We start from the raw sequence: 71,339 nt of genomic DNA on the forward strand, positions 1-71,339 counted from the left end.
AAAAAAAAAACCTTTTTCAGGTGTTTCATTTGAGCTTTTTCCTCTGTTAAACAAGCAAAAGAGAAAAATTGGCACATTTTATGCACCTGATGGCAGCTTAAAATCTGAAGCACTGAGCTCAGTAATCACTTTTATCCTTTCCCAGGAACGTTTTTATCAAGAGCTGTGTAATCTTGGAGGCACGTTATGAAGCAAGAATTGGATGGGTTTCAGCATTTTCAATGACAAGGACAGAATATCAGAATTAGCAGCAAATATTATTAACACGAATGGAAAAAGGGCATGCAAAAATGTTGTATAACATTAGGTTGGATTGAAATGATTCGAGAGAGAAAAGAAAATCATGTTATGTGACAGGGAAAAAGGGTTCATCTCCGTACCATCTGGAAAGGGTCTCAAGGCGTTTATGGCTTTGGCTTCAGTTTAGAAATTACTGTTTGCATTTTCTGGAGGCCTGGATAAATAGAAAGGTGCATGCAGTCATTCAGTTTCCACTCTGGTTACACAGCTGTATGGAATATACTCACCTGCTTGTTCTTTGCACAGCTGTAAATTATTAAATAGGATGCTGCACATGCATAAGTTAGACCTGATGTGCATGGTTGTTTTTTTTTTTTTTTTTTAATGTGAGAATTATTTGTTAAAGGGAATATTTCACCTATATGTAGGCAAGAAAAATACTCAGAAAATCCTGGGCATATTCTTTTATTTGGTAAATCAGATTGTAGGGCAATAAACATGTGAGTGTAGAGCTTTAAATTTTCAACATTTTGCAAGAGATTACAGCAGGAATAGTGGACGAGGATTGCAAAATACATAAAAGTTGGTTTTGTAGTAGAGAACAGGAAGCATAACTTCACAGTGAATTTCTCACTGCTAGGCAAAGACTGGTGACATCCTAGAAACATTTGTCTTTTTTTCTTCTCATTCATAACTGATACAAGAATCTTTGAGTAAAGAGTTTGGAAAGATTTGTTATTTAACCCTAGACAGTGTTACCAGTTGAAAAGGCACACTTTTAATTTGACATCATGACACCAAAAGAGAAATGCCCTTGTCACAAGCTTAGAAAAGCAATTACAGGTGATGATTTTTCAAAAACAGTGATGTGGTCTAAATAACAAATTCATTATCACAGCAGGAAATGCTGGGTTATTTTTATAATGAGTGGTTTTAGTAATTTTCTTTGTCAATATGCTGTAATTGTTGCCTGTTTTTGTAATATCTGTTGGCAAAATTTCATTCTTTCCTGGGCCTCCTATTGTTTTTGTATTTCTTGTCTTAGAGACCAAAATTAGATGATTATTCTCACAGTATTGCATGAAACAGGATTTAGAAAGTGATTAGGTAAATTCATGAGGAGAAAAAAAATCCACTGCGGTCTGTTAACTACAAAGATTGCTGGAAGTTGCACTGATGACAGACTGCTGTGGTACATCCTTTCCTTTCAACCATCCTCAGGCTTCTACCATTGAGAGAGCACTACAGCTGATCTGGTCCAGTTCTGAAGATCTGTAAAAAGGAAAAAAGAAAAGAAATGCAGTGATTAGGACTGCCTGCAGTTCTGGCTTTGAACTCTGCCAAGCACAAGGTCATCTACTTATCAGGTGATTCTACATTTTATTGGAGTAAACCTCATTAAAAACACCGAAGCTTTAAAGCATGTCAAACTTCCTTTGATGCCATCTACACTGTCTTCCCCCCAGTATTTATTCTGCCCTTAGAAGAAGCAGATTGCAATATAGAAAGAGCTCACCCCACCTCCCACTGCTCCCTATGAAGGCTTCTTTCCAACTGATCTGTCACCCTTCTCTCTTCTGCATCAGTATTCATTTCCAGATCGCTCAGGTACAGTTCAGATGAGCAATATTCCTCTGCTCCCCACTTCACCAACTGCTAGTTATTTTTAAGGAGGATTTGAGGGATACCAGGGATACTTTGACTGATTGTGCCATCTTAGGTGCAACAAGTAAAGCACTTGAGATGGTTATTAATAGAACCACCCTGATCCATTCTGATCAGAATGTGTCAAAACAAATGATAATGAGGGATCAAATCCAAGATTTAGTTTGGCCCTAGCATAAAACCAGTATTTTGACTGAAGCTCATCTTTAATTATCATCAAAAGTACTTTATACTTGTTTAATCGAGAGCTTAATGTTTTGGACGTAAAGGTGCTTTGGATACTTACTTCAAGAGGCTCATGTTAAAGCTTAGAGTATCCTGTCTCTTAATTAGGGATTCAGTTGCTATCTCGCCTGACACTGGCTTTTATTATGTCATGAAACAAGATCCTCCTCTTAGGAACCGTAGCTCTGAGATAGCTTATCCAAGATTTAAAAAGAAAAAAAAAAGCCATTTTAAATGTAAATGTAACAAATTCAGTCTTTTTATATTACCAGTATCCAAGGCAAATGGAAGATTTCCTTTATTTCCAGCCTGCCATTGCATTTCAAGTCCAGGAACTGCTCTTTAATTCAGACGCGAGATTTGTCACACGTATGCTCCTTCGTGCTGCATCTGCTTCCCTGGCTTCTGGTTTTCATGTAAATGATAGCTCTCTTAATCTTCAGAAAGTGAAAAGTTTGGGACTGTTGTTACCACATTTGTCATTTAGCGCTCACTCACTTAACTTTCCTGTACATTTTCTGAAATAGTTTTGCCATCCTTCATAAGGCAGCCTCCCCAAGGCCCTCTTGCCTGTTCCCACATCAGCTCTCTTAGAGCTAAAGATGGTTTTAGCTACTTCCCCTAATACATTTCAAGTATAATTACATGATGATCAATATGTTTTAGATGTTCCACAACCTCAGATTTTAATTTTTTTTAATGCTTGGCTCTCTTCCTGGGTTATTCCAAATCAGGCTTTGGCTGACACAAGAAGCCTCAATAAACTGCATTAAAAACAATTTCAAATTTGTGGAAGGGCTCAATGCCTGTAGAGCTGATGCACACTTTAGAGATGAACTCGTCCATCTGAGTGTGGAGCAGGTTGGCTTTACTTTCTGTTGGCAGCAAGCAAGGGAACGGCAAACAGAAACATTAATTCACAGTCTTGTTTCTGTTCCTCCCTGGTAACAGGATTTTACAACAGGCTTCCTGTACCTGTATTGATTTTTCTGGAGTCAAAGAACAAAAAGATAGAGCATGAGGACTCACATGACCAGCCTTTAAGCAGGTAGTTTTATCACAGCGTGTTCTTGCACAAATTCAAGCAGCGTAAGGACATGACCCGAAGATTTTCAATGAAACTAATAATTGCAAACCTAACTGTGTACACCCCAGCATCATATTTGTATTACTCTGCCCAGCTATGTGAGACAAATAGCTGCATTACTGAAATCTTCGTAAGAACTATCAGTAATAGATTTATGCTGAGAAAGCACAATGCTGCTATTCCTGCCTTCATCCTGTTACAGTTTATTTAATAGTCTGGTTTCATACTGCACTGTGCTGCTTCTGTTCAGAATTTGTTCAAAGCAAGGAAAATATGAGCCAAATTTGAATGCACCTATGAACATTACCTCATGTTTCATCCTGAAAATTGTCATTTAGAAGAGCAAAAGCGCCTTGTAGTTTCACAGGCATTTTGCCACTTGGAAAGCTGTGTTATACAGCTTGTACATAAGCATAATTATACAAGGCATAAGACTTTAGGAGAATGGGCTAAATGAACTGCCTAGAGAAGGAAAAGATTAACAATAATAAAGAGAAATATTACTTTGAGATATTTTTTTTCCCTCTACCATTCGGATTATCTGTAAAAATGGTAGATAAAAACCCTTGGCAGTGGTGTGATTTAAACCTTTGTCCTTCACATTCAGTTCTGAACTTCGGACAGAGAACAAAATTCAAATCATTCTTAATCAGAGGATAATTTTCCCATTTTAGGACAGGCTCTCTTCTCATAGCTTCAGTAATGTACCGAAGGGTGGACGATTGAGAAGGGAGAATTCAGGTCTGCAAGCTGACAGAAGGGAGGAACCTGTCTGCTGTCCTCAGTTCCTCAGCAAATCAGTTATAAATTCTACCCACCAACTGCAGTTATTCCAGCAGTTTTAAAAGCACGGCTGTGAAACCACAGCTGCCTGAAGTGCTGCGTTGCACACTTCTACTTGAATTTACTTATTGAGCTGTCTGTCTAACAAATGGAAAAATTGAAGTAAATATTTTCAATATGAAATCTAAAACTTCTATGAAATAAGCCCCAAAGAAGCTTGGCTTCCTGAATCTGCAAAAAATTTCTCATCCATACAAGGTTATTTAATCCAAGTCAATATTAAAAAATTCAGAGAGATGAAAACTGTCATATAAAAGTGAAACTGAAGTTCTTTGAGGGCTGCATTTCCATCCACTGTTATTTTTACTGGAATGAGCAAAGCTTAGAATACGGTAATTTTTTTTTTTTTTCCTTTTTTCTTTTGGCCAAGATTTTGACTTAACAGCTTTCGATCAGCAGCATTTTCTCAACAGCATTTTTATAAAGGAGTCTATGTGCATGAGCACAAGCAATGCGTTTTCTGCCTTCAATACTATGGTCTAATCAAGCCAGCTCAAAGGCAAATGCAGTCTTTCAAGCAGTCAATATATTTTTTTATTTGAATGTAATGTATTGAAACTACTAAGATTTAACAGAAAGCTGTAAATGCGTGCAGTGCCAACCACATGAATTATAGCCCTTATTTTTATGATGGGATCACTATGTTTATCACCAGCATTGCTACAACCCTACACACTTCTGCTATAGAAAAGGCAAAATGTCTTAAACAAGGGGTATCTGCAAGGGCAAGAAACAGTCAATAGCGTATTAAAACTGCACACTTACAGTTTTTTAAGAGTTGAAAACTCAAGTACACCTCCTCTCTACCATGACCTGCATGCTACTTCATACTGTCTCGTACAAGTGGGAGAACCGTCAGTTTCTACTAGTCTGAGTGAGAAATGCTACCTATGTGGAATGTAATCAATGCACATCACGTACTATGTCTATAATAAAAGTCTCCGTAGCAACATTAAGAACAGTTATTTTTAAATGTTCCACCTTAGTCTCATGTTCATGTTTTTTTTTTAAACACAAACGTTAACTGTTTCCACTGCAGATGCTGCTGTGAGCTCATCCAGCAGAACTCCATTGTTCAGGCATGAAAAAATGATCCCTACTTTTTTTTCTTTCCCCCTCATAGATCACTGCAGGCTTTTTTCCTTTGCAGTAAGTAAACATTGTATAACTGTTTATTGACATGCAGCTGGTCTGGAAAATTAACCTGTAAAAACTTCCTCTTCTCTCAGGAGGAGTAAGGGAATAAGAAAATACAGCAAAATTAGTGAGGAATACCTGAGCCCTCAAATGGATTTTACACAATCAATGGAAAACAAATAGAACAGCAAATAGAATAGCACAGAGGCTATGCTGGCACACTCTGCTCAGGTCTGGGGAGACAAAGGAACAGGAAAGGTGGTGAGGAGGAGGAAACTGGAAGGCACCTTCCCAAGCTCCCAGCTGCCCATGAGCACTGCAGCAGAGGAGAGGCTATGAAAACAGAGCTTGGGAAAGGAAGGAGGAACAGAAAAAACAGTTGTGTTTATCTCAGGAATCAGAAATGGCTGCTTCTGGAGGAGGAGCAGGAAGAGAGATAATATTCTTTTTCTGAGAAATGAAGCAGCGTGTTGTTGTTGGTTTTTTTTCCCTTGCAAGCCTGTCCTTCTGACCTGTTTCCCAAGAACTTCATCCCCCGCTGAGGCAAACGTAAAGCTGATTTAAGGCTGGCATGGGTTTCCAGAGCTCCTCATACCTGGCATTCTTCTTTGTTATCTAAAGCCAGTCCTGTCATTACCCCTACAGAAGGCAAAGTGATTTTCAGGGAGAAATGCAGATCTGAGACAGCTGAATCAAGCAGAAAGCAGGCTAAGCTCAGAGCTGTATTTAGTGTAGTTGCTGCATTTCTGCAAAGGAGCAGAAAGTGCTTCCTTTTCAGTGCTACCTTCTCAAGACACAGCCAGCAATGGCCAATAGGAATAATTTATACACTGCAGTACACAGGAATGACATAAGGGTAGCACAAGCATATACTGCACAAGTCTTGGATTTGCTAATAGTATATAAATATGTGTATAAATAGTATATAAATAACAACAACAAAATTCTGGACTTTGTTCATAGACTTCTGAAATGCTAATCTTTCATTAGCTTAAATGCCTAAAACAGTCTCAGTTTGTACTGAGTTGGAGGAGCAGGGAGCACAACCCGGGGAGAATGAGACCGCATTCATCTTTTACACACACTGTCAATATACACACCTCTCTGCTTGATCATTGGAGGGGCTTAGACTCAAAGGACATCAAAGTAAGAGAAAGAGACTGCTACGAAGAAGCACGTATAAATTACGTGATAAGGAGGGAGACTGGTTTTGGCAAGAAGTCTTGTCAATAACAGGGTGTGAGCAAATGCCAGAACAAGTAAAAATGAGCTCTACCCCATGCTATATCTCTTCAGGAAGGACCAGAGTCCTTTAACGTACACAAAGAGGTGCGTCCTGGTGCTGATTACTACTCTGTTCTGGATTGCAGTCATCTAGGAAGTTCTCCTTCAGGACTGCCTCACCCTTTTCTCTTACACCTTTAGCTGGAGGGTTTTACTGGGAAAGCCTAGGAGAGCCCATCAATGGCATTTAGCTGAGCTGTCTGTATCTCTAGGAAAAGGGCAGCCATCAGCAGCTCTGTAAATGCTTAATGTAATGGGTACAGCTACTAACAGCGTGTGGGGGAGGAGAAGAGTAACTTAAGATGTAGGATCAACTGCAAGGTCTGTTCAGGATCCATGCCAGAGAGCAGCTGGAGGAAGCCTGCTTCACTGTAGGTTCATAGGCAAGTCCGTGATTTTACACAGGAGATTTGTGGGCATTAATACTTCCTCCACACCAGTTGCTCCGTATATCTGATGCTGTAACATGATCTTGCCAGTTTTCTCCTTGGTTAAAACTGCACTGTCAAGGACATTTCCAAGAATATGCTAAGTTAATTGTGAAACCCACTCAGAAGAGTGAAAATATTGCTTTTCTACAAAGCCAAATTCTTCTTACTTTCCTACAGGTACTCTCATCAGCATGACTCTTCCAATAGCAAGTGTGTTTCTAAGTATTTTTTCTTGACAAGATGCATTTACTGGCAAAAACAGTTCACCTGGCACAAGATAGTCACCCTTAAGAGCATGCACAGGTTCCAGTTTAGGTGAAGGAAGAGGTCACAGAAGCAGTGAAGAGAGTCTGTTAAAAAGCTATTGCTGCTCTGCCACACACCATTGACTTTTCCCATCTACTTTCTCTACTTTTAGTAGCAATATTGATAGTATCACTGCCTGTGACTGGCTTTTATGCGTGTGTGTGCATATGTATTTGGTGTTACTTTCTTTTTTTTTGTCACAAGCATTATCTACAGAAATAGGTTTCTTCCCACCTTGTTCACTCTTTGAGCTCAGCCTGTTAGTCTGTACCTGGGCTCCAGCTTTTGAATGGATTTGGAGCCTGCTCCATCCCTACATTTAAGTACATTGTTGTAACTGTTTGGTTATCAGACACAAAGACAAAGGACAGTCCCATAAGTAGTTACACCAGGTCTCCTGCCCTCACTCTCACCTCAGACTCAGTTAAGTTGCTTCCCATCCTCCATATTTTGCTGTTACCCAAACCCTATGAAAAGACTGAGCTTAGCTCTGTAAGACTTCAAGTCACACCTGATAAATGTACTTAGGAAAATTACAAGCTGTTTAGATAATTTGTTAATGAAGGTCATGTGGGCACATCTGGGACAGCTCGAATAAATACCCTTGACCTCTGTTCTTGTTGGGGGAGCTGAATGCAGCCCCTGTTCAGGTTCCATTGCAGGAAGCTGTGCTATGCTCTATCAAAAGGGCCACAGGCCAAGCGATGGTGCTGCGGTCTCTCACACTGCACTTTCTTTCCCTGTGGCTTAGTGACTCATGCTTCACACTTCCTTTTTATCCCACTTTGCAGCATTACGAAGAACCCTTTTGTAGCATAGGCAAGCATTTAGAAACGCTCGGTTCTGGTAAACAATAAAAAATGATTCTTGCTAGCTATTAAGATGTCAGATTCACAGCTTTTCTGAGGAATGCATATCTTCACTCAAGCACATCTCCTCTCCGTAGCCCACTGCTCACACGTGGGGCCCAACTGTCAGCAACTGTACTCAGCAACACCACTGATGTACTGAATGCTTCACTAGTCCAGAATCCCTGATGAATGATGGGAATTCGCAATAGCTGATTCTTATCATCTGAAGGTTTTATGCTCAATGAATTTAATGCATTTGTTTTTTTTTTTTTTTTTTTTTTTTTTTTTTGTTTTACTTACTTTTATCTGAGAACAAGACTGACTTTTTTTTTTGCATTGCCTTGGTTCATCCTGTTTTAGCTGCACCTGCTTGCTCATTAGCTCATCTAAGTCTTCAGGGGGTCTACTGACAGTGTGTGTGTGTTATTGTCTACAATGATGAAATACAAGGAGGAAAACTTGCTAACTTGTTATTAGTAAGTGCCTTAAGATGCCAATGAGTAACACAAGAGTTTGCTGGACATGTAGATCCAAATAGACACTATTAGAACTGAGAGGACAGTCACAAGAAAATATATTTTCACGTAGGTTAAGAATGGAGGGAGAACTCCATCTTTTCTTATCACGTATGGACTGGACCTTCATCCCCCATACACACCTTCCAGAACAGTGGGCTCTAAAACTTAGTTCTTCTTGAGTATAATGAAAGACACAAAGCCCATATTTTATGCAAAATAACTCAGCATCAGAAAGTCAGAGCATAGAACAGTAAAGAATACTAGATCATTATGTCTTGCCAACGTTTGTCCACTCAGATTTCCTGTAATGTAACACTAAATCTAGCAACAAAGTACCGGAAAACCTAAGTGCAATTCCTTCATAGGCAATAATCTGCCATTATACCTTGTCTGAATGCTTAGTTTCAGTACTACTTATTGATGTTAACAGAAAGGCTTTATAGTTGTGTAGGCAAACTCAAGCAATTATTGCAATGAAGAGATATTTCAGCTTTTTCCCTCTTCTTGCCCCAGAGTGAGCCCCCACTGAGTCAGGACCACCACAAGAAAGCTTGACCTCATGCAAAAAACTAGACAGCATCAGATGCCTTTTTTCATCTGTAGCTATGATGCAACTGCATCATTTGCTAGGGAGTGAAATCCACATTTCTGTACATCTTTTGAAGAGCATGACTATGTTTTCCACCACTCAGTTAAGTTCCCTCACTTGTAGATAATGAACTGTTTGGTTTTTTTTTTTGTTTGTTTTTTTTTTTTTGTTTTTGTTTTTGTTTTTGTTTTTAATGACAGAGGTTCTAAGAAGGTAATGGAAAGAAAATAAATGGAAGCCAACATCTTTTTGCATTCAGAAGAACCTGTGAGAGGTCCAGGTAAAACCAGCATTGAATCCACTCACCCCCACTTCCCTTAGGGGACCCACTTCTACTGGTGGCATTGACATCAACACAGAGCAACTAACCTATTTCCCAGTTGTCTCAATAGTTGAGACACTACTGGATAGATGCACAGATTCTTCTAGCTTAGGTTAGTTCATGATTATGTGCTTTACCAGCCCCTTTATATTCCTCTTATTTCTTCACTGGGATCTGGGTTGGTCCCCTTATATAGCCCTTAGGGTCAGTGCTGCATTTTCTTCTCAAGGAATACTCATACATTATTTGGAGTTCCAGTGTATAATGGAACAGAGCTTTCTGGCACAGCAACAAATAAATAAATAAAAAATAAAAATAAAATAATTTTTAAAAGAACAGTTCAGGTGCTGTTTCTTTTTCACAAACACTATTTTCTTTTTTGGTGATAGTTTTAGGAGCAATAAGCAAAAAATGAACTCAAGCCCTACTAACATAACTGTATTGCTACCAGTTGCCCCTGCTTAGGTTTGGTACTTGCCTTTTAAGTGCCTACATGAAACAGATAACAATGCAGTTTTATTGTTCCAGCTGTACTCAACACAAGTTGACCTTGTCAAGGGAGCTGGGCAGTGCTATATTGTGTATTTATAAAAAAAATTAAGAAAGAGGTCTTGCATCTCCAACATCAGGTAGCAGTAGTGATCTTTCCTCCTCCCCACAACAATCTCAAGGCTTGGAGAAGGATTGGAGCATCCAAGAAGTCCAGCACATTCCCAGACAGTGCAATACATCACCAGCTCACTGCCTTTTATCTCCTCGGTCAGTGGCCACTCTCTATACTTCTTCTGTAGATGTGTCACCTAAGGACCATATCCATACCAGAGATTTGAAATAACAATAATAATATACTAATCCAACCATGCCTTTCGAGTCTGATTTCTTAGTGAACTGCCAGGCCTACTCCAACCTCCAAGAAAGAAAATCTCGCTATTTGCACTGTGTTCAGCCAAGTTTAATCCTATTATTTCCTATAGGATGACAGATTTACCCCTACCAGACTTACCGTCTCATAAAAAAAAAAAAAAATGCTAGAGACCAGCCTTGCTCCCTTATTTCTTTCTTCCTTCCTCTCATTCAACCAGTTTCACCACCCAACCTGGCAGCGATTACATAAAACTTTCCACTTCTAACTCCTCCATTACATCCTGGTATTTTTTTTCAGATGTTACTGAAAAATCTGACATATATCAGTGGCAATCTGTGCTGGCTCATGGGATGTTTAAAACCCTGTTACAGCAGGCTACCCAGGCAATGGCTCACACAGTGGCTCAGAGTATATGGAGGCAGTCACTGTTTAATAGCTTCTGTTTCCTTAGCAAGAACCAGACTTATGGATAAAGAATTCTGTTCAGCACATTAAGAGAGAGATAGTAACTTTATTACTGTAATATTGGAAGTTTTTGGGGTGTAATATTTATGATTAATTAAGAAATGATCCCATTTTTTTCCTGAAAGAACCAGAGTAATGATTTTCTGAAGATACCTATCTTAGTTAGAAATTAATATGAATGATCTACAACATGACTAAGTACTAGCAGAATAAAAATAATTATAAGCATTTGGTGCTTTAGCATTAAATGATATGAGCTTGCTGCCATCTGTGTCCTATTTGGAGCCTTAGCATCTTTTAATCCTGAAGGAGGACTAGCATTACTAAGTAAGTAAACAAGCATTACAGGAAATGGGAGAAGGGAAGAAATGAGAGCCATGCTTATAATCGCAAAACAAAAAGTCACATGTTACAACTGTCATCACAGTGCCCTAAAGCCCCCACCCTGAGCAGGCTGATTGGATGGTTTATTGTCCTGCTATCTCACAAAAAGTATTAGCAGGACCTGAAGGGCTGGCTTATTTGCCTATGCTTTTTAGTTTCTGTATGTGCGTTTTTAGACTCCGTACACTTTGTCACTTCTCAAAACATCCACATTCTAAAAGCAAACAGCAAGTAATGAGCAGGGCTTTTAACCCAACACTTCCCACAGCTATGGGCTGAAGGTTTGGCTCAGTGCTCAAGCGCCTTGGTGTAACGCCCTGACTCAAGTGCTAATCAAGTACATGAGCGTCATAAAACAGGCAGGAGCATTTCAGGGTTCAAAAGCAAGGCAGTTCCTGCAGTGTAATGAGTTACTTACCGTGTGTCAGTGGAGCCAGATGCTCTTGGCCTGTCCCGTGTTTGAGGAAAAATGTGTTCATTGACATGTCAGCAAAAAAAAAAAAAAAAAAAAGATTTAAGATAATGCATTTTTGCCATGTGTTTGTGAGGGTCTGGAAGTACACGTGTGGTTGAGCCCCCAGCCTCAATGAACACACAGCGGCTCTTTACCCAACAGTAACGTGATTATCTGCCTGAACCCTGGGCTGAACCGCAGCAGTCAGCTCAGCCTGGAATTCAGCAAGAGGCAGGAGGCTGTCAGGGCGTCTGTAAATTTAACTTCTTACATTGCAAGTGAGAAACACTATTCTACTGAGGATTTACAGAGTCACAGCGTCAGCACTTTGGTTAAGAAAGGCATATTGTCTCTTCAGGGAGAGCTGAGAATTTCCAGTTTCACATTTAGTAAGTAGAAAGCATTCTATGCGTAGGAGCTGATGCATTGTTTTCCCGGCTGCACACAGAGCTGGTAGGTATGTTTCTAACACACTAAGCAAGAGTAACAAGCTGCTCTCCAAATATTCTGAATCCCACGAAACAGCTGATTCACGGCTCGGAGGCCCAGTGCATATTCTTGATCAGCAACCGAGTCACTCTGAAATCCTGGATCAGCAAGAAGTGAAATAGTGTGGCTCTGATCCAAGAAAGTGTGTGTGCATGTGGCTGCTCAAGGTCAGGGAGCTGTTTGGATGCTTGAGGTATGTGCTCTGCTGTATTTAGCACTTTGTGGGTTGGAACACTGAGATAACACTCAATAAGAAAAAAATCACTCATGAAGTAGGGTTGCCAAGAAGGGGTTGGGCTACAAGATCTCGTACCTCTTCTAAAACTATGAAAATAGTGCTGTTAAAGTTTTAATCAGTGTCTGCATTGGGAAATTGTGTATTTCATACACATCCCCTCAAAACCAGGCAAACAACCAACCAACAATTACCAGCTGTTTCCTGACCCCTTCATACACAAACCTTGAATCTGTAAAACCTCTGTACGGTGAAAACAGCCGCTTTGTTCAGACAGCATTGTCAGAAGGTAAGAAGCCAAAGAGAAAACAATCATCCAAGAGTCCCAAAGCCCTTTAAGAAAACTGATGGTGGTGATGGTGCTGGTGACACTGGCAAGTTGGTGATGTGTGCAGGTAATCCAAGTTCTTCCATAAGATTTTAACTCACTTCTTTGTGGAGCAAATAAGGCTCAGCCCAAATGGGGCAAGAATACTCCATTGTGGGGGCAGAGCAGAGCGAGGGCTTCAAGGAAAAGAAATTCACAATACCTCTAAGTAGCAACAAATCCAAATTGCTCTAGCACAACCAAAATTGCTACAGCTGTCTCAGGTTGTGGCCACTGGATGTCACTACTGATCCATTTCAGGGTACCAGCAGATTTTTATGAGAGCAAAACAAAAACCATCTTAATTTGGAGAGAATGAAATACTACTTTAGATATTAATATTGTTCATGAGAACTTGTTAGCTCATTTTATTAAGTCAGCATAGCAAGCCTGTCACCATGTATACGAATGCAGGGCAGCATACACACACGAGTGTTTGTCTTGCATTGCCAACTTTTCACAGGGGAAGAGACCTTGGGATTGAAAGGAAGAAACTTTTTGGGCAATGACATCACATAAAGGCCAGCATGGAAACACCAAGGCCAGTATGGAGCAAGAGCATGTCCAGGATCATGGGCTGGGGGACCTCAGGTGGGAGCTAAGGACCATCTGATCATTACCCCATCTTTCTGTACTAAAAAACAATCCAGATCTACATTCTTGGGGAAGAGCTATTTATCCTACATATTATAAATTTTTAAAAGCAGTAGAAAGAAAGCTCACTAAAGATTGACTCTCTGTAGAGCACCTCTATCATGCTGGACAATTGCATAGATATGGAGGGAGAGGAAGTTCTGCTTTGGTACACTTGCAGTAAGGAGGTAACTGAGATGGAGGATGAAAAGATCTTTATCTGTGATATTTTTGCTCTGCTGGCATCCCCACAGACAAGAAGGGAGGTGATCTGATAGGAATAGAAGAAATGAGGCACCAGGGAGGGGAAAAAAAAAAAAAAAAAAAAAAAGGAGGGGGACTATTTATCTATTTTTAAGAAATAAAATCTTAGAGAAATCATATATACTCAGTAGAGACTTCTAGAAATTAACAATTGGACTCATCCAAGATTTATCCCCTATGGGCAAGCAGGGGTCCCCAGGTTATTTATATGCCAGCCTCAATTTTTTGGAGTAATTTTTGGAGTGTTTTGAACCAGTTTGGAGTGAGTGGTATTCAGGGCAGCCCAGTTGTTTTCAGCAGTAGAGCTTTGGGTTCTTGAACTCCACTGCAGGCTCTGGAGAAGCAAAGCATGGCCTTAGAGCACCCTCACCCAGCCCAGGAGACCAGACTGGTGTGGATTACATCAGCTTGATGAACTGCTTGATATACCTGAATAAATATAGTGGTGATGAGCTGTCAGCTACCTAACAGAGCTGAGGATCTAACGGGACTGAGCAGAGGCTCTTTGCATCACCAGGCTCAGCAGCAGCCTCACAGCCCACTGAGCTCATTGGAAACCTGAGAAACTCATCTGATTTCTGCTTGGAAGTTCATTTTGATTTAATCAGTCTGGCATTTTGCCAGTGGAAAATTTTTCCACTCTGAAATTTGCAGGCCAGTTTTAGTGAAAGCTAACGGACAACACAAGGAAGTCTTCTGCACAGCTCCTTTTTGCCTTCTCTTTGCTTATATGCAGAACCATATTAATGCCATGAGGAAATGACATTACATGCAGAGATATATTGGTGTCATGCACAAGACAGGTACTTCAGTTACTCAGATGAATTTGCTCAGGAAAGAGTCGTATGGGATCTGTCCCATGTTCAGCCTGATCTACTGGTTGATAATTTTGCCCAGGGCAGTGGATTGGAGCTCAATGATCATTAAGGTCCCTTCCAACCAAAGCCATTCTACCATTCCATAAGGTAGAAAAGATGAAGGGAAAAAAAAAAAACCCAAAAACCAAAAAACCAAAAACCAGAAAACCCAGAACATGCAATGACCAGACCTGCACCATTTGGTCATTGTGTCTTCTCTATGCCTGAGAAAGCTACTGCACTTCTGTCCCGCTGCATGCAGTGGCTGTAGGTGTTGGAAGCTTTTTAATAGAGAAGTAAACAATGTGAGTGAATGGCTGCTGGAACCACAGCCAGCAGCCCTTATGCTGTGCCAACACATCCTTCAGCTCTGCAAGTAGTCCCGTTGGTTTCAATAGGATTACTTGCAGGGTAAAGCCACTCAGCCTGAGGCAGGGAATCTGATCCCTTGTTTTCAGCTGAAGATGTAAACTCTGGGACAAAGATCATTTCGATTTCACAGAGGCTCAGCCTGGCTTTCGCTCAAGCTAGGGGAAAAGGTGACCCTTCTATAAAGCAATATATTGCCAGAAAGCCATTTATCAGTCTAAAAAGGAGATTTAATATCAAGCTTAAAGTCATATTTCATAAGCCTCATTTCAAAAATCACACTATAGATTAGTAAAGACAAACCTTCCTAGCAGGAAAGCAAAGAGACAGAACTGGCCAGAGCTCTCCACAAGGCATTGGCAGGACCTCCCGAACCTTAAGCATCAGCTGCACGCTCCCCTCCTCTTCTGGAAGCATTACTTTGTCCCATGGAAACTTGAGTACGTAAGATAAGATGTAAGAAACTCTCACCAGCTCTTTTTATGAGCGTTGTAAGAGATGCCAGATGATTATCTGAGGCCTTCCCAACAAACCCGCAGCTACGGGGGAACACAGGGAGGCTGGCAAGATAGGGAAATCCTGTAGCCAAAAAACTTTTGGAGAGAGCAATTTCTCCTCCCACTTGTAGAGACCACACTTAAATATTTGTGGTATCATAAATATGCTCTTCCAGTGTGCACTAATAGGTCTCTGGAACACATCTGGTGTTGGTGGCTCCGGACTGGCTTGGAGCAAGGTAAGGAGTGTCCATGCATATACTGAGGGTGTGGGGCTCAGTGCTGCTTGGTTGGATCTCATTCTGCTGCCTGGGGTTACAAAGTGCAGTTTTCTATCACTAACCTTGATTACTATAGATAAAGTGTAATATATGGGGAGGATAAGCTGCTACCATAGGGATAAAACAAAACACTGCTAGATGCTGATAGGTTGTATGGCAACTTACACATGCACAAAATTGATAGAATATTCTCAAAATCGATGATAAAAATGTAACTGGTAATGCTCTGCTTTCTCTCAAAACGCAGTGATTTTATTCTAACAGCATCCCATGATGAACAGCAGCATGAAGTCTTAGCTCCCTTCTTCCCCTTTTTTATTCAGTTTCTTTCTATGGAGAAGGGGACTTTGTTTCCCCATGCACTCACTCTCTCTTGTGCTGATTGTGGCTTTAGAGAAGTGCCTTCAGTCCCAAAAGCTGAGGTCCTTGCCTTGGAAGAAAAATAAAGTGAAAGGTGTGATGGGTTTTCCCTGTGCAGGTGCAGTGTAGGAAGATTTTAATGACTTCCTTCTTGTCAAAAGTGTAAGTGGATTGCTGTGCCCTGAGTGTGAGAGCAGAAGTGATTTCTTCTCAGGTGTTAGGAGGTAGGAAAGAGAATTGCAACAACCGCCTACCTCATCAGTAAGGACACTGAGATGTGGGATCTGTGACCAAGCAAAAGTGAACCTGAGTCACAGGAACACTTTGTGTTTATAGGGCAGCTTTTATCAGAGAATGTTTTACCGACTCAGAGAGGCAGAGATAAAGACACAAACTGACACCACGTCCAACTTCCCCCAGTGACATCACAGAGCCGAGGTCAGGGTTTGGCCCCACATGCTGGGCTTCCACATCTGTTCCCTCACAAAGGGAGATTGAGCTCCACTGAATAGATGGTAACTGATGCACAGAGATCATGGGGACTTTGGACAAAGTCAGAAATTGAGCATACTAATGAAAAAGGACCCAAGAGTTTTGACTTTGCATTCTAACCCTAAGAAAAACTTAATTTGGCACAAGCAGCTGCATGATCTTAGGGCTTCTGCACGAGCAGGGAGTAGTTTGCTTAATGAAATAATATCCCAGGCACACACAAAGAGCAATTACTTGCTCTCCTATAAACCCTCATGTATTCATCTAGAAAAAATGCTCATGACTCAGTCATCTGGGATGGTTCAAGCTGCTCACCCTGCAGCGGGAGGCGTAGGCATGGCAATGGTGAAGTTAAAAAGGAAGACACATGACCTCAATTACTCACAGGGAGTCAAATTATGATCTCAGATACAGCAGTATAAATCCAGAGTCATTCCCCCTGAAGTAATTGGCATGATACCGTATTTCTGTAACATACGGGAAATCAGAAATGCGGTCTACAATCTCGGTATGTCTGTGGAGCTTTATGCAGAGAGGCTGTGCTCTCCAGCAATGCGTTATTAGTTATGGAGGAGAAAAAAGTTGGAAAACATACAAGGTAGGAAAATATAGCGAGTTTCCCTGTAGCAAGAGCAACAATTTATTACCTAGTTTTGACAGCATACTAAATAGTGATTTCGCTTCTTTTTTTAAATCAGGTTTTCTCCACTTTTTGTAAACAGAGTAAGTAACCGCTCTACAGAAAAATTTCATGAGGGAATATCTGGTTGAAATCTTAACTTCAGTTCCTCATTTTTGCTTTGGATATCATAAATGATGGGAAAAGGAGGATGTTGGCAGAAGAAAGGTGAGGAAAATTAGGAATGTACGGATGTACAGCTGGAGGATGACTATCATCACGGGCCTAGAGTTAGAGATATTACAAGTTCTAAGGAAGGAATGATTAATGTAACAACTACAATGAACCATCCCAGTGGGACATCTGAAATTGTATGAAAATATTTCCATCAGCACAGAACAAAGGGCTGAGGGCTCTAAGAGCAGGAGACGGGATGCAGCACCACAGGAGACCAAACAGCAATGTGTTATAAATAGAACTTGTGCTTGTCCTTTCTGAGCTTTCAATAACTGTGATATTCCCAACCTCAAGGTTTGGAACTGATAGATGAGGAGTTTACCGTACATACAAACATACATAGACATACCAGTGTTATCGTATGTGTGTTTTAACATTTTCTAGTCCTCCAGAGGCAGTTCGAACACACATTGCATTAAACTACAACTAAGTCACAACAGGGCATGGCAAAGGATGCCCAAGGGTTGCTCCCAAAAAGCAGCGTGCAGGATTGCTGCAGGGCTGCCGCTCAGCAGCCTAGAGCATCACATGCCTCTCCATGTACACAGCAGTGCTTTGCAGGTATATCTCACAGCTCCAGGCTTGGCCTCCAGTCAGCAACACATTGGATAAACAGTGTCAGCACACATTGGATAGTTATAGATTCTAAGCATGCAGAAGGCACACACATGCACCAGTGAAGTTACAAACCTTGTAGACTAAGGAAAGTGATACCGTGTTACATGTATGAAAGCAAAGTAGGCATGTTTGAGTACACATGAAGTGTAAATATGTTTGAAATGTGATAGCATACGTGCTCTGGAGTGCAAAGCCAGGTCCAGGGGTTTCATTATGGGAAATGTCAGAGTAGGTTATTAAGAAACTGTTTGCATTGGCACTGCTGAAGCGTTGGATGCCTCTGTTTATTCTCAGACAGAAGCACTATGACAACTTGAAGTGTTTTTGTGACAGATCCAAGAATAGTGAGCCTTTCTCAGCACAAAGCACTGCTGAACTGACAGCTTGCAGTCAGTCAGTGTGTGAATGGGAGCTGGGTAACTGATGGATATCTGTATTTGCACCATTAAGTCCGCTGCCATGAAGCTGCCACCTCTCAGGTTCTACAGAACAGCAAGACAGGTGAACTGACACTCCTGCAGCACCCATCCCCACCCAGCTGAGCAAGGCACTGCCATGGTATTCCCAGATCAAACAAAAGAAGAAAAACTACTTACCTTTGAAGGCTGCAGATAGGTAGAGATCTCCTGAAAGACAGCCTCACCTCCACTGGCCACCCTTAAATGAGGTCTGGGAAGGGGTGGATCCTGGCTTCACCCCTTCTGGTCACTCAGGTGCAGTGCAATGCATTGCATTGCATTGCATTGCATTGCATTGCATTGTATGCACCTGAGCTTCAGTTGGTTGACCCTGCCTCCCACTAGGTGCTCAATCACTGCTTCAAGCCACGACTTAGCATTTCTGCTACACACTTGGCCATGCAAAAAAATCAGAGATCAGGAATTTCCACAGGAGGACGTGAAATGGAAAGGAGCTGCAAAATCACATGAGCTATTACTTCTTAAAAAATCCTGGATGTAGGGATGCAGGGCAGTTGAAATGCAGGTGGTGAGGGAGGAACAGCACTGATCCCTGATTCTGTTATGGAGGACCTGTTCCGTGAGACTCATGACACAGGCTGCCCAAAGGAGTGGTGGAATCATTGTCACTGAAGGTGTTCAAGAAACATGGAGATGTGGCACTGAGAGCCGTGGTTAGTGGGCACAGTCAGGATGGGTTGGACTTGGTGATCTCAGAGATCTTTTCCAACCTGAATGATTCTATGGCTCTATGCGTCACAGTGCCTGCTGCACATGGGCATTCCTGGAGGGAAACGGGTGGTATGGGGCATGTCAGAGGGTGAGCTTTGGGCTGGCTGTAGGGTTGAGAATGGAAGGCATGGTGTATGAACAGCTGCTCTGTGGGATGAACATCAGCAGAGAAAGTTTTCCTCAGGCTGAAACTCCATCGTGAAGTGACAATTGGTCCATTGGCCAACCAGCCACATCAGCACAGGTCTCCAGGGCAGACAGGAGCAGCAGGGTACATGGCACATTCATGAGATGAGGGTGACTGGAAACATCTAAAAGACCCTGAGAAATTAAACCCTGTGAACTCTGAGAGCTCACTGACATCTGTGGGCTTACTGTTGGAAGACAGTCAAGCAGCATAAGACAGTCTTTACAAACAAGTGAGATGCTGGTCTTTAAGAGCATTTAAGGAAAAGGGTTTTAGCAGTTATGTTTCATTGGGTATTTATTTCATGTGCCAGATCCAACAGGTGTAGGTAATTTGGAACAGCTGAGGACACATCAACTTGTGTAATGTTAAAGCAGTTACTCCAGAGAGGAAGGGGAAAATATTAGCATAACTATCTCCTCACACATTCTCTCTTGTCTTTGTATAACATCTGACACACTGCAGGTCCCTGCCAGCAAAATAAAACAATGATCCTAACCCCGTGGGTCTGTTATTGTTGATTTATAAAATACTTACAGCTAGTTGTGTTAAATGTGCCCCTCCACTGTGAGAAACAATTACTGAGCGTACAGTGGTGCAAGACTGTGCTGTTGTTATTATGTATAAAGGCATCTTCAAAATGTATTTTTTAGGCATTTCAACCACCTTACGGAAACCCATCTAGAAATAAACATAGCTGGTCTAATGTATGTAATGAATTTAGTGGGCCGTTCTTCCGCATTAAGAACAAGTCTAATAGGGTGATTGAGCAAAGCCAAATGTCTCCAGGAAATTCCTTTATAATACATGATTGAATTATTGTTTTTCTATTAGGGCAGCCAAAACATTCAGTGTCCTTGACAATACAGGATGTGTGCTGTGAGTTTTTGCCACTAAGCTAGGCATACTGTATCTGGATATGTGCCCAGCTATTTGAGTATTTCCATTTGAATGATTTATTCATTTTCCAGAGAAAGACTACAGAAGTTATACAGAACTCTGCAAATTTCTTTCAGATCATACAGAGCTAGATGCCTGGCTGCCAAATGAATGAAATCTAAGGAATCCAGAGGCATTTACAGCAAAGCTGAGATTTTCCTAATGGACGCTTATAAGTTATGCTTGTGGAACTCCTAAATCTTTTCCCCATAGAAAGTGGGCACCTAGCTCCCTTTGCAAATACTCATCTCAAGCCTGCATTCAAGTCCCTGAGTAAGTATCCTGACTTACAAAAATATTGGCCCTGCTGCTGCAACCACATATGCTATGAGAAGCTGCTGAATAGCAAATGTGAAAATTGGATTATTTATTCATGTTTGAATGTGATCCTAGGAGCCTAACTTGAAATGCCTTTTAAAACTTAGAACCAGTACTTCTACCCATTGAAGCAGCACAGAACAAAATGCTTTGCAAACATCTCAGCTCATGATGTGAAACTGTTAATGCATCGATGCAGCAGAAACAAACTGAGAAATTGTTTTTCCAAAGTGGTAGTTTAAGCTCTGTTCCTCTGCCCCCACACCTCCCATAAGTTGTTGTTGTGATACATAGGAGTAGGAAGTCAGATAATTTGCATGTTTGGGGTTGGTGGATTTTTTTTGGTTTTTTTTTTTTTTTTTTTTGGAAGTACTTTGCATGTTTCAGACACCTACCTGCACCGTCTCTCTAGGTTTGCAGCTATGAGATGTATGTATTCATTATCTCATTTTGGTTTTTGGAAGTATGGTAGTGACTTTGAGATATTCTGGAAACCAGCATGTAAATAGTGATATAGCTATGTGCGAAAGGAGATGGGGAGGAGAACTCTGGGTTTTTCAAACTGTAGCTTGGGAAAAGGAGCTGTATATTAGTGTCAAGTCCTAACATTTTCTACAAGATCTTATGGCTCATTTGCTGTACCACAACTTTCTCCCTCCTATCTTCTTCATTGGGGAGGGCAAGTATTTTTCTTCTGTGAATAAATATTTTATTTGCCCTACAGAAGTAGTCTCAGGTCAAATTAGTCATATAGTTGCAGCTGAAAACTATTTTTGGCCTACGTTTACAGCGCTGAAGAGGATATCCAGATCCTTTACCATTTAAGGCACTCAGCCAAGATGTGGGAGATGCAGGTTCAGCTCTCTCTGGGGAAAGGCATTTGAATCCAGCCTCTGGGAGGTAACTATCATCAGTGTGTTGCAGTATAGGGAATGGTAGGATGAGAGAGAAAACACAAATCATTCAAGCAACTCAAAACTTAAACAGCATTATGTCTCCATTGAGCTGTGGGTTCTTCCTCAACTCCCGTTCTCCAGGAAATGTGGATGGGTGACTGCTGGGGAATCAGATCAGTGCATGAGAAAGGTAACATTTGTTGAGTTGTTGAGCAAAAATCACCCAACGGGGTGTTTTCGCCAGCTCTGTACATGGAAAAAATGCAGCCTCCTAGTGGTGATGTTTCATTGTGTGTGCCTCATAGCCTTGCCCCTCAGTTTTATCTGAAATCCAAAAGCTCTCCAGGTTAACTCATATTTTTGTGCAGGATCCTAAAGCCAGCTGAGCATTTATCATCCTTGAGGAATCCGGGCCGTGGAGGTTTAATTAATTTTTTTCATACACAGATAAACAGATTCAAGATGTTCTTGCTCAACCAGAGGATAAAGGGTTCTCCCACTATCTCAGTTCTCAATCAGAAAAGCGGTCAGTTCCAACGTGCCAAGATTCTCCCAAAGCCTTAATTGCCATCATCTGTGTTTACTAACGTAGGCTTACAAACATCCTGAAAAACAAGGACAATACCCTTTTCCATCATGAACTTAGAAATCCAGATAGTCCCAGGCTCGAGTTGCTTGTTAGATGTGCCTGTGGCCTTGACTCCTCTGATAGAAATAGAAGATCCATACTTCAAAAGTAATGCCGGCCAGCTTCGGCCAGCTGCCCAACCTCTCAAGAACAGAAATGTTAAAAGCCACAGTTCCAGCTTGGAAAAGTACAGTGTTAGCAAATCTCCCCTGTTTGCTTAGGTTCTCAAAGTCCTATTAGGTTCACTTTTCCTCTCAAGTTGCTGCACCATGCTTTAAGACCCTGTGAAACAGGTTTCTCACTGTTAGCTCCACGTGTGGGTGGATGCTAAAGAGCCTTGTCTCTAGTGAATCCTCACCTGATATAAAAATGAGCTACAACATGATTGTATTCCGTCTGAGAATTGGGCTATACTCGATATTATAATGCTGGCATCACACTATTAAAAATGAATGATCGTGCCATGTAGCAGCTCTTGAGTGATCCAGCTTGGTTCCTCGGGAAACAAACTCAGCACCCAGAAAGAGCTACCACAACGCTTCTTCCTCACGGAGCATCCTGAGCACCCTGGCTCGCTTCTACCTTCCTCCATGTCAGAGGGCAGGCTGTGTTCCCAGCAAAGTCCAACCTAGCTGACAAGCCTCTAAGTGATCTCACTGATCTTAAATGAGGAAAAATGATTGGGTTTAGGATTCAAAAAAGTGAAAAAATTTCACCCTTCCACCCTTCTCTACCAAAGCCCAGGTATTTAAATTGAGTGTGATTGCAACTGGACAAAAACAAAATGATACAACCAAAACAAACTGAATAATTTGATTACCTGGGATTTCAATCTCGTCATTGTGAATTCAGGTTAAAGAAGATGGGAAAGAAGTTACATTTCAGAAAGTTATTTATCCACATGCTTTTGCCTTGCCCTCGTTTTTGTGTCCTAAAGGCTTTGTGAAGTCATTATCTAAGGATTATATACTTTTCTGACCAATTATCTTTGAATTCTTTGAGGGGCAAGTAGGTTCCTGCCTGTGCGATATAGTATAGCTGGCCTACACAGTCTCACTTATGCTCTAACCATTAGTACAGGAACACAGCTCTGTATTTCAAGCTGAAAAAATGTGCATTTAGGTTCTGATTTTCTGTTGTTCCTTTCCTTTCCACTTCTAATTTGTGTGCACGCATATCCACTCTTCACAGATACCCAATTATATCAGAATTTCCTCCATCATGTGATATCACAGAGTTGTATACTATAGAACTCTTCTGAGAGCCTGTATCTTGTTAAAGCACTTCTCTCTACTACTTTCCCTTGATATGCTAGTGAGACACGTGCTGTCCTTCGCTCTAAGGCTTCTTTCCATTTGTTAGCTGAATAAAATGATTCCTGCTTCCAACAATGATTACTGCTACAACACAGAAGCATCCAGTTTACCAAGGATGCAAATGCAGTTCATTTTTGAGAGCAAGAGATGGGCATTGAGTGTTATTAAAACTTGAATGACTTTAAAGACATTTAATTAGTCCTCAAAAGATGAATTTGTTTCTAAACTTCAGACAACCTGGTATTTCTTATGTGACAGGCTATTATATTTCAGACACTTCTGAAATGCATCACTCAGTCCTCACTGTGCTGACATTCACTGTTCTTTCTTCATCCACACTTCCATGTCAGATGTCATTGTGACAGACTGCCCCTCTGCTGCCATCACACGGCAACAAAACGTAATGAATATTGATAGGAAGAATCAGCCTCCACTGCTGTACCTCTGATATCATGGGCCAACATAATAAAATAGGAGGCATTACTTTCAGAGCCTTCCAGAAATTTTCTTGCAAATCTGTGCAGTTTGTCAGCTTCCACTGTGCACTCAGTGCAGATGAAGCCATGCTCTTGACCAGGTGCTGGTCCTAATGACAGGGAACCAGGGGTACTGAGATGTCAGGGAACAGCTGGAAGGGGTCTTCAGCAGGAGATCCAGGAGGAACATACATTTCCAGATGTGAGGAACCTCAACATCTTTCACGCAGGATGAACTTAGATCCCAAGTTACCATACATCTGGCATGTTTTAGTGTTAAAAAGTAAACTTGGATTTGAGAATTTGGGATTTCTCTGTAGCATGTGAATGTCTTTCCAGAGCTGTCTGGAGAAGGAGTTTGTTCACAGATTGCTACAGCTATTAATAAATGTCATTAGTAATATTTTTTGCTTTATTAAGCAAAATAGCATGAATTCTTTCCTCATAAATTGTAACAGGAACTCCTCCCTGTACAGTCCTCTGGCTGACAAGGATTGTAGGTCTAATTATTGGAACATGTGCTTTAAAGTGTTTTAGTGTCATGTATTCCTTCAGTTGTATTATACTGTAAACTTGCGCCAGAAATAACACTATTAAAGCTTCCATTCAAAACAAAGATCAATCAAAGACACAAGCAATTATTTCATTATCCTTAAGAAGCTCATAACATAATGAAAGGAATGTTAAAAATAAACGAAATGGGTGTTCTTGATTGAAAGATCAGGCATAATGACTTTACTCAGAGAGTAAAAAATTAACCAGAATTAAGTTTTCGCAGTTCTGAATGCATTATGGATTCTCTGTTTCTAATGATTAATTAGGGAAAGCTTTCTCCAATATTAAACTAAGAGTGAAAATAGTAACAGTTGTACCTGAGTAGAAGCAAGGGTGAAGATTGAAAGCCAGAATTGCAGTCTTGCAGAGCAGAAGGGGTTGGATAACATTAGGTTTGCCTAAACCCTCTCAGAGTCCTCAGCCCAGGGGCTCAAGGACAGGCCAAGTTGACGGGCAGCAGCCTGAGGATGTGGATCCCTTCCAGCTCAAGACATTCAGTGATCCTACAAGGTCAGATGTGAAAGGAAGAAGCAGCGTGGAAGGACATCAGAGAACTTTTGTATTACAAAAGTCTTCCCAAGAAACTGCAAAAAGAAAAATCCAGACAGATAAGAGATGGAAGCTTTTCTCTCCCCTCAGTCATCTATCCAAACCTGACTTGTGTGAACTGAAATGGGAAAGACCAGCTGAGACTTCTTTTGTTGAATACTAAATAGGCTATGGTAGCACAGCGATGGCAAAGACCATAGAGTTCCAACAGGCATCCACAGAGCCTTGACTTCCAGAAACAAAATCCCACTTGGTGTTACTGCATCCCAACATGGTGCCATTGTTGGTTTAACCAGTTTGTCAATCCATACAACCAGTTCATGCTGCTTTAGTTGTATAAATGAGTATTAATAGGTTGTCTTGTATATAGATGAGGCAGCTGAATATGTATCATGCTTTCTTCCCGACCCTTTGCATCCTTTTCTGTTGTTTCTTTCTCTCAAGGAGGCCTTGTGGTAACAGTTCTTTTCATGTGTTAAAATTGTTGTTTCTCTAACTCAAAATACTGTGTGTTTTCAAAAGCTTAGTATGGAAGATATATTTCTAAGTCATGTTTCTTTTAGCGAACACTAAATGTTGGCTGTAGACAGCAGTAGACTCAGGATTTGGTAGTTAACCAGTACAAATACTAAACCAGGCAAAGTCTGTCATCACATAAGAGACAGCTTTCAACTTTGCTAAACATCTTTCTACTTACAAAGTTAATGGAAACCAGTCACAATGATAAAATCTGTGACTGTCTTAAATAGAAAGAATTCTTGGTTCTTTGTGGTAGAAAAAAAGACTGGAATTTAAATTCTTGGGTTTTCCCTCCTCATTTTTAATTCCTTTCATTTGATTAAAAGACTTTTAAAAATGAACAGTCCAATGAAGGGAGAAAATAGAAACGTACACTGAGTAAGATAAAAAACCAACCATTTGAAAAAGGCCCAAACCTTGCAATTATGAGAACTCCAACAGCATTAAAACATGAGGACCAGAGCAGATAGAGAAGGTAAACAGAACCTGGGGCAAAACAGCAGGATTGTTACTGGAGGATGCCTGATAAAAACATGACAGGAGAAACCACCATGCAAACCACTCAAAAATAAGAGCAGCAAATGGAGATCGGAGCTGCAGATAAGAACATGCAGAAACTTTCTGAGAGAAATCAAGGAGGAAAAAAAAGTAAAGGCAATTTTTACATAAAGAGAAATCTCAGAGATCCAGATGTGCTAAAAGGCCAGCAGAAAGGAGACGAAAGAGACAAACCTGGAAGCTACGGAGTTCTGGATGAATGGCAAAGGACAGAAAACTGCAGCTCTTTCTCCTTTCCTCCAACACCTCTGCCTGAGGAATGAAGCTCTGGTTGTATGGCAGCATACAACCATATTGCAGCCTTATTGCAGGTGTTTTCTACTCTATAAAAAAAACCTACATCAGAATGACACAAATCATTCCCTGGAGGTTATGTTTCTCCATGTGTGGAAGTATATATCTAGCCTCTTAGCTACTGGTTACCTGATTGCTGAACTGCACTGTTGAAGGTTGGAGAGATTATTTCTAGCATGTCTTGCTGTAGTTTTCAGAGAAGCTGAACGTCTTTCTAGTTCTATTACAAAGAATTAATACCACAGCAAATGAAGACAGAACTGCAAGCAACTACAGTTGTAATTTCTCCTGTCAGAAGAGCCTCAGGAAGGCAAATCATCATCCAAAAAGCTAAGGATACAAACCTCTACAAACGGCATTCACTAAACACGCAACTCATTCTTGCCCTTCCTCTTCCCTACTGCAAAAACTTTGTGTTTGCCATTTTGAGCAGAAATATTAAAAAAATATTTACCTGTGGGAAAGTTTGAAACCTCACATATGAAAGTATATTGTCAAATGGCCAGGTGTAGAAGAGGTGCACAGGCACCTGTGCTGCAATAGAGCTCTTAAATGATTCCTCTTAAACATGTAAGCTAAGTAATCCCAGTTGATATGAAGCAGCACTGATAGCTTTTCTAGTTTTTAATAGTAATGGACAGTACATCATTACTAAAAACATAATATTTTTGCACCTGGGCTCTTTTATGATAGTGTTACTCCTGTGCAAAATTAAATGTCAGCAAAAGAAGAGCGATTCTAAAATGAAATTGTAAAGAACTGTATTATTATGCTGAGGTAGTATGGTGATTTAATATGGTGAGTAGTCACACCTGAGTAATTAAAGAGTTTGTTTTTACAGGGAAGCACTAAGTTTACTAAAGCAAAAGAAAAGTATTTTGTTACAAACAGATTACCTAATTGCTTTCACTCAACTTGGTGCAAACCTTCATATGGAAACTGGGATTTGACAGGAGTGTAGCTGGGAAAAAAAAAGGGGGGGAAAAAAAGAAAGGAAAAACAAGTAAAAAGTTAAAGCAAGGTCCCTAAATACAAAGTGCTGCAGATGACGTCCAGGGCAAAGCCCTTTCTCTGCAGCTGCAATAGGAGCCCAGCTCCTGGCTCTCCTGTTCCATACACGCTGCTGCAGGTGAGGAGCTGGGAGCAGGATTAGGAAGGCTCCACTTCACACTGCAGGTAGGCAGGGTGCTAGCAAGGCTGTTTGACACCCATCATCATTTATAGGCCTGGAGAGCTCTTTTTAAATTCTACCCAACGAATGTAAAGCAGGTGCTTAAGGAATGCAAAACAAGTCACACTTTCTCATCACATCAATGGGAACTGCTGGAAGGGGCCTAATTTCTGGACTATCTGCAGATTATAAACTTTATATCATGATATCTTAAGTGGAGTTCTGGGCTCTGCAGTGGAGGTGGCAATGTCTTTCTGACCAGAATAGGTTTGAGCAGCACAAAATCTCAATGAAAGTATTTGGGAATCTCAGCCCCATAACAGCAGAAAAGCTCGATATCTATAGACAGGTGAAGAAAAAGAGCACTCATGGCCCATGTTACCTGCCCACCCCACAGCTTCCCATACCCAAATCACTCAAATTGGCTTGCAGGCCAACAAGGAAAACATTCCTGTAGAATGTTTTTCCATTTTGTCCTCAAAAAATGAGTTTCCTGTAGCTTTTGTAGCTTCCTTGTTTTCCTTCAGTGCAGCATCCTTTCAGTATTGCTTTGCAGATTTCTTGCATCACTCTATTCATTAGCTAGAAGGGTGAAAAAGAGAATTAGAAGTAAAGCAAAAATAAGGGTCTGTTCCCAAAGCCAGTGAAAACAATGGCAGTCAAAGGAACTGGCACTTACCAAACATTTTATTTTCCTCGGGAGAGTAGAAGGATCCTAGCCAAAGTTCCAGAGCATGAAGATCCTAGTAATTCATTCAACACAACAAAACAGAAATTGACATTGCATTTTGGTTCTTACTCCTTGTTAATTGTGGCACTCACCTCATACTATATTTGAGCTAAAGAGTGATCTTTACTGCATTAACTGAGCACAGCGAGGTCTTTCATCTTTCTATTTCAGGCTGACTACTGTACATACAGTTTCTGACTGCTGAATGCTGAGGGTAACTCCTTTAAAAGATCTTTTTTTTCCCTAAATTTGGAAATTATAAACAGAAGAGCCTGTGATGTAAAGACACACACAGAAGGAAATGATCTGAGAGAGGAGCCTTTAATAAGCTAAATAGGTTCAGTGTAATGTACGTTCATGTCTTAATTTAGTGGATGATTTTGAAAAGAATGAGACTCTCTTTCACTGGTGCAGGCAAAGTGCAGCTAAATTCACCCCCTGCTGATGTGCTGTGGGTAAAATCATCCAGAAATCACTTAATCTGAAAGGAAAAATCCTCTTAGGTATTTTCCCAAAGACTCCTTGAATAGGCTCAGAGTAGGCAATCATACATGGGAGAAAACAGTTTAGCTGGAGATTTTCCTACAGCACAAAACTCCTGCATTTCTTCATTTCCCCTTGCCTGCAAGCAATGGATCTGTCCCCTCCAGCTCTGACAAGTCTTTTTGGGGCTGCTTTATGATATTTTAAAGCTGTCGTTTTGTCTGGGCACCTCACATGGAACATCACACAGTCTGTGCCCCAAGTAGCATGCAGCTGGAATTCAGACTCCATAAATCAAGTCGGAGGAAATCTCAGGAGAGGGAGCTGTCACTTGGGGTCGCATCAGCGAAAAAAAGAACAGCTTTTAAGAAATGGGCATGTTTCAGCCCATTGGCAACAAAAAAAACTGCTCATTACAATCTGATTGAATGTCAAGAACATCTCTGTTTCCATCCCATCTGCTTCACTGCACTCATTCATCAACAGAGAGCCTCCACGTGCCAACCGACAGCATCCACAGTGAACAGGAAAAAACAGAGTGACTGCACACTGCAGCCCAATGGCTCACCCAGCACCCTGCCTGCAGCAAAGGATGGGCTGAGGCTGCAAGAGGCAACTCAGAGATGTCAAAAAACTTAGGTAAAAAAACTGTATATACACACATACTGCTACAACAGTAACCCACCTCACCTCAGCTGAGGACAGTTTTATGCAAAAGAACAGTTGCTCAAATACTTTTTCGGGGGGAAAACCATTCAAGTTCTGGGAAATAGTTACCTTTCCATCTTGCTAGCCCTAGGATAGCTGTTGGGAGCTATCATTCATGAATGCTGTGTCATGGAGAGAATCCTCCAGATAGGGCACTTCAATATCCTTGTTCTTCTTTGAGCATATAAAAGAACTCACAAGAATTACCTTAGTATGAACTTTTATCTCCCTGGTGAGCTAACTGCTGTGAACTTGTTGCTGAACATTACTCTTACTGCATGCAATCTACTTCTTTCCTGGGAGCCTGCTACCAGCTACAGATTTCAACTTCCAACTAGCAAATTTACAGGTTTTTTTGTTTTTGTTTTTGGTGGTTTTTTTTTGTTGTTGTTGTTGTTGTTTTTCCTCTGATGCCATCTAAAATAACTCTTGATTAAAAGGAATCACATTCTGATATTGATTATCTATGCAGCTTGCAACTAGCATTACAACTTTGCTTTGTTTTCATTGTATGCTTGACCTCTGCATTTGAAGGCTTGCAGCACTTCGTACTTGACCTCCATGATGTTTCTGGTTTCTTACTCTGTTAAAGTGACCAACAATAGTTTGTAACACATACACAGAAGAGTCCCCCATACACAGTCCTTGCTGGATGACAGAAAGACAAAGCTCTTTGGCCTGATGTGATACTTTAACTTGCATGAGTTGACTTCATTTTTTGGCTTGGGTTGGTCAAGTGTTACATCATACTGAGAAGGACTTTGTACATTAGTGGCTTATTTGCTGCTGGAAAATCCACATCTGCTGACAGGAATATGAGTGCCATGGACTGGTCAGCAAGTTGGTATTAAACTTCAATAGTGAAGGGCAGGATATTCTTCCTCCTCTCCCATCTGTGAGTGATGTTGCTGATCCACATCCATTAATGTTTTTGCTACCATCCTCCAACAGTGTGGGAAAACAAAAGACAGACTCTTCATGTCAACAAGAAATCTGGAAAAAATACAAAAACAGGGTTTCATAATCAAATAAATGTTTCTGTCCTTATACAGCATAAAGCTGCAGCAAACAAAATGAAATATATTTATGATTCCCCTGCAGTAAACACACTTGCAGTCTGAAAAACACTATCAATATACACAGGGATCATCTACATGTCATTGTAACTGCACGCTGCAATTGAAAAGCAAACAGCTTTTAGAACACACTGAGAAAAACTCTAATTTTAGGCACAGAGAGCATGTGTTCACACTGCCACATGATGGATGCATAATAGTGTGCTCCAGACAACCAACCTTAAAATATCTGAGACCTTATTGTGTTATTGGTGTTTATAGTTTGTACTGTAGTCAAGCCTTAAAAGCCTAAGGCCTCAATTGTGCTGTGGATGGCATAAACAGAGGAGAAAAGACAGTTCTCATCCCATAGATACTGCAGACTGAATGAAACCTCGTCCATCACCTTCTCTCCAGCCTTATAGCTCTTCTCTGCCTTAGATCTCCAGCACATAACCTCTCCCAGGTAGGAATAATGTGCCTTCAGCATGTCTGAACAGCACTGGTTTTTGAATGGTTGGTGAACAAACAAAATACACTGAGAAGATCTGTTCTTTTTTTTTTTTTTTTTTCTTTTGAGAGTGGACTCCAATGGTTTTTTTGGGGTATTTACACTGGGATTGTTTTTTTGGAACCCACAGAAATATAAATCGTAATAACTCACAAATTTTATTATCTGTGCTGTTGTGTAATTCCATTGTAATTCTCTGGAATTCTATTGAAATTCTTCGCACAGATGCCTCTGTCCTTTGCTGGATCTGGCCAAGAATTGAATGTGGGATGATGAGGAGCCTTAATATGATAGAGGAATGTGTCCATCAACACTATTGTGATTCTAAGCAGCCAGACTCTTTTTCAGTTCCTTTCTCAAAGGCTGTGGCAATGAATGAACCAATACTGGAGTCAAGCACAGCAGAAAATTTACTTGCTTCTGATTCTGACTAGCAAAATAACCTTTTCTCATGAATTTTTTGCTGTTATTTTAAAGAGAGTAAAGATTAGGTAAGAAACTAAGTGCTATGGATTAGTTAGGCTTCTACATTTTTATTTTCTCTGACAGAACCAGCTGAGAACTAGTTGATATCAGTGGTGTTTCTGCCTTTTTCACAACTCTCACAGCACTCTGGGGCTCTCTTAGCAAGTGATTTGACATGCCCACCATTCCCAGCCTTCCAGGAGCCTGCCCAATTCTGCTTTTTCCCATTGGTGTCCTTGCAGCTCCTCACTGAGCCTCTTGCCAGACTCATCTGAAGAAAGCTTCTTCCAGGTAGAATCTCACAGTTTTCCCCATTTCCTGCAGGCCTCAACTCCACCTTGAGTGTGAGCATCTTGACATGATATTCATGGCTGATTCTGGTCCCATGCTCTCTACAAGGAAGAACCATCCCAAACGTTACAGGAGGAGCCTGGGCTTGCAGACAGGACAAACAGCACAGGAGCCTGGTGATGCACAACTTCTGGTTCTTCATCACTCCAAATTCATGCTGAAGAGAACTGTTGAGGTCTGTGAGCCAACTCAGTGCCCATGATCTCTCATCCCAAGGGATGTTACAGCAAAAAGCCATTGGTGCCTGCATGGTGCAGATGTTCTGAGTTTGGGAATTACTCACCAAGAAGATTAAAGGTGGTCACCTCAGTTGTGTCTACTTTGTCACAACCCTGAGGGCTGTCCCCAAGTCTCAGGAACAGAGAAATGCAGTTGGTGTCCTGCAGTTCCAGCTGACAGTTCCGAGCTTGCAGTATTGATGTTCCAAGACAGGGAGAGACTAGAGGAATATTAACTCTCCATTAGAGATGCAATCCTGGGATATCTTACCAAGAACCCCCCCAAAAAAATCTAGGCATGAGTGTCCTCTTGCTAAATCTAACCCAAAACTTACAATGGTCACCAACTGTGAGCTGGGTACACATCTGTTCCTCTGGATTAGCTGCAGCCTCCCCACACCCTATATCAGATCCCACAGCCCAGCCAGGTCCATGCCTCCAGCCCAATCTATGGGTCCAAACTCAGCTGCTAGTGCTGCTCTTATTTATGCTGGTCTTCTGCCACTGCCCACTCATTTACTGAAGCAGGCTGCAAGTTGCTCAAACCCACAAGAGATGGCTCTATTTCTCTACCCAGCCCCACCATGATCAATTGTTCCCACCACTTTGCGATTTCTGCAGAACGTGTGCCAGTTTTATTTCCAGGAATGCAACAACACCAACGTTTCTCAATTATTCAGATAGGTTTCAGCTTGTCATCATCTTCCATTCACTTGAACTGTGCACCATCACCCTACCTCAGCTCACTGTTGTGCTGACATGGGTTGTGAGTTTGCTCTCCACTGCAGCACAAAGGAGCAGGATGCTGTTGCCCTGCCATGTGAGGCGATGCTGCAATCCTCTGCATCTGGTTTCTAAACAAACCCTCTACAACAGACCAATCTGTTAAACCTTTGAGAGCCTCATTTCCAGGTTTCAACAACATTCTCTTCAGAAGTGAGCACTTCATGGAGTTCATTTAAGGTTGTCAAAGCCACAACTCGCTGTCAGCACTATTTACCACTTCAGTGGCTCAGCTAAGGCCTCAGCTGCTGCAAGCCAGCTCAGCACTAATAGCAGAGCCCTCCTGATTTACATCAACCTCTGCCAAGCGGACAGCTGTCCTCCACTGCCTCCCAGTAGCTGTCTGTGTACACGTTTGTTGCAGACAACACAAAAGCAGCTTTTCTCCTGCCACCCCTGTCCAGGCCATGTGTTTATGCTGGAGCAGCCAACCACAGCGGATGCCCCATTTTATGCAGTCAGCTGGACCCAGCAGCCTGCTCAGTGCATGCAGTACTTAGGGCTGCCTTTCAGGATAAAATCTGGGATATTTCCTCAGTCTTGCTTCCTTTATGGGCTCTGATCCCTTACCTCTCTGTAAGCCCTCACCTCCTTTTTTGGTAAGTGGACAGAGGGAACAGAACAATCTTGTCCCAAACATCACATTGTAATTCTCCGTGCTTTTCCCAGGCAAAGCAGCTCAGCTCTACCACAGTTAAAATGCTTTTTACCTGTTTATTTTTTCTGTCATTCCTACCCCTACTCCTTTCTGACTCCTCAAAACCTGGCTCCCACAGATTCAAGCCTAAGAACTCCAAACCTTCTCGAACCCCTTCCAGTTACATGTTGACACTACTGACATCTTTGATTTCACACCCTCTATCTTGTCTCAGGCTTCTGCAACACTCAACATCATCTCCAGAGCCTATAGAAAACAAACCACCAGCTCCCCCAGCCAAAGACTCCAATGGCATCTGGTCCATCTGTTCCATGGCAAACTGGCAGCACAACAATAACTTCCAGTAAGCTGAGGAGCGGATGGTTTTAGTGAATAAAACCACTGTGCCTTCTGTCTTTTATTTCAATAGTAAATTTAATTTTATTATCTTTCCCCCAGTTTGCCACAGGATTGTGCTGAGGGCCCTCACAACTAAGTTGCAACATGGGAGGTTTAGACCCTCCCAGTTACTAGGCTGATAAAACACAGTTTGCACCCCCTGCAGAAGCCTGGCTTTCAGCAATGAGCTGGGACTGCATGCAGTGAGCCCCAGACAACCTATTTTGGGAGCTGCTCGCAAGGTGCTGGCAACAGCACAGCAGGCACTGGGAGCTTTGGGACATCAGAATGGTGGCTCTGGTGAGGTTTCAAGAGCTATTCTCTATGCCCTTGTTGGGAGCTGATAGCTTGCTGGCAATTACCATCTCTACTATATTTTCAAGATATTTTTACTTTTAAAATTTTTACTTTAAAAACCGAAATCTGAGACTTCTTATTGCATGCTTCCAGCAGCTGAAGAATTAAGAAAAGCCTTACACGTAGCATGAATGGTGAGAGCTGACAACATGATATCATAGTTTGGCAAGAATCATGGAATCATTGAGGTTGGAAAAGACCTCCAAAGTCATCTAGTCCAACCATTTACCTACCACCAATATCGCCCACTAAAACCACATGACATGGATACTATAGCAGCAAAAAATTGTTTGAGTTGGAAGGGGCACTTAAAGGTCATCTAGTCTGCATCCTGCTTAAGAGAGGCTGGTTCCTTGCAGAGCATTTGTGATTCTAGAAGTTTAGTATTAATTTACAGATCTCACGTTTTTGTGCCCTTATGAGATAATTTTTAAAGATCGTATCAGGATATTGTGCTCCTGCACTGTTTGTTAATAGTTTCCTGCCTCCCTTCAAGAAAAATGAAATACTTCTTCTCTGAGCTTTTCATGCAAGATTTTGCTAAGTCAAAGCAGAAAGGAAAAACTATTTACACTATTTTATTAGGCCAAATGTCAACGTGTTTTTCTGAAATCTTTACCAATCTTCCTGATATTTAATACACAAACAGACATATATATATTTATGGCTTTCATTTCTTGTGGCAGTACCCAAAATATCCAACAGGCTGATGCACAGAGCTGTATTTCTTTCATGTGTAAGAAAGAGAGAGACTAAATGTGCCAGAGAAGGTGGATAGCAGCTGGGTAGGAAGGAAAGGCATGGAATCACTTTGTTTTTGTGAGTCTTTTTAATCAGGTTTCATTAATCTCTGCTGAGCCTGACTACAGACAGCATACTTCCCTTTTGCCAGAACGTTGGTCCTGCCCACAAAAACCAGCTTTTTTTCCACATGAAGAAAATACTCCAGTTTCAAATTCACTCAGAAAACTCACCCTGTTTCCAATTTGGTTCAGCATTATTACACCAGGCAAAAGAAGCTGCACCCCTGCCCACCAGCCCATGGTGCAGGCTTGGAGTAGTTGATCCTACAGCTCTGTGCCTGCCCAGGTCAGCCTCTGGTTCCCAGGAAAACTTTTCTTATCTGCCTACTGAGTTCTTTCTATTAAAGAGAGAGATTTTTTTTTTCCCATTTCTTCCTCACTAGGGCTGTGGAGAGACTTATAAACAATACTCCCTGGTATTTGGTGGAAAGATATACAGTTCACCCACAGTTGATTTTGACCAGGACTGCTTCTGGAGGTAAAGGCAATAGCAAATAACCAGTCCTAAGTTACCCAAAAAAAGTGTGATTGTCAAAACCCAGTTAAAGAAAGAAAGACTTACTTAAAAGACTTACTTACCCATGCCAAAGATCAGGGCCCACTGAATACTCCAAAGGATCTCCTGGTGAAGAACCTTCTCCTGTCGCAGCCAGTCTTTAAATGAGGCTTAGAGAGGGGTGGAACCTGTTTTTACCTGTGCTACTGGGACTGGCTGTGTCCCTTCACCAGGTGCTCAGTCATTGGATCAGGCTGTGACTTAGCAATTCTCATACAGCTTTACAGGTAGTCACAACTATACCTGCAATTACCTACCAGCAGACTTGTGCCACGTTGAGATTATGCTCAGCAAAGCTTGAGGTATGAACCATGTATCGAGTTGCTTTCTATGAGCTAGAACTCTTGTATTCCTAGTCCTACTATTTATAAGCACTGAAAAAAATCTGTATTTTACTTAAAATGTGATTACTCCAATGGCTCAGTGTATCAGCAGCCTCTGGTATTCAGTTTTGGGAGTCTATCAAATTCTCCTTTCAGGTTGGATATTAGGAAAATCTTCTTCTCCAGAAGACTGATCGAGCACTAGAAAGGGCTTCCCAGGGAGGTGGTAGAGTCACTGCCCCTGGAAGTGTTTTGTAGATGTGGTACTAAGGGACATGGTTTAGTGGGCAGTACTGGAGGTAGGTGGATAGTTGGACTAAATGATCTTAGAGGTCTTTTCCAACGTAAATGATTCCATGATTCTACACATGACCTATTGACTGTGGGCTATTGGCATCAACGGGTCTGAAAATAAGCTCCAATTATCTACAGATGTAACTGCTTTCTCCTTTTTCTTAGTCTTTTTGCATTTGTTAATTCATCAGAGAGGAAACAGGAGGTATCTGGCATTAAGAGACTCACTCAGGGTTGCAGAGTGAGTCAGTAGTGGAGCCCGAATGATGTCCTGGAAGCTCCTTCAAAATATTTATTATTTTCATCATATTCTATAATAAGAGTTACTAGGAAGAAGTTTATGAATATTAGCATTCATCTGATGAATACAAGACCAGTCATTCCATGAAGTAATGCAGTTGCCTTGATAATGCTGAAGGATACCTAAACCAGTAAAAACTCTGTATGACTCTCCTCCTGCCTACTGTCTATTTAAATGACAGCTGGTGAGAGGTTCCTAGAAACTTTGTCCCTACCAAAAAGCCCGGTGGTGCTCTGCACCTCCATATTAGGTCTTTCCAAACTACTTGGGAATCACAGGGCAGCAGTGGGACACTGCCAACCAAGCAAAGCCCCTTGGGGCTTCCATTCCCCCATGTTCTCTACCTTCTTCCAACTGCAGCTCTGTCTTCTGCTCCAGCAGAATGGCCTGATTTTAGATACTCTCCTAAGAGTGATCCACAGGACCAACCCTCATTTGAGAAGGAAAGTTTTCAGAGTGCTAGAAGCAATATACATCACTGACGCTGCAAATAATTCCTTTGAAGTATCACAAAAATGTGTCCGAAAGGCATGATGCTCCTTTCCTGATGCTCTGCTCTCCTGAAATGGTTTCATGTAACAGAGCAACTTTCAGCAAGGAACATTTTGCCCAACTCAGATCTTTTCCATCTGCTGTGGTCTGTGCAGGGGGCTTTAATATTTCTACCTTCTTGGCTATTAGCCCACTGAGGCTGTCTGTTAGGATAAAAGAAAAACGTGAGATTATATTCTCCCTTCCTACACACTTCTATTTTTCCGTAATAATCCTGCTTATGGCAGATAGGTTTCTAAGGAGATGCTGTATGTTAGACATAGACAAAAAAAATTAACTATAGACAAAAGACTGCCTTGAAGAAGGAGAAAAGTGTTGCTTTTATGAAAATTAAAACCAAACAACCTGCTTTCCTCTACTTGTTTTTGAAAAGAAAAAAATTCAGTTTTGGGGGAAAAAAAAACAGTTTCAGATCAAATATTCTTGTTTTCTGCTAAAAAGTTTCTAGATTCGGCCAAAATAGATATAGATATATATATATATTTTTTTAACAGATTGTCAATGAAATCTCCTGTACATGGGTAAGTAATAAAAGGATGGCACACTGCCCAAACAGTGTGCAGTCTAAGTGATATTTAGGCATACTTCAAGCCTCAGCTACCACAGAAACTGATTTATGCTCCCTTTTATCTTTTTTACTGTAGTTTATTTCTTATGTCTTCAGTCCACAGCTAAAGGATTATTGCAGATGGCTCAGAGCAGGGGAAGGAAAGGTTAGGCTCACTGGGCTCTGGCTGTCTCCATCCAAGATGAGGTCTTACGGGATGCCCCAGTTTCAGATCAAACTCCAATGGCAGGGGATGGGACCTCCCTATCCCAAGGCTGGCATACTGCGATGTGGTTTTCCTTCTGTCTTCTGCATGGGTGCTGGGCTTGGATGCACATTCAGGACATAAACTTCCCCAGAACCTGGAAATGTGAGTGTGCTGTGTCCGGGTCGAGCCTCTGTCTGTTAAATACCCACTGTCATTGCCTTCTGGTAAATGGTGATCAATGCATGTTTTACAAACCACAGGGAACCATGCAGTTATCCAGCGCCTTTCACCAGCGGCTCTCAAAGTACCGCACAAACAAATAACCAAGTTTTACAGTAACTTTATATTGCAGCTTTTCTAGACAGTGGGAAACTGACATCAAAGGGGCTTCCCACCACTGTACAGCAGAACTGCACAGAATTATGGGCACAACACAGGAATCCTGATTCCAGCTCTGATTTCATCTCTCAGGCAAAATTTGTTATTTCTCCACTTCCTTCTGGCAACTGGCCCAAGGTTCCTATCACTGCTGGCCAGAGATAAGGACAATCATCCACACCAAGCATGCTTTTTATTCTCTTTAAAAGGAGCACATAAAATGAATGAACTTGAGAGAGCAGAAGAGATGCATGGGGGACAAGGGGAGCTCTTTAGAAAGTGGCTGGTCAAACACACACCGAAGTCAACAGATGTAGCAGGGCAGGGGACAAAGCAAAGCTGCTTTCAATGCTGTTTGGGTGCTGCCCTGAATTTCTGCCCTGCCACGGTGGGTTGAGATCTCAGGCTAAATAATTATCAACAACACCTATTGATTAATAGCAGCAGCAGCCCTGGTGAAAAATCTCAGGTCCCATACTCGCAATTCTAGTCACTTCCCCAACCTACTTCTAAAATTAGAAACAAACAGGCCCCTTCTAAAAGCAATAAACAGCACTTTAATTGGACTGGAGCCTATAAATCTGTCAGCAGCTACTTACTCCAACTCCATTGTGAGACCAGCGCCTTTGAAGCCCCTCCCTTGCCTTCCACCGCGGTGCACTGGGATGCAGTGTGATGGGGCTGTGAGGTATAGGGCTGGGGGGGGTTGCTCCAGGTCAGGTGGACGTCATGATGGGGCAGGAGGAGAAGGTCAGGCTGCAGATGGCTGCTGCACACGGTCTGTGAGCGCAGCAACAGAATCATAGGGTCGTAGAATATCCCAAGTTGGAAGAGAGCCATAAGGATCACCGAGTCTAACTGCTGACCTGAGCTGATGTACTGCACTTAGAAGATGCATCTCACAGCAGGGCTGTGGGAAATGCATATTAAAATGAATTTTGCATAGCTAAAACTGCATTATTTATTTATTTATTTATTTATTTTGTCACCAAATATTGTTTTAAAGAAAGTCCCACCTGGTTTGAAATGATGCCATGTGTTATTGTCATAATGCAGCAGAACCTGGCAAATGGGTACTAATCAATCCAATTTTCACTGGAAAAACGCTGTGTAAAGGGAGAATATGTTCAACAGCTGCTATTTCATATGTTTCAGCTGTTTTGAAAGGGAAAGGAGATGGCAGCCTTGTAGCAAAGGGCATGATCTGCAACTTTAGGAGTTTCTCCAGTTTGGTGCACATTGACCTGATTCCTAACAGGGAATGTGTGATGTGCAGAGACATGTCCCACTTGAGCCAAAGAAGTGCTTCTGTGTTCAGATGGTCTTCTGGGACACACATGGCCTTCACATGTCATCCAGCAGAAGAGAAACTGCACCAGTGACAAAATGAGACAGTGGAGAGTGGGGATAGGACACACAGGCGAGCATGTTCCTTCCTGCCCCTCCTGTGAGACTAGGTTCAGGGCAAGAAATAAAACTGCCCTCTTTAAAAAAGTGCTCAGGAAGAGGGGGAAAAAAAAAAAAGGAGATATTTTTTGTACTACCTCAAGAACAAATAATAAAAACTTGCAGAGAGGTGTTTTGAGTAAAAAATACAAGACCACATTGCAAGAATAAGGTGAGGTGGCACACAGGCATCTTATAGGCAGAGATCCTGAAACTGTGAGAATAATCATAGAATCATAGAATGCCTTGAGCTGGAAGGCGGATCTCAAGGCCATCTGGTCCAACTCTCTTGCAATGGACACCTGCAGCCAAATGAGGTGCTCAGAGTCTCGTCCAGACTGACACTGAATGTCTCCAGGGATGGGATGTCCACCACCTGTCTGGAAAACCTGTGCCAGCGCTTCACTGCTCTTATTATAAATATATATATATATATCCAATCTAAACCTCCTCTTTTTCAGTTTGAAACCATTTCCCTTTTCTATCACAACAGTCCCTGCTAAAAAGTCTATCCCCTTCTTTCAGTATTCCCAGTATTTCAGTATATCCCAGGCTTTCAGTATGTAAAGCCTCCCTTTACATATTGACAGGGCACTCTTAGGTCTCCTTAGAGCCTTCTCTTCTCCAGACTGAACAGCCCCAGCTCTCTCAGGTTGTCCTTGTATGGAGGTGTTCCAACCCTTGGGTCATTTCTGTAGCACTCATCTGGACCTATGTGTCCTTCTTGTCCTGTTTCCTCTCTGTTTGGCTCCATTAGGACTTAGGAGGTTTCTTGTCCTCGAAGGACATACTCTTCCCCCATGCAGTGCGAGCATTCACATAAACAGCAGAATGTGAGAGCAAATAAGAACTGACTCAGCAAGAACTGCCCACTACACCCTAGCCTTCCTCAAATAAATACCAAGAAACAACATTGTGTACACATTAGAAATATACATATACATATGCACATGTACTCACTAAGTGTATGTAATGTTCTCTCTCATAAGAAAATGCTGACAGCCTTTCAGCAAGCCATCCTCAGCTGCTAGTAACAAGCACTTCCTGCTGTCTGGAGGTGTGTTCAAGCCATTCCTGTGGAAGGATTGCACTTAAAATCCTTCAGATGCCTTTGTACCTGGATAAAACATTAATACAAACTTCACACACTGAGTGTGGGGCAGGGTGGCAAATGCCACCTCTTTAACAGCTGTGGCGGTGTCACCTCTAGAAATTGGGAGCTTAAAAGTCAAAGTCTGCCTTGAATAATCTTGAGTTTCAAAAATAGATTGGGCATTCAAGGTACTGTGAAACCAGGTGTTTTAATCTGAAATAACTTGGTCTAGCTGTCACAATGTGAGATGGGACCGCTTTCCTGTGCTGCCTCCCAGAGCTGCTCCCTGGCTGAAGCCTCATTTCAGAAAGAAAAATAGTACTACATTTCAGCAGTGGACCTGTGAAAACAGCTGATCCTCTGGATCATTTAAATAACCCTGCATTTATAAACAAAAAGGTTTTTTTTCTGCTCCTATGAAAACACACTGGAACATTTCACCACAGTTTTTCTTCACTGAAATTAGCCAGGAAAGACAAGGAATGTCAAAGAGCAATTGTAGAAAACATATACTGTGCTGATTAGGAATCTCCTTTCTGTAGCATTAAGACAGCAGCTTGAAGTTCATATTAAACCCTTCTCCCCCTCTAATGAGATACGCCTTATTCAACCCAGAAGGACACAATTAACTTGGGAAAATTCTTTCCCAAGCCTTTCTCAGGTGGAAAAATAGTTGGGGAAGGGAGGAAGAACTCATGTTAGAAAGTGAAGGGCTGAAGGCTCTGGTCCCCTCAGGACCTAAGAGGACCAAAACCTGAGGGCTGCTCTCTCCCTGGCGATGGCAAAGTTGTCCTTGTTTTGCTTTTTTCTCATAACATATACTATTGTTTCAGGGGCACTGTGCCCCCCAGGACCCTCCTCAGCACAGAGCAAGGTCAGGGGGAAAAGCCCGCTCCCAAAATGGGACACAGCAGGGCAGATGTGGACTGCAGGAGGCACAAGCCAGAGGCAACCCGGAGCAGCCATTGCCATTGTTCTGCGGGGCCTCATTCACAATCTCCACACAGTTGGGCTGTGGGAGCAGCTGGGAGCAATTACAGCACATGAAAAGAAGGGCACGGGATTAGGCAAGTGATGAAAAAGCAAGGGGACCACTAGATTTATCACTGGCAGAGCAAGGCAGCCCTTCTCCAGAGCAAGCCCTATCGCATGTCCCTGTTCCTGTCTTCTGGGCAGGAGTTACAGTGCCAGGAGCTGCAGGAGAGGATCCAACTGTGAGAATTGGCCGAGGTGGTGAGGATCAGTCTCCGTTTGGGTCCCACCAAAAGGACACGGTGGAGCACATGGGCAGATTTCAATCTTGTCCTCTCTTTACATGGGAGAAAAAAAAAAAAAAAAAAAAAAAAGGCAAAAAAGCAGAAGCACAAGTTTTGCATTCCTTGTGAAATTTCTTCAGCTTTTCCATATCATCAGCATTGTAAAATAGAAAAAAACAAAAAAACAAAAAAACAACCCAAACCCAAAAAACCTCCCTCGTATCTTTCTTTTTTGTGAGGACTGAGGAGCACTAGAAAGGTTACTCAGAAGGTAAAGCATGTGTTTGCCATCTTAGCTCCTGATATGGAAACCATATGCCTAAATACACCACCAAACATACTCAATATAACACTCTTTTTTATTAAAGGTGGTTTTATGAAAGCTATCCACCTTCCATCCATCGTTGACTCCCAAAGAGGTCACATATTCCTCATTGCAAATATCAATATGTATTTGGGGTAAATTAAACTCCAAATAGACTGTTTCTGATTATTACTGCCAAGGGAGCAAGAGGCCATCTTATTTTCCCTCACTGATAAATTAAAAGAACTGTAATGGGTGATTTCTGCAACCTGTAAAAGGGCAAAACCATCTGTAACTCATTTAGTGTCGCTTTAAAGAAAATTTATTTGATTAATTTGGGTAGAGTATAGAAAGAATATAGATTTAAAAAATAGTAATAATAAAGCCCTCTACTGCTCAAGAGGAAGAAGGGAAGAAGCAGCAGCAGAAGAAAACTTTGACCCAGAATAAACGTTTGAGGGGATTCAATCATGCTTCATGTGTTATTAGAAATATTCGTTGTAGAGGCTGTTGCCTTGCTCTTGAGAGAGCTGATTTTTTCCCTGCCAACCAGAAGACCCCATCACGACATGGCTCCAATAGCACCCATGTCACAGAACTTCTTGTCAAACAAATTGTTGTTAAATGCAGAACCTGATGGATAAGGAGATAAAAACAAGAGGGGAGAAAGGCTGGCAACTGTCCATCCTTCAAAGCAGAGTTGATGGTAGCGATCCAAACTTCACTACCTTTGTCTGGCCTGACAAGCAGGAAGTGGAGAAAAGATCAAAAGAAAGTGGAAATCAAAAGGATTAATACATTGAAATTCTTCTGTTTTGCCACAGGCTGTCACCCTAGCTCCACACATGGCTCAGTCAGCCAGGCATGCTCCATGGAAAGCAAGGGGAGAGAAACAGCTCTAGAAGCTCAGAAGTTTTCTCCTCCTGAAATTTCATTGGCCTGCAGGTTACCCGCATTCTCTGCTCCCCCGTTGACAATTTGGAGAACGATATTAAATAGTAACGATAATAAATACTAATAGGTTAATCTCTGTAAGTCATGCCAAATTCTATGGGGCCAGGGTTTGGCAAAAGTGTTCTGCCTCAGATGTGGAATATCTAATGACATCTTTACTGTTGCAGGGTGTGCACGTGGCAGGCGGAGATGTCATTTGCACTCTGACACAGGCTAAGTCACTTACAGCTATGGATCTCATCAGAGGCTTGCACTGGGCCCTGGCCAAACCTTGCTTAAATCAAAGGGCGGGTTTGCCTTATTGTCTCTGGGCTGCTTTGCACTCACCCTGGGAGGAGGCAGGAGGCAGGCAGAGCTCCAGCCCGCTCAGCCAAAAAGTCTGGGTCTGATCTGCTGAAACCGTGAAGGATCTTCTCTTTGGCTTCAGTGAGCTGTATACCTGGGCAAGCCTAGTGCTCTGTGTGGTTATTTGTTCTTGATGACCTCACATTGTCCCTTTTTCCTCTCTTCTGGGTTATCTTAAAGTCGCCCATTTTGTTTTCCAGAGGTTGGAGTTCAGGACATCTGCTCAGGAATCCATAGGGAGACATGTTATGGTGTTCAGCCCCTCTGCAATCGATGGACATGATATGCCTACACTGCTCTGAGGCTTTAGGACCGATGGAGATGGATAACTGCAAGGATCTGGATCTCCCTTACAAGCTGTGACTCATCCAACTGCATTCACTCATCAATAGCATCAGCACTGGTGCGATCCCATGGGAAGCTCTCCATCACCACAGGACTGACACACTACCTACCACGTGCCTCATCTCCCTCTGCTGAGCGCCTCATGAGTCGGTTGGACTGCTTCCCTACAGTCACGTGGCTCACTCCCCTTTGAAGATATTGGATAAAATCACCCTTTCCAGGACAAGGAAACTTCTGGTTTTGTAGCTTGCAGCAGAAAGCACAGATGGGCCTTCACACTGTAAATAAGAAGAGAGGAAAAAGTATGAATCTTTTCAGGACATTTTGGAAACAAAGCAGTAAGAATTTCTGGAAAGCAATGATGCAGCCTTTGCAACACTGGGAAAATATCAGAAACCTGGGAAATACTCATCCAGATATTTTATTGCTAAAAATTTGTTACAATATTTCTCATCAAATATGTTGATTTTCCTAAATAAACAGTAGCTGAAGTGTAGGTGTTGTGCTTAATTCACTAACAACTGGAGCCACCTGCTGAGGATGCTCAGACCCTGCTGAGGTCAGATCTTCTCCATGCATTTCTGACTTTGCTGTGATTTATGCAGAGAAAGATTCAGTGATCCCATGGTACCCTTCAGCTCCCTTTGCCACAGAGGAACATCAGCTTCAGGCCTGAAAATGTTCAAAGCATTCAGATGTGTTTTTCATATCACACACTGTTCAGCTTCATTTTGTTTCTCTTGTTGTCTCTTTATTCTGAGTTGGACACTTTTTGTCAAGGAACAAAATAAATTCTATTTGACATTAGGGTAAATGACCTTCATTTGGGAACTACATAATTTTGACTGTGTGTGGTATCATGTAGGCTCCAGGATGAGCAGCACAGACCTGTAAGATAATGCTGGTGCAAGTTTGTGCTATGGCATCATGCAGGGAAACCTCCTGGCTTTTTTTTGCAAGTACCTCTCCAGCAGAAGATTATTGATCTCTGAATCAACACAGTGACACGGTCAGAAAATTGTCCTTCCTCTTCTTCTCTCCCTCTTCATTTCTGTTGCTTTATTCTGTTTTCTCCTAAGAGAGCTTTTAGTCAAATATTCCACATGCACACTCATCACTTGCATGGCTTTAAGCACAATACATGGGCAAGTCTGGGCGCTGCAATTAATATCCCTTGTTGTCTCTCTGTAGATTATCCCCTGTTACTGCAATTCACAACTTCAGACGTTTGTGTACATGCTTTCCTTGTGAAAATGCAATATCATTACTAATTAAACAGGCTTTTAATAAGTTGGCTGATAGCTCCCCACAGAATCTAGGAATTATCCTCACCTGGGAGCAAGATGCTGGTTGAGGCTGAAGTGAAGCTTGGATATAGGCGGGGAAAGGAAAAGACATCAAAGAACTCGTCACCACCAAAACCTCATCCTCCACAAATTCTAGGTGTGGAAATGTTTCTTAGCCATGGGGATCCTCCCTCCATGGATTTCCAAATAGCTATAATCATCAGAATTCTCTCATTTACCTCCCCCTGGACTGATTAGCTCATCCTTCTCATTTGAACTTATTTGCTATGAGCAATACATTTGTGGCCTCCACACTTTATTACCTTGATCCCCAAAATGCTTGATTAGTTTCAGATGGTGATAATTTAACAATGCAGGCTTGGGGACAGTGTTTTCCTGGTGGTCTGCTTTCACCATCAAACAAGGTCCAAAAGCTCCTCAGGGTTTGTTTCACATATCCAGCTCTCTTGGAGGCCACGGGTCAGTGCAGAATTTTCTGGGTAGCTGACCGGTGCTTGGAATTCGTGCTGGCTTTGGGAATTTAGTGTTCAGCAGTCTCTGCTTATTTTTCCCACAACTAAGAGCACTTCTTAGCAGAAGGCATGGAATGAACAAAGAAATCACAATCCAAATCGGGCCCTCTTTTGAGGAGACTTACGTCGAAATACAGATACGAAAACCACTAATCCTTCTGGCCATAACTTTTAGGATGTTGACAGAGGATATATTCTGTGATATAGTATGGATATACAGCTGAGATAAGGCAATGATTTAATTCTGAAGCAGACGAGACGTTTCAAGGGCTATAGAGGGAGTGCACTTCTCCCTGAGTGTATGACTCCTGAGTACTGTTAACACACCTTGAATCTTTATATTTGCTCCTTTTTTTTTTTCTTCCTACATTTTTTTGTCCGTACTTGTTAATAATATGCCTGGAAACTTATTAAGCTTACAAATCAAGACTCGGGGTTAAAGGCAACCTTGTCTAAATATCTTAACACTTATAAAAAGATTATCATTAAATATCTTGTGGAGAAATTCTGAACCGGTGTTGAATCAGGAAAAAAAAAAAAAGAAAAAAGAAAAAAGAAAGCCAGAAAAAATGGCTAATGTGTCTACTTTTTAATTAAATGTAAATATAATTTGCAAGGCTTATGGGTTTTAAACAGAGAAAATTTACTCTGCATAATTTCCTTTCTGGTTAACCTTATAGACAGAAGTATAAGGAGGGTTATTCAGAAGGATTTTGTAGCTATTAAGCCGGTTACGTCCTCTGGATCCTTTGCAGCAGATGACTTCAATGCATTCAAGATTTAACCTGAGGTTCCTAATTTACAATGACAACGTAGAGATTTTAAGCATTAAAATGAGCATTGTTAAATGCCCTGGTTTACAAGTTGTTTGGGATGTCAGCAGATTTTTCATCTTTATTACTGCAGACAGATAGCAAGGCTCTTATCTGCACATACCTCATCAGAACGGCTCAAACACACAAAAGTGAATTCTTGGTTATTTTAATGTGACAAGTAAATACAAACCAGTTACAAATACAAAGGCAGGATAAATATGCCTGACAATACAGCAACGGCTAAATTACTGCCAGCTTAGTATTAAAAGTTCTGCAGTGGTTTCTGGTTCAAAGAGTCCCATAAAAATCAGAGTTAATTTAAAACTTAGCCATCCATGGGAATATTTCTCATTCACACAATACAGGCTTCTCTTGTACAGGTCTGTTTATATATTTCAGCTATGGAACAGTATTCTGTTTCAGTTTAGTCAAGTATCCTTATTCAGTCCAGAAAAGTAATTAAGCACATGCTTAGCTGTATGCTTTATTTAGGCATATGCCCATAGCTTGTCATTTCACCTGTTGCAACATTTGGAGCCAGTTAATTCATTATTTGAATCACACACACACGAGAAAAAAAAAAAAAGAAAAAGCAACAATAACAAACAAACAAACCACAGGTATTTAATTCCTAACAAGACTGTGATGCCTGGTTATGATAGACTCAATATTACTAAATAAAAAATTACTGATTTTCATGGGGATCATGAACCAGCCAACACAGAGATTCCACTGAGCATCAGATAGATTTACAAGTCCTGACCCACCTATGCAAATACATGGAAATTTCTCCCCTGATGTCATCAGGAACATCACTGGGCAAGAGGAAGGAAGGCAGGCACACTGCCAGCAGTCTGGTTGTCCCTAACCCTTCAGAAGTACTGAACAAGATCAACTGCAAAGGATAATCATGTTCATCTGCAGGGCTGCAGTGGCCCAGTGAACATGGGGAGCCCCAGCACCGCAGAGATATAGGCTCTACTAAATGCTGCTTCTCCACTGATGGAAGAGATTCTGTGCCCAGCACTGTCAGAAACAGAAAACGCTTTCAACAGATTGAGAGGGCAAAATAGCTGTTCCCAGTCCTTCTTCAGTCACACAATCACAGAACCATTTGGTTTGAGATGGATCTCTGAAGATCTCTATACTGAGCTCCTGCTCAAAGAAGGGTCAGCACTGAATTCAGACTGGGTTGCTCATGGCTTTGCATCTGAGCCCAGAGAACCTCCAAGGACGAGGACTTTGCAGCCTTTCTGTATTACAGAACTGTTGCCTGTTGTTGCTATCTGCTGCCCCAGCTTTTCCCAAAACTCAGCTGCTGCTCACACACAGCTTCTCACTTACCCTGCAGAGCCAGAGCCCCGCAGAAGCCAAATAGTTCCCAAATAGGAATTGCTGGCCCTTCCCCTTCCCACACTGGAGAGACCTTTCCTGGCGCTCCATCATACGGTTAACACATGCTGTCTCTGCCCTGCCAGCAAGCTGTGATCCAGAGCCCTGCTCCTGGCTCCTTCCCATTGCGGGGAAGGGGCTGGAGCATGGCCAGACCCCCGGCCCACCTGCTGGGCTTCCTGCCCCCACCACAGCTTGGGACAGGGCAGGGGGTACAGTCCCGAGCCTGGCCCCGGCACAGAGCAGGGTGCAACACAGGTGTGTATCCAGAGTAGCGTTCCTTCCTATGGTGCACGCTTCACTGCAGCCTCTGTGCCCAGAAACAGGACGAAGCTGGCACTGGATGAGTCAGAGATGGAGGAAGGAAAGTCTGGCAGGGTGGAATGCTTGTGGCCTTCTCACCAAACGTCTCATACTGCTCCTTCCCCTAACCTAAGGAAACGAGGCTCCAGCCAGTGGTTTTGGATGCTTTTCCCAAAACCGGTTTGTTCCACAATGGGCTGTTTCATCCCGTGGGGATCTGTGCCCTATGGGCTGCGTGCCCCAGCCTGGATGGGCATTCATGGATAGAGGGGACTGAGAGGGCACCTTGCTCCAGGCTCCTTCCCCTATGGAGGAAAAGGAGACCTCCAGCTTGGGTTGCCTTGTGAAATAAAGCTCCCTCCGATTGCTGCTCCCAGGATGGCAGATGGGAGGAGGAAGAGGAGGGTGCGGGAGATGAGGCCAACTTTGATCTGGGTGTGAGAGAATCGTGGCTGGGCAGGGCTGATGGAACCGTGCTGAGATGGGAGGCGAGGGGAGTGGGGGTGGTGGGAGAGAAGGAGCCCCTGCAGCTGCTGGGAAGAGAGGGGAAGGTAAAAGGGACTGCGATACCGCCAGGCCCACGGGAGGCTCAATGGGTTGTCTCATTATTATGGTGAACAGAGAGAACTCATGAGCTGGGAAAGATAGGAAGCTTTTATTTATATATTTTTTTTTAAAGAGCACAGCCTCTAGGAGGGTTTTTGCAGCTCGAATGCTTTTATTTTGTGCCAATTACTTATACAGGGTCTGCATTATTCCCATAATCAGTCTACATGAAAGTCAAACATGAAAGATTCCTAACAATGAGCTAATTGGAATGCCATTACCCTTTAGATTTAATAAGGTATTTGTAATAATAAACTTGCCTCAGTCTATAGAGTTGTCTTATTCCCGTTCAGATCTTGCAGGAGTGTAAGAGTTGACATTTGTCATTCATTCCACAGGACGCTGGATATAACCTTCAAAACATTTTAGTCTCGCAGCACTTAGTAAAGTGCTGGGGAAGGAAACAAAATCTATAGCCTGCTATTGTTCTGGCCACGCATAGCTCAAAGTTAACAGGAATTGTGTTAAAACTCGGCGGCAGATTATATCCCACATATCTTTCTTTATTTGCAGTCCAAACATCTTGCGGTTTAGAATGACTCACTCAGTGTCCTCTTATGTAGCTGCACTCATTATTTGCATTGAGGTCTTGCTGAGGAACGCCGGGCTGGTTCCAGTGCTGCGAGGTACTGCAGGCACGCAGCACATGGGGGCTGTGCCTTGCACAGCTTAAGATCTAAGCAATTAAGTCAACCTGAATTCTATCTCAAAGCCAAAACATCCCATCTATGGAGGTAAAAGCTAATTAGAGCTCCCTGCAGATATATTTTTGAGAACAGTTCAAAAAAAAAAAAAAGATCATGCTTTACCTTTACAGGCAAGCTTTTTCACCAAAAGCATATGTGGGCTTAAGGACCTGGCCAGGGAAGTTTTGTTTGACTATAGCTCATAGCAAGGCGTAATCTTTGTGGGTATTTCTTTTGTTATAAAGTATTAGAGCTTATTGTGAGCAGTTTGGGAAATTCCCCTAGAAACAGACTGAAAATACAGAGGTCAAGCAGGTGTGTATGTACGTGTAAGAATCAGAAAGATAATATCAGCCAAAAAGCCAGCGAAGATACAAAACAACACAGAGGATACAGAGAACAGGATGCCGTGGGCGTAATTTAAATCAATATATTGCTTCTCCCTTTCTCTTCTCTTCCAAACAGTCTACCAGAGTCATTTCTCCTAATGAAATCCAACAGGTGACCAAAGGGGCAAAGCAATGCTTAATTCCTTTTTTGACAAATAAATGAATTTCCTAGTGGCATATCTCTGCGTGCAGCCGCATTACCTATCTGATAAACTGTGCTGCCATCAGCAGTGGATGAATTATGTCCTGCTGACACGCTGTGGTCCCAGCAGCTAGTCCTGAATGATCTGACTCAACAGAAAACTTTGCACAATAGCTCAAATAAATGTCAAATCGTTGGAAACTGGCAAAGATCATGGAAATTTGGAATGTTCCTTTTTGAGGACAGTATTTTAATACAGTCTGACACTGGGGAATCAGCTGAACGTTCGTAACATCCAGGAAATTCTGGGCACGGTTGGTAAAATGGCCAATGCTCCTATAAACCTACTTTTTCTCTCTGCAGTACTATACGTGCTGCACTCCAAATTGTTTTTCAGAAACTTAGGCCAACAATCAATGGCCTTAAGTTAACCATATGCCTGAGCATTGTGTTGGATTGCCTGAGAAGGGCAAGAAAGCATAAAAATCAATAGCTTCTCTGGATGTTTTCACAGAAGGCAGTTGGGCTGAGAGCTGAAATGAGAGCCTAAAAATCAGGCTTCTTCCTCTTGATGATCTGGTTAACCTACTTCTCTTTTTCTGATTCTCTTTGCACATTAGAAAAACAAACGACGCTTGTTACTCAGATCACAGCAGTGCTGTGAGGCTTAATATTTTGAGAAGTGCTTTGGGATCCTTGTATGAAAAGTGCTATAAATATATACATTCTTAGTAGTATTTAATTTACTTCCTTTACAATTCCTTTGAGCCAGCACATGTTGCCAAAAATGCAATATTCTCTGAGATGTCTTTTATTCTTCTATCTGTCTGGAGCGCAGGACACATCCCAGCCTTATAAAGCATCCGATATTGATGTATCTGCACGGAGTGTATATATATAGCTAATACGATCAGACACTATTTTTTTTCCGCAGGAACCCAGACTTGCTCAGTGTACAAGATGGACGTGCTTAGCAAATGAGGCAGCTGTTCAGTTTTTATTTTTATGCTCATTGTTTGCCGTGCGGCCACATGTCTCATAGAGTGCATACCATCTAACCTTTGTAGTGAATCAGACAGGGCTCCACCATAACTCACTCGCTTGGACTCTCCAACTCCGCCTCACTCCCTGTTCAACATACATATGTGATCACGTAATCAGGGACCGGATCATAAGAAAGCTTTAACTTTGTCAGTTCCAAACTTCATTTTCCAGCATTAGGTTTTCTTTACACTGGTATTTTTACCGAGAGTATGTAGGGATGCGAAAGCTTTCTGCTAACAACTAAATGATCCCTTGAAGAATCACGTCACACAACTGTTTGTTAAGCAGCAGCTTATTGTCCTGTAGGCACAAGGGCACCTGTACCTGCGTGCCAGCCAGAATCTTTCCCTGTGACTGAAAGAACCCAAGTACCTCCAGGGCCGCTCCTGTTTTTCTCCTCTGTGTTGTGTCATGGAGCACATACCAAATGTGCTTTCATTAAGTTTCCTAATAAAGTCTGCAGCAGATCTGCCCGTGCAATATGAGAACTACTTTGCAGTGTTTGATAATAACAAGATAAGTCTATTCTCACTTGTGCTTCTCCCTCTTTTGGGAACTTGGAGGGTGGAGGTGGGGAACATAAATCTGCACAATTTTATATCCACCGATTTTTGAAGTAATCACTCATTTAGAGATTTTCACCCATTTTTTATACCCTGAAAAATCAGGTTTTGTTCCTTGTTTCTACCACCTGATCTACTATAGATACCTTTAATTAAGGAAGTTATACTGGCTCACACCTAAGCAGTTGCATCTGTCCTGTAGTCTCTGAAGAAAACAATCCCAATAGCCTTTAGTAGACAACCAAGCAATCTGGGACTAGATTAGAAGAACAAAGAAACTGCAGCGCTGGGTGTAGAGCTCTCTACCCTTTGTATCTTCAAAGCTAAACACGTACAAGGAGGTGCAAGCAAGCAGCAGTTTACGCACAAGCAGAACAAAAGGCCAACGGCTTAATCCTGCAAAGATTTATGCACACTTATCTTTACACTCATGATTAAGCCCAATAATTTTGGTAGCACCCTGGCTCCAGGAGCCCTCTGAGCATGCAATATTAGACTCTGGAATTAGCATGCAATATGTTGAATTGCTGCAGAGAACTAACTAAAGGGGTGAGAAAAGCGTGCTGCAGAGGCTTGATGGCAGCAAACAGCAGGCTGAGCAAATACTGCAGGCACTTCTAGGCAGATAAGATAGCTTGTCGTCCTCTAGAAGTGATGGTGTAGTGAGATGTAATGAGCATTTGCACACGTATTTCAAGATAATGTTTTTAAATCTCAGAGTCAAAAGTGTAAACCATGTAGATGGCATGGAAATGGATGCTGGAGAAGCTAGGGCAGTTTTCAAGCAGTGCTAACTCAGAGCACGCCTGGAGAAGGGCATCTGCGTGACTTGGCTGGGCAAGGACAGCCTGGTGGGCTGGAGACATCCACACCCCACATGGCTCCCCACTGGTTTGTACACATTGTGCATTGAACAGGGCACAGATCTCAAGGCTGTGGGTCCTTGACCACAGTCCCTGTCATTAGAGTCCCTGATTGTCTCTGTTCTTACCACAGGAGGCATGATGGGGCCCATGTTCTAACTTGGGCCTCTGGGATCTCTTCTAATATGAATAGTAATGGCTATAATTATTAATCATTACTGTGATTATATGATTATAATTAATAATCATAATCATGAATCATTATAATTACTATACTAAATGACAAGCCCCGCTTCCTCCAGCGAACTTCAGAAGCACGAGGAATGAGCTGTTGTGCATTTTTAGTGAATCTCAAGCACCTCTGCACTTACAAGACCAAGGGTCTCAGTTTGTTTTAAGGACTTCCATATTGTATTTCATTCAGAAACCTACAGCTGCCTTGAATTGTGACCGGAGAAGTGCTGCTACCATATGCAAGGTCCTTTGCTTAAAATCCAGCAGTCATGAGCAAACGGAGATTGGCAAGGGGAAGGAATGTGCATATGGATATTACTTGTGCTATAGAGAGCAGATATGCCTAATATTGCATTTTTTCATCTTAGATTTACAACTGAAAGTAATTCAGTTCATTGAAGAGCATTTTCAGAAAGCCCAAATAAAACAGCAAATGTGGAGGCTACAGGCACGTGAAAGAGGAATCTTGCTGTGCCCAGCCAAACTGCTGAAAGAACTGCTGTTCTTCCTGGGCACAGGGGAACATTTTATCTCTTGGTAATAAACACACCCCAAGCCCAAATGGCTCATTGATACTGACTGTGAGGTCGGTACTTTGCACCAAACACCTGAAATCTGTTGAGCAGCACTTGGGTACTTTGTGGCTTGTGGCAGAGGGTGTGAACAAGTGCCCTGCAGGATCCTGCTGACATTACCCCATACATTGCTCTGGTTACTGCACTGCTTTGAGTCACCCAGCTCCCTCCCTGGCATGAAGAAATCGATCTTGCAGAAAGTAAAATCCACGCAGAGGGTTTCATTGTTTAGAATTACCAATTCCTTGCTACCATCAGCTGCATGCTCAGCAGGAGACCGTACAAGCATAATGACAGAGTAGAGAAATCCAATTGGTTTTTTAAGGCAAAATGTTTAGTAAGGGTTAGTTGATACGACTTTAAAATGTTGTTATCTATTATCATAGCTGGTAGCGCGTGTCTGAGATTATGTGCTTTGTAGCTATTGTACAGCTGTATAATAAGAGCCACCACTGTCATTTTGATGTTACTGAGAACAATATAGTGTTTGGGAAAATGTTTGCCTTGCCTTCATACTTACAGTGTATTTTGAAAGGGAAGAGACAGGACAAGCCCCATCTACGCTCCTGTATCAGAAATGAGCCTGGACAAAGTTCTCTGAACTCTGTTAGATGAACAGAAAGTGAGAGCATCTGTGCAGCAGCTCCTCTGCAGTACGGCGTGGAGAGAAACAAGCACTGATAGCTATGAACATTAAAGAGCGATCGTTTGGGCCACTTGTCATCAAAAGGGTCTACCTCAGATGTGCGCTGCTGTAGGATCGATACATGGGTCTAGAGTGAGGTACACAGGAAGATGGAGGATTGATTTTATTTACAGCATGTTTGCCATGCCGTTAACTGACAGGTTGGGCTTTGCAGAGAGAGAACATGCAGGGCATCACTGCTAGAGCTTGTACCAGTCGTTACCTCTTGGTTTATAACTCTTTGCGGAGAAGATAAAAACTTGTAAGTGTAGAAATAGTGACTAAAAGACAAGCAACTATTATAGCTTAATTATAATATCTACGCTCAGGCCTGAACTTGGAGCAGAATTTAGCTGTTATTCACCATATTCCTGCTTGCAGTGGTTTCTAGGCTCTAGGTATTTTATGAGAGTAATGAAAAGATGAAGGCATAAATCCCAAAGGTAATTTAGTGCCTAATTCTATCAGCTGCAGTCAGAGTGAGATAACTGTAGGAATCTCCACTGAGGCATTGGTGCTCCTCCAGAGGGAGGTGCTGAGGCACTCCCGGCAGTGGGACTGATGCCCAGCATTGTCAGGCAGGATCAGGTGATGGCTTCCTATAGCACATGTTCAGAGGTGGTGGGAGCACTGAGATGGGCCCTACGGCGGTCAGAGCTCCTCCAGACAAATACGTGCAAGTATGGATGATTTAATTACCAGACTGTTTAGGAGAATTTCTAATCTCTCTTCAGAGCCACTCACACTGACATCTCTGATGTGTGATATCATTTAGATTGAAAAGGGAATCCATTTAAAGCCTAAACACTGCAATTACTTTTTTAGATGCCTGGGAGCAGCTCAGAGTTCAAGCACATGATGATCCTCAATCCTGCTAAATTAAAGGCAATAGACCGGTGCGGGGAGAGAAAAATGTTCAAGCACACTGTGTTTCAAAGGATGTGGTTTGCAAACTGACGAGCATAATTTTCAAACTAGAAGTGTAACCTAATAGGGCCAAGGTTTCCAAACTGAGGTGTGCATCGTGCCAGAGGCACGCGAGCAAAACCCAGGGCAGCCCAGCTGCTTCCCAGCCAGATGCTGCACATCCAGCACAGTGCTGCAGGGACGTCAAGGAGGGGCTGGGGCCAGGAGACTGCCTGAATTGTGCCCCCACATCACATCACAGCAAGCTGCTGGCTAGGTGCGCTGTTCACAAAGTGGCTCCCTCCCTGTAAACAGCCTTTTGTGATAATGTCACAAGGAGAGTTTTGCTAATTCTTCCCTTTTGGTGTATCAGCAGTCAGAAGGCGTGCACACACACTTTTGCCATCGTATTTTGCCAAGCCACGACCACAAGCTATCCCGACAACTTCTGGCAGTTGTGACACAGAACGTATGGTTCGTGTGGCAGAATGTGCTGGCACATCCCCTGTAGGCTCCATCACTTCTGCAAAGCATTCCATGCCAGCTAGCAGCGGCTGTGCTGTGGCTGCTCGCATCACACCGGTAGCACTGCCTCATCCTTTCTTTTCACTTCTCCATCTCCACCTGTTCTTTTCCTTTTTTTATTTTATTTTTTCCGTCTTCTACCTCTCTGTCTCTCTCCTGTATCCTTGCAGTGACTGGAAGGGCACTGGGGCAGGGATCATCCCTTTGCCCTGTGTGTCTCTCCCTCCCCGCAGAGCTCTCCTGGCACAACACTGCACAACAGGAATGCACAACCAGGCGGCTGGCGCCCAAGGATCCCTGGCAAGCTGAATGTTGAACAGCCTGGAGAGTGAGCATGTGTGTAAAAACACAGCTTGAAGGGGTGGGATGGGGTGTGGGGGCTTTTAATGAACTTTTTGAGGGTAATGCAGTGCTGCTCTACCTAACTGAAGGTATTTGCATGAGCTGATTATTTATTGCATTCTGGTTGTCTGGGTGTGTTGCCTGTTTTTGTTTGGTAGTTGCTAATGTTTCTGATCTCAACTGCAGAACATATTTATGGTTCAGGCAAGCTGCCCAAGAGACAGCCCTAAGGAAATAGCTTGCCCCGAAACAATGGCGTTCTGCATCTTGTCCGGAACATGTCTGACAGCACGGAGTGTGCTTGGGGCTGGTGGTGGGGCTCATCCTGGAGATGTGGTCACAGCCTGACACGGCTGCAAAGGACAGCTGTCTGCACCTGGGGGGGTGGGTTCTGCTTTGCCTCTTCCATCCATCCTAGTATGGCACGAGACTTCGTGTGGCTATGACAGGTTGGGGTTAAGGTGAAGGAGAAAGCTCTGACTGGAGCTGCTGTTCCTTACCCATTGCCTAAGATTAAGAATAACAGATCAGAGTCAGTGTTTCTTGAAAAAGCTGAATCAAGAAGAATCAACCTAGCTTGACCGACCCACTCTGAGGCCTCAGTTTTATTCCTTCGTTTTCATCACAGACACAGGTCCTTTCATATTTGGAAAGGAAATTTGATGCTCATCTCCCTCCTCTAAGCTCACATGGCCATTTTTGATTATTTTTTAACAATTTAATTGCTCTAAAAAAATAAAGATTTTTTTTTTGTAAGGAATATGAATAAATATGATGTTCAGAGTGGTGTGGTAACAGAATGTTACGGTGTAACTTCCAAACCCCCCACACAAGGCTTCTTCACTGTCACTGCAGTTTCTGCCTCTACAGTTTGTCCTGATATTGGCTTAATGCCATTCTCAACGGTTCTGCCTTGGTACCAAATGGTTTGCAGAACTGCTTGGTGATACACCTGTGGAAGATTGTAGAAAAACAAGATGTGGAATCTAATTTGAGAGCTAAATGTGATAGCGAAATAACAGGAGACATTTTGCCACCAACTTCAACCACAGCAGAAGGCTCATGATGAGCACACAGGAGTAAGCACTGTCCTTTGGTCCTCAGCTCCACCATTGCCCACTGTAGTTTTGTCCCTTTCTCTTCTCATTTTATTCAAGATACATCAAGGACTCGATGATCCTTATTGGGTCTCTTCCAACTTGAGTTATTCTGAGATGTAGTCACTGACTTTGTCCTCCTCCTTAGACCCCTGGGCCGGAGATTGTCATCTGGCTCTATACATAAAGCAGCCTACCACTGATGTGTCCTGACCCAGGGTGAGGTCTGCAGAGCGTTATTGCAGGGCAAATAAATAACATATAACCTAGAACTTCTCCAAAAGATGGCAGAGCAGGAGAGCTCTGTTGGCCTGCACGAATGCTGCAAGTGGTGCAGTGCTGGGATCCGCCGACATCCCTCTGGGTGCTGGGAGTGCCCACAGCTTGAAATGAATAATCCTCTTATGGCTTTCTTGGATACTCTGGGATGTGCAATGCAAGCAAGAAAAGCCAAGCTCTTCATCCTCCAGGGTTCTCCTGGCCAGCCCCAGTGCTCAGAGCTGAGTGAGCCACGAGCAGACATTGCTCATCCACGGAACCCAGAGCTCTGTGCAGCATGGCTGGGAGCTGAGAGCCAGGGGACCTGAGCTACAGCACTCAGTTCTTAGCGCTCCGTCAGTGTGGATTTGGTTGTTTCTGGCTGTGCATCCCTCTGGCACACCCTGCCCACTGCTTCCAGCCCCATTCCTCCACGTGTGCCAGCCCTGTCCCAAGCTGCACAGCTTGCAGCTCGCGGGAAGTCTCCCATTTACCAAAATTGTAATATTTGAGCCATTACGAACATTTTTCGCAATTAAAGCTGCCACACAGTTTAGTCAAAGACATGATTGTGCTGTTTGCTGCTGTCTCCTATTAGGAATTTTGTTGCCTAAAACTTTCCGTGCTGTCCAGCAGAGCGCAATGGGCTGTTGACGGCTATGTGCTATTTTTTTCAGCGGCACTGGGAGAGAAATGGGTTTGTTAGAATATTTTCACACTGAATTGCAAATGATCCCATGCAGCTATTCTTTTCTTCTCTGCAAATATTTTCCATCTCTGGTCTCCAAACAGTTAAATGAAAGACAGCCAGTAACATGGAGAGCTCTTTAATCCTAGGATAGGCAATTGCAAACAGAATAGAGGACATCAACTTCCCTTTATTTCCCATTTAGGACCTGGAGGTGAAAAAGCCAATATTCCTCCGTGTGATGCATCTAGCTGAGCAGATGCTGAGTCGCACATGTTCATTTTAGTCCACTCTGCCAGAGTATGGAGAGCAGAAATACTGACACTCCAGAGCAAGGCTCTCGGCCCCTCCAAACTCACAAACTTGGGTTTCAGCCCCCAGAGCCCCTGTGCCCATCCCACTAGTGCCCTTGCCCCACAGGAACAGCCCGAAGCTGGGGGGGCTGAGGCCAGGGAAAAAGCAAGGATAAGGAGGGAGAAGGGGCCAGAGAATGGTGGGAGCTAGCAGAAGGGCAGCACAATTTTGTAAAATGGCCACCTCAGATGAGGAGAAAGAGTATGGGGGAAAGCCTCCGTGTGGAAGTGGTTACAGATGAGAACGGCCCGACAAGAAAGTTTTGGCGGTGTAGGGGGTAGAGCTGAAGGTGCTGCAGAGAGGGGCTCTGCAGAGGAGCGATGGGATCTCCTGGGATCCCGGCCCGGGCACGTATACCTCAGCCCCGCAAAGCTCCGAGATGCGGGCGCCCACGAAGCCCCACCACGTCCCCGCGACACGGACGTGGCCTGAGAAACCTCGTGGGGCAGCAGGAAAACCTCTGCGGGGCTGGCGGCTTCACGCAGCACCAGCGCTTCCTTCATTACTGTCCATGTTCTCGTTCCGTCTTCCTATGGCTTCGTCAGAAAGAACCTCTCCGTCTCCCTCCTGCCCTTAGCAGCGAGTTTGCAGTGGTCCCCGAGCCGCAGGGCTCAGCGCTGGGGTCCCTGCCCGCTGCGCGCCCGTTGCGCGCCCGCGCAGCGAGCGGATTGTCGGCCCGCTGTGCCCGACGGCGATGGGACGGGGCATGAAGTGCGGCGGGGACAGCTCAAGAGCCGTCTGCCGCAGAAAGACAGCCGGGGGCCGGCTCAATGGGCTATTTTCCATCCGTTGTGTAAAGAATGATGAGTTGATGGCTCTAAAATTCAATTGAATACCTGCCCGGACCTAAGTCTAAATATTATTTCTAAAAAGAACAATATGTAATTAAAAACTAATATTTAACAACTTAAACGCCGATCCTCTAGGAAATAACAGCCTTTCTTCGCAAAACCTCCGAGATTGACTTCGCTTCCTCCTGTAAAATGAGGCCAGCTTGAACTCTCCAAAGAATCAGTGAGATCAAGTATTTCAGCGCTCAATTTACAGCTCCGGGGGATGTGGGACCCTTTCCCAGCTATCTGGGAAGGCTCGGAAATAACCCCGGCGAGGAGGAGGGGGGAGAAGGAAGGGGAATGAATTCCCGAGCACCGAGTTAACACCTGTAGTGTGTCCGTAACTCAGCGTCGCTGCGGCCATCGCCGGGAGCGGGCGACCGAGTAGGGAAAAGGCGCAAGCAAACAAATAAATAAACGAACGCATCGGGTTCTCTCGTTTGCAATGAGCAACCCTGATTTGGGGCGATGCCGCCGTGATACGGACGAGGAACGACGCCTGCATCTCCAGAGCATCGTCGCCTGTTGATGCGCGTTCCGTGAGCTGGAAGAAGCGAACTAACTGTTGTCTCAAACTAAAAATCAAACCCAATCATACCGAGTGCCCCTCGGGGGCCACAAATTTCGCGTCTCTCTGCGATGTCACAGCCTCTTCCCAAACCCTCCTGGCTCCTCTAGCTTCTCTCCTTCCATCCCCGCTTCTGCAAGGACCGGGGCGGCCCGGCCGTGCGGAGTTCGAAGGCACTGCAGGGAGAAAGGCCGAGAGGAAGACCCGGACGCATCGCCCCACCGCCGCCTGCCCCGACCCTCCCTCTTCTCCCCAATCTCGTGGAGCTGCGGGCAGCGCTGCCCGGTGCTCGGCTCCGGGGAACGGCAAGGCGCGTTGGAGGCAGAGTCGCTCCGCTGCGGCACCGCTGGTGTGCGGAGCTCCTCGCAGTCTCTCGCCGCTCCTTTCCTGCCCCTTTGTCTGCGGGGAACGATCCCCCGCGGAGCCCGGCCCGAGGCTCCCGGAGCGCGGCCAGCCCCAGCCCAGAGCTCCGCCGCCTTCCTGACCTGCGGGCAAACAAGGGCTCTCATTACCATATGATCTCTCTCTCTCTCTCTCTCTCTCTTTCTTTCTTCCTTTCTTTTTTTTTCTTTACGTTTTTCCCATTTTCTTTTCTTTTTCCTTTTTCCTTTTTTTTTTTTCTTTTTTTCTTTTTTTCTTTTTCTTTTCTTTTTTGCCCTTTCATTTATTTTCTTTTTCCTCAGCGGTCTGTAGAAAGTGAAAAAACAATCAGGTAGACACTTTCTGGAGTGAGCCGCTATACACTCTGTCGTTTGCCCATATGGAGAAAATTACCCCTCGACTTCAGACTTTCGTTGGATCCCGGCGTCAAACAACTCAGAGCCCGCAGCACTCGGGAGAAGGGTCACTTTCGATTCCCGAGCGCTGCTCCTCCCGCCCAATGCAGCCGCCGCAGCCCCGAAGGCTCCGAGCCACGGGCTCCGCACCCGGAAAGCCCCGCTGCGGTGATGCAGTGGCCGGGGGGGGGTGGAGTGTGGGGGGTGTTTGAGGCTCGCAACCCGGTGCCCTGGGACCTCAACCCCGTGTCTACAAATATCGCCCTGTGTCTATGGCCGGCTGTTTGCTGAGCGCTCTGCCCAAGTAGAGCAGCCGGGGTCCCCTTGCAGCACAGCGCTGCGCTTCTGCTGCGGCTCCGACAGAGGCCCGACCTTTCCCTTTGTTCCTGCGACGAAAAGAGGCGGCCCGGCCCGAGCGAGCTACAGTCCCCCGCAGGGAACGCTCAGGGCAGAGCCAGCACCTCTGGCCCGAGGATCCCCAACTTCAGCGCTGCGCCGAGGGGAAGTTTTCAGAAACTCCTAAACACGCTTTCCCTTTATTTTTTCCCCCTCCTTCCAGGAAATCATAAAAAGTATACAGACTATAAAAGAAGCTTTAATTCAGAACAAGCCCAGGGGTGAATGCAGTTGGTGGATGGAAGCATCCAACGCGATGTAAAATGTGCAGAAATCTGAAGGAAGCACACACGCAATGTAAGGAAAATTCCCCATGTGTGCTTCGCGCATTTATCATGCAGGTAGAAAATGTCATCCCGGGGCTCGGGTGCCTGAAAAATCCACGGAAAGCGCTGTTTTTGCTGTAGGAGCTGTGTTTTTTTACACGCCGTGTGGCTTCCACAGCGCACATCCGTGCGTGTTTGGGCGCTGGGGAGCGCGCATCAGCGGGGAGAGATCTGGCTGGGCTCTGTGCGACTAAGCGGACATTATGCGTCCATCCCGAGATGCCATTGCCAGCAATTACGTGCGTGGAGTCCTCGAGAAAAATGCAAGATTTAAAATGAAATACGTTCTGATGAGTATAAGTGAATGACACTTTAATGTGCTAACACTGAGTCGCTATACTTTAGGAGCTTGGAGAAATATTTGAGTTATTTCGCTGTTCTTCCCTGCAGCCTCCTTCTGCCCCATGTGAGGATGGAAGCCTCGGGAGAACGTAGAGGTCAGTTTTGGTCGGGCGGTGAATCCCCCAAAATGCCATCTGCACTTTGCAAGCCCTAACTTCGCCAAACGATGGGTGAAGCGAACGCAAAAACGAAGCGCTCACTGCGAAAAGGAGAAGAGAAGCGTCAGAGCTCCCTTTTCTCCGGACTCGATCCAACGCTAGGGTCCGCAGCTGCCCGGTGGGCTGCAGAAGCCACCCGACAACTCTGGGGCTTCCCGGGGTTCCCTCAGTAGGGCCGGGAGGAGATCCCGCGGCTGCGCGGCAGTTCAGCGCATGGCATCGCGGTGCGCAAAAGTCCTCCTCCATCCCGCACAAAGTGACTCCGACCCTCACCGATACCCGGCAAAAGCCGTCGTGAAATGGAACGCGAACGTCCTCGGGATCGGGAGCGTCGGAAGCGCGTTACACGGGGGTCACGAAGAAAACGAAAGCTCTGTGTGAGAAACCAAAAGCGCTCCGGTAGTAACAGAAATGAAATGACTTAGTGCTGAAATGACTTAGTTGAAAATATCAGTGTAAATTTCTGGGTTTGTTTGTTTGTTAGTTTGTTTGTTTGTTTTCTATAGAAAGAAAGCTTTCCAATGATTATTTTTGTTTGTTTGATTTTCCTTTTTTTCCCCTCTCGTTTCAACAGCAGTAAACTCACTCCGGAAGAAAGTCGAGGGAAGTTTACAGCTATGGTCACTCCTCGGATAGGAGCTCAGCCGGCTTCAGGGGCCCAAACGCTGCTGTCAGAAGGGATTCCATTTGGGAACCGGCACGAAAAGGCACTTTCCTGCCCAAATCCCCACTCCGGAGCCACACCGTTCACTGTGGGGCAGCCCTGATGGGAAACGCGAGTTGGAGACAGGGTTTGGAGGGGGCAGCGAGGAGAGAAAGGTGGGCGCGGAGCTGCCCATGTACCATTCAGGTGCAGAGAAGGGCTGCAAGGTGAATTTCGGTTTGGGATTCACCAAAAGGAATAAGCATCACGTGCAACACTTCTCCTTGCAAGCTGCTCACACACACCCAAAATAAACGTTTCATGGGATGCCCCCAGTTCAGGCACAGGAATGATGCAGCCGTCGGGTGAGGGAAAAAAAGAAGAAGTAAAAAAAATAGCGAGCTATTTTCAAAACGCTGCCGACCTCATGCCGCGATTTTGAATGAAGTTTTAAAAGAAATGCGCAGGGGGTGATTAGGTCTTTCGAAGGCGAAAGGTTTCTTGCCTCGCTGTGTCCGGCAGCGACCTTCCGCGGGGAGCGGAGACGGCCCGGGGAGCGCAAATCTGCGCAAATCTGCGCGCTCCGGGTCGTCGTCGCTCCCCGCGGGAGGTCGCTGCCGGCGGCAGAGGGCGCTGCCGCCCCGCAGATGCTCCAGGACCGGGTAACCCAGGTAGGGCCGACCGGGAGCGGGTTCCCCCGAGGGGGAGACCTGGAAGCGAGTAGCGCGCAGCACCCGAGAGCTGCTCCCGAGTGATACCGCGGTGTGGTTGGGTCACGCCCGCTCCGTTCCTTTCTTTGCTGTCCCCTTCTAGGCAGGGCTGCTTGCAGGGTTGGGGATGGCAGCGAGACCCGCTCGGGGAAAATCCACCTGCTTGGCCGAGCCCACCGGGCATCCCCATAGTCCATAGCCCTGTTCCTTTGTACCCGGCTCGACTGAGTTGAGAGGCCCAGAATCCTTCTAAATCGCTCTGCCCCGCATTTAGGATGCCCGAAACAGAATAGAACGGTGCATTTCAGGCGCCAACTCCCGCAACCCCCCTCCAGCACGACTTCTCCTTCCCTTTGGGGACACAGATCCCCGGGACAGGAGGGAGCCGAGACAGCCGAATGCAACCTGGAACAGAAAGTTACGTGGGGGCTGAAACTTCCCTCCCTGCCGCCCCTCAGCTGCCACAGCTCAGCCATAAACAACCTCCTTACCCCGAGGTCTCCCGCATCCGAGGCCTTCCTCGTATTTTCTTCTTGGCTCGGCTTCTCAAAGATGAGTATTTCTTTGGAAATCCGAAGCCAGTGCCTCTGAGGCCAGCCATGTAATTTGACTGCGAATGTAGCGCACCCCTCCCTCCGAGAAAGGCTGCCTCCAAGAGTGCGTTTGGAGCAGATCGGGGACTGCTGGGAAGGAGCCCCTGCCAGATTTCCTCCTCGCAGCCGCCAAGAGGACAGGAGAGAGCGGCCCGCAAATCTGCATGGGGAAAGTTCACGGGAGGAACTGCGGGGTTCGCTCAGGGCCCGGCCAGGCTGTGTGGGGCAACCCCCAAAAAGCCACGGTGACAGCGGGAGAGACGTGGGGAGAGGAGAAAATATTGGGAACTCCCATCGCGAATCGTGCTGGGTTTTGTTCCTACTGCCCCTGGCCCGTTTTCCCTTTGACAAACCAGCAGAATCGCTGCTCCCCGTGTGCATGTACACAGTCGTAGACACGTAGGTGCCTGTGGATGTGTAGGAGCGGTGAGCGGGGCCTGGCAGCTCCCTGCAACCGCAGCGCTGTGGGACAGCATCAAGACGGGAACTCGGCCCCGCTGATCTTCCCGGCAGTGAAAGGGGAGAAATGCAGTGCGCGGTGTGGACGGGACTTCCCAGTGTGTGCGTGTGTGTGTGTGTGTGTGTGTGTGTGTGTGTGTGGTAGCGGGGCCGTTTGTCACACGGATACAGCCGGCGGTCCCCACTGCTAAAAGGCTTGCTGCAATTTTCAAGGCAGACTTGTAGTTGTCTTGGGATGTCTGGTGAAAAAATAAGTAAACAAATAAATAAAAGTGGAGAAAAAAAAAAGGGGGGGGGGGAAGGGAGGAAGAAAAAAAAAAAAAAAAAGAGGGGAAAAGGGGGTGAAAAAGGAAAAAAGGAGGTGTACTTTCCCAGTTCAGATTCATTCTGCTGTCGCAGGGAATGAAAATACGCAGATGCAGAACGCGGCTCTATGCAGAACTTTTGTTCTTTGCAGTGCTCAGAACTGGAACGCAGCCGGACCCGCACACCAAACCCCGCCGTATTCGGGGCAATTTCTGACCTCCGTAACGCCACAGCTCTGCGTGAACAGCGTTAAGGGAACGGGGCTCCAAGATAAAGGGACGGGAGGACATAAGAAGTGTCATAACGAGGAGCAGAAGGCACACCGAAGCCCCGCGCCTGTGCCTGCGCTTTCCCAAGCGTGCGGGACCTGCACCGCTCCGAAAGAAGAACCGCACGCGTGCGCGGATCTCTGCGCGTACGGCCGCGCAAGGGCAGATCCCCGTGTAGGGAACTCCTACACTGAGTGAACCCGTCCCGAAACTAAAGGCGAACGGTCACTGCCATCCCCGCGAGCCCGGTGCCACTTTGTCACGTCCCTTTAGCGCAGCTCCGAAGTGCTCCTCCGAGCTCTGCGGGCTCAGCGCTCGGCTCCCTCCGCTGTAAGGAGCGGGGAAGATCCCAGCCCCGCTCAGGTCTGAGTGCGTTGGGATGCAGCGGAGTAACGGATTCTTTGTGTACGAAGCGGGGAGGAAATAGAAAACAAAGTGTAGGAATGAGGGGAAGGAGCCGGGGCTGGGTGCAGCTCCCCCCTCCCTCGTTCCCGCAGCACCATTCGTTTACATCCGCAATTCTGCATCTTTCAGATAAATTACGCTTCAGCGTAATAGATTTAAAGCACGCCAGATTTTTTATCATTAATTGTCAATGTGCAAAATACCTGCTGGTACTTCACTTTAGAAGAATGTAATTGGCAAAAATGGGAGGCTGATGAATAGATAATAGATCCTTAACTACCAATAAACAGTAAGCACCAGCCAAGAGTATTAGGATGTGATCATAATTATTCCGCGGCCCCAGCCAATGGGAGGAGGAGAACTCAGCCCTAAAATCAGCCCCGGACCCAAAGGTAATCGCGAAAATCCGGACAGGGCTGGAGCCGGGGATCGCTCCCCCGTCCTGCCCGGAGCGCCCCGGCCCCGCGGGATGCGGCCGCTCTTCGCTTTGTCTGCGGCCCCGCGCGGTGCGGGCGCTGCGCGGCAGCGGAAGGACACGTAGAGAAGTTGGGAAGTAAAGCTCGGCCCGATCCGGAGCGAAGCGAGAGAGGGGCACCGCGCCGGGACCGCGGGGCTCCGCGTTACACCCAGGTAACCCTGATGGGCCGCGAACCCCGGCGATACGGCGGGGAGAGGGATTCGGGCTGCGTGTCCCACCCCACCCCGAGCTCCACACAGCAGAGATGCAGAGCTCACTCTGCCCCCCCCCGTTTCCCCGTCCTGTCCCGTCCCGTCCCCTACCTCTGTCGGCGGCTGCCGGCGCTGCGCGGGGGCGGCCCGGGGCGCGGCTGCGCGGATGTGCGCGCTCCCCCCTCCCGGCGCACTCCGATCCGCGGCTCCATCCCTCCCGATGGCGCTGCCCGGCGCTTCGCCTCCCCTCTGACGCACTTTAAAGAGTCTCCCCCTTCAACCTCCAGGCGAGTAATAGCGACCAATCATCAAGCCATTTACCAGGCTTCAGAGGAAGCTGTTTATGTGATCCCAGCACTAATTAGGCTCATGAACTAACAAATCGTTTGCACAACTCGTGAAGGGGCCGATCACATCCATGGATTGTCTTTGGACTTAGGGAGGGAGGGGGGGTGGAGGGGGGGGGGGGGGGGCGACCGCCTTTTCCTCGCAGGAGGGAAACTTCTCCCAGCAACTTTCCGCGTGTGTGTGTGTGTGCGCGCGGCGCGCGTGTCTCCCTTTTGGGTACCGCCGGCTGCCGCTGCCTCCTTCCCTCCGGCCCCCGTCTATTTATGTGTGTATCTATCCCTCCTCAAGTCACTCCCCGCTGCAAACTTCCCCGGATCGCCTCCTCCCGCGCACCGCAGAGCCACGCACAGATTTGCCGGGGGACGCCCGCCGCCGCCGCACCATGTTTCAGCCCGCGCCCAAGCGCTGTTTCACCATCGAGTCGCTGGTGGCCAAAGACAGCCCCTTGCCCGCGTCTCGCTCCGAGGATCCCATCCGCCCGGCGGCTCTCAGCTATGCCAATTCCAGCCCGATGAACCCTTTTCTCAACGGCTTCCACTCCACCGGCAGGGGGGTCTACTCCAACCCGGACTTGGTCTTTGCGGAGGCCGTCTCCCACCCTCCGAACCCGGCCGTGCCCGTGCACCCCGTGCCCCCTCCCCACGCCCTGGCCGCCCATCCGCTGCCAGCCTCGCACTCCACGCACCCGCTCTTCGCTTCGCAGCAAAGGGATCCCTCCACCTTCTACCCGTGGCTAATACATCGCTACCGGTATCTGGGCCACAGGTTCCAAGGTACGTGAAACTTTGCCTCGTTCCCCTACGCTTGGGGAGGGCGGTGGGCGGTGGGGCTGCGCTGGGCTCCGTCTTTGCTTCTCTCCCCGCCCGGTTCTGGCCTCGCGGATCAGTCCGAAAGAGGGGTCCCGGCTCCGTTCTTTCCGGTTCTGCTCCTGCTTCGGTTCGTTTTCCCTCCGAAAAGGGCGGCACGGCCGGGTTTGACTTCGGCAGGGTTTGTTTATCCCCGAAAGAAGCGAGGGTTAAACCCAGGACGGATGTTTTAATGCAAACGTACGGGGGAAGAGAGGCAGAGGAGAGGGCTGGAGGGGTGAGGGTCCCCGCCGTAGCCCGGCCCTGGCCCAAAGAGAGAAGGGAAACTCAAAGGCCGGCGCAGGGGCGCCCCGAGGAGATGGGGCTGCGGAGAGCCGCGCAGCGGGAGGAGACCGGAGCTACCCGGTGGAGAACAACCTCAGCGGGGAAAGAACCAAATCTATGGCGCAAGATGAATAACCCCCCCTCTCCCCCCCCCCCGCTTTAACCCTTTGCTAATGGCAAAGTCTTCTGCCAGGGGTGAGCCGGTTTCTCCCGCAGTGGGTCCGGTTCTGCTTTTAAGTTTCGTAAAACAAATCTTAAAAAAAAAAAAAAAAAAAAAAAAAAAAAAAAAAAAAAAAAAAAAATCAGCCTCCTCCGTTCGTTGGACCCCATCTAGATCTATATTTTTATATTTTTCCTATTATATTTTTCCTCGATATTTTCCCTTATTATTCCCTAACGAAATCCACCCACCTGCGGGTCTCCTTTCCCGGCTGCCCCGAACGCGGCACTGGGGGGAGCGGAGCGGCTCCGCGCGGGCGGAGAACGGCCATCGCCTCCCGCAACGAAATGAGGGGTTTCTCTCACCGGATTGTTTGTCGCAATCATCCCGCGATTGGTACAGAGCTGCGGATGAAAGGCGGAAACGCGCCGGTGTTGAGCCCCAGCCTGCTCCCAGCACACCCTCCTCCCGCAACGATTCCTAATGCGTTTACGGAGAGGGACTCTCGGTGCCTTCCTCGCCTCGTAGGGAACGATCCGAGCTGCGGCGGGGACTGAACCGGGGGAATGTGGGGAGGGGGGTGAGAAATCCGCAAACCGAACTCCGGCCCAGCAGCAGGCCGACCCCGCCGCTTGTTTCTCGAAGTTTCTGTCCCTGTCGGACCGGGCACCGGGGGCTACCGGGAACCCACCGGGAGGCAGCGAGGGGGAGCGGGGCGGGCGGCGGGGAGGCCCAATGCCGGCACCGGGAGCGGCGGAGCGGAGCGGGGCGGTGAGGATCGGCCGTGGCCGCACGGAACCTCTGTGCCGGCGGAAGGAAAGAAATCCGTATAGAAACACGGAGCGATGTGAGGGGAGAAGGGCGCTGCGGGACGGGGCCTCTCACTCCACAGCTCGGCTCTGGCCGATTCTTCTCCTTTATTATTATTATTGTTATGATTATTATTATTAGTGCTCTCCGGGTTGTGTATACCATTCTATTTTCTCCCATTTCTCTCCTTCCCCTAAGTACTCTTTCCATACACTTATCGAAATTATATTTTTTAAAGTCTCTTTCTGAAAACCAAAATAAAACAGAAGGAGAGAGAAAGGGCAGGGAGAGCTTTGAGGCAGTAATGGTGGAAAGAATAATTCTCGCGCTAAGAACTCCTCTCGGGTTCTCCCTGCTAACCTCTGTCCCGCTGCCCAGGGAACGAGACCAGTCCGGAGAGCTTCCTTCTGCACAACGCCCTGGCCAGGAAACCCAAACGGATCCGTACAGCTTTCTCCCCGTCCCAATTACTGAGACTGGAACATGCCTTTGAGAAGAACCATTATGTGGTGGGAGCGGAGAGAAAGCAGCTGGCACACAGCCTCAGCCTCACGGAAACTCAGGTAAGGGGGGGGAGGAGATGGCTGCGGCCGGGATGGAGGGAAGGCACCGTGGGCACCTCGGAACGGCCCTCGGTCCAGACCCGGGTGGGTTCCCCGTGTTCGTGCCCTGCCGAGCGGCTCCGAGAGGGGGGAGGCGAGGTGTTTCTCTGCCCCAGTGTTAGAAACCCTCTCCTGGTTTGGTTTGATTTGGTTTGGTTTGTTTCTGCGCGGTTGGCGTGACCCGCACGAATATTCGCGTGCAAGGGGCAAAGCCCAGGAAACAAATAGCGGAGAGGAAGAAAAAAATAAAAAACAACCCCAAGTTTGGATACGAGGGCAGAAAGGCAGCGTGTGTGTGTGTGTGTGTGTGGAGGTGGGGTGGTTCACTCATTCCCAACCCTGCGTCCGTCACAGCGGCGAAAAGACGGACCGGATCGGGAGGGCACGGAACTTCAAAATAAAGGCAGAGAAATTATTAATGGCGAGGAATCCCCTTTTCTCCCTCCTCCCCCCGTTGCTGGCTGAGGTCCAGAACCACATCGTAGCCCGTTCCGCTCCCTGGCGCGGTGTTCCTGGTCCGGCCGCGGTGTTCGGAGCGCACGGAGAAGCGGCTCCGCGGAGCTCCGCATCCCGACGGTGCGACTCCGTGCGGGGTTCCGCCCTCCGGCACGGCGCCCGGCCGTGAAGGTGATGGTGCTGGTGGTGTTGCTGTGGTGTCGGGCTTTTGTTTTGCGCCTTTCCGACGGTGTCGTAGGGAGAGTGTTCCAGATGGGGATTGTCTTTGCCATACAGTATGTGGCACTGTACTTTAAAAAAAAACCGACAAAACAAACCATACAGCCGCAGCCTAGTTCAAAGTTCCCAGTAAACAGAACGTTCTCTGGGCGGATTAAGTTGTAACACTTTTTTTTTTCCTTTCTTTCTTTTTCTTTTTCTTTCTTTCTTTCTTTTTTTTTTTTTTTTTTTTTTTTTTTTTTTTTTTTTTTTTTTTTTTAACTCCTTTTCGTGGGGGAAGCAATAAAGAGGTTGGAGCTTTTGTTTTAAAATGTCTCCCTAACAAAACAATAAAAAGGGATCGCCACTTTTATGAGGTTCTCCGAACAAGGGACCGGTCACGGGCTTATTTCCAGTGGAAAGCTGTATTTAAGGTGGTCTTTGTGCTGCTTGATTCCGAAGCTGGTCGGGGTCTTTTGTCCGGATGTCAAACCCCCAGTCCCCTACAAATGAGCTCCCTTTTGGGAGATCAGCGTGCAGAAATGAACCGTCCTCCCCTTCAATTAGCAAACTAAAAGCAAATTAAACTCACCCCTTGTTCCCCGCTCAGCTTTTTGATGGGGGACTTTTGGAGAATATGAAAATGCAGTAGAGATGTGTGTCCGGCCAGGCAGCGCTCTGTTCTGAAGAGGCAGCGAAGCGGGTTAAACCAGCTTATTAAAATGCTCCCGTTCCCTTTCCCCCCTCGCTGGGGCCTTTATCAGGCACTTTCAGACAGAACCAGAGTTTAAACTGCTTTAAAAAAAAAAAAAAAAAAAAAAAAAAAAAAAATTGTTTACCTTTAGCCGCTACGAGGAGTGTGGCCAGCCCTAGAGATAGCTCCAGATCAATACTATCTGTAATTAAAGCGCCGGAGTCAGCTGCCGGATGGTTAAGTCAGATTTATTCGGCGCTGAACAAATCCGGAGGGGTATTTATGGCCGCACTTCCAGCTCTGTCCCTAATGCGATCTCTCTTGGACGGCACATCCCGAGGAGACGCTCGGGGCAGCGCCGGACGTTTTTAATTTAGGCACTTTTTGATTGGTTTGTTTCTTTCGTTTTAATCGCTTTTCCAAAAGGAAAGGATCTCTCGTTCGCAATCCCGTTAGGGCCGAGGCACTCGTTTTCTCCGTGCGCATCGGTCCCCGTGCGGCCGTGCCGAACCGTTCCGAGCTGTACCGTGCCGTGCAGTGCCATACGGAGCCGAACCGTGCCGAGCCGAAGCAGCCCCGGGATCCCAAATGCTCCGGGACACTTCGGCGGGTGCGGTCCCGAGAGCAGCCCGGATGGCTGAAACCAGCAATGCACGGGTCCTGCGCGGATCCTGGGCGTGCGCTCAAATTCCGCGCAACTGCACCGGGTGTTCCCACTGCGTCCCGGCTCTGTGCTGCGCGCCCACGGCCGTCTTGCGCGGCTGATCGGGCACAAGCGGAGGGGTACACGTAGCGGCACGGCTCTCTATAGGCGTCCCTATAGGCGTCTCTGTAAGTGTCCTATGGGTTTCCCGGTCAGTGTCGATATGGATGTCCCCGTGGGGGTCCCTGTAGGTGTCCCTATGCGTGTCCCTATAGATATCCCTGTAGATGTCGGTGTGAACGACCCTATGGGCGTCCCTGTAGGTGTCAATCTAGATGTCCCTATAAATGTCCCAATAGATGTCCCAGTATGTGTCGGTATGGATGACCCTATAAGAGTCCCCATAGATGTCCCCTACGGGTGTCCCTATAAATGTCCCTACGGGTTCTCCCTGTAGTGGTGTCCCTATGATCGCCACATGGATGTCCCTGTGAGTGTCCCTATGGATATTCCTACAGATGCCCTTCTGGATGTCCCTGTCGATGCCTCTACGGATGTCCCCATAGGTGTCCCTTGT

The 71,339-nt window shown here is 44.9% G+C and overlaps 1 protein-coding gene and 2 long non-coding RNA genes across 5 annotated transcripts in view; 1 reads left to right on the forward strand and 2 right to left on the reverse strand.

Annotated features, from left to right (window-relative positions):
- Positions 1 to 689: 689 nt before the first annotated feature.
- Positions 690 to 11,813, reverse strand: LOC122175861. Its single transcript, XR_006177529.1, has 2 exons — positions 11,631 to 11,813; positions 690 to 1,512 (listed from the first exon to the last, which is right to left on the reverse strand). It is a non-coding gene; the product is annotated as an uncharacterized LOC122175861 (long non-coding RNA).
- Positions 11,814 to 27,246: 15,433 nt separating this feature from the next.
- LOC122175809 lies at positions 27,247 to 44,213 on the reverse strand. Its single transcript, XR_006177509.1, has 3 exons — positions 44,093 to 44,213; positions 28,260 to 30,494; positions 27,247 to 28,162 (listed from the first exon to the last, which is right to left on the reverse strand). It is a non-coding gene; the product is annotated as an uncharacterized LOC122175809 (long non-coding RNA).
- A 21,312-nt stretch (positions 44,214 to 65,525) lies between these two features.
- EMX2 (empty spiracles homeobox 2) overlaps positions 65,526 to 71,339 on the forward strand; it is a 6,257-nt gene continuing 443 nt past the window's right edge. Inside the window, exons 1-3 of one of the 3 annotated variants that reach the window (XM_042863821.1) lie at positions 65,526 to 65,682; positions 66,358 to 66,842; positions 68,548 to 68,732. In XM_042863821.1, the coding sequence (XP_042719755.1) occupies positions 66,452 to 66,842; positions 68,548 to 68,732 (576 nt within the window). In that variant the 5' untranslated portion in view covers positions 65,526 to 65,682; positions 66,358 to 66,451. Of the gene's footprint in view, positions 65,683 to 66,217; positions 66,843 to 68,547; positions 68,733 to 71,339 lie in introns of those variants that run through there. The other 2 variants (XM_042863820.1, XM_042863822.1) reach the window with 2 other exon arrangements.

This window comes from Lagopus leucura, unplaced genomic scaffold, assembly GCF_019238085.1.
Source record: "Lagopus leucura isolate 7727_CA_CO unplaced genomic scaffold, USGS_WTPT01 Super-Scaffold_741, whole genome shotgun sequence".
Lineage (NCBI taxonomy): Eukaryota > Metazoa > Chordata > Aves > Galliformes > Phasianidae > Lagopus > Lagopus leucura.